The sequence below is a fragment of the Hemiscyllium ocellatum genome, chromosome 13, assembly GCF_020745735.1.
Source record: "Hemiscyllium ocellatum isolate sHemOce1 chromosome 13, sHemOce1.pat.X.cur, whole genome shotgun sequence".
Lineage (NCBI taxonomy): Eukaryota > Metazoa > Chordata > Chondrichthyes > Orectolobiformes > Hemiscylliidae > Hemiscyllium > Hemiscyllium ocellatum.
In genome coordinates this window covers 73312561-73366253 of record NC_083413.1, presented here as the reverse complement: position 1 = coordinate 73366253, position 53693 = coordinate 73312561, and the positions used below count along the sequence as shown (strand labels likewise).

General features: G+C 41.3%; 1 protein-coding gene across 1 annotated transcript; it reads left to right on the top strand.

Annotated features, from left to right (window-relative positions):
- Positions 1-10601: 10601 nt before the first annotated feature.
- Positions 10602-49901, top strand: aire (autoimmune regulator). The gene is made up of 13 exons (XM_060833943.1): positions 10602-10748; positions 11480-11654; positions 15950-16108; positions 22222-22323; positions 25890-26020; positions 26702-26817; positions 29327-29435; positions 31958-32140; positions 32954-33096; positions 33270-33360; positions 44423-44506; positions 49372-49472; positions 49898-49901. Exons 1-13 carry the CDS (start codon positions 10602-10604, stop codon positions 49899-49901), a joined length of 1545 nt encoding a protein of 514 aa, XP_060689926.1.
- Positions 49902-53693: the final 3792 nt, after the last annotated feature.

The following is a 53693-nucleotide window of genomic DNA, read 5'->3' as shown; positions in this document are numbered from 1 at the left end:
AACCTTATTGAGTTCTTTGAGAAGGTGACTAAGGAAGTGGACGAGGGTAAAGCAGTAGATGTTGTGTATATGGATTTTAGTAAGGCGTTCGATAAGGTTCCCCATGGTAGGCTAATGCTAAAACTACGGAGGTATGGCATTGAGGATACATTAGAGGTTTGGATTAGGAATTGGCTGGCTGGAAGGAGACAGAGGGTAGTAGTTGATGGATTATGTTCATCTTGGAGCGCAGTTACTAGCAGTGTACCACAAGGATCTGTTTTGGGACCATTGCTTTTTGTTATCTTTATAAATGATCTAGAGGAAGGACTTGAAAGCTGGGTAAGCAAGATTGCGGATGACACAAAAGTCGGTGGAGTTGTGGATAGTGAGGAAGGAAGTGGTAGGTTACAGCGGAATATAGATAAGTTGCAGAGCTGGGCGGAAATGTGGCAAATGGAATTCAATGTAGCTAAGTGCGAAGTCGTTCACTTTGGTAGGAATAACAAGATGATGGATTACTGGGCTAATGGTAGGCTACTTGGTAGTGTGGATGAGCAGAGGGATCTTGGTGTCCATGTACACAGATCTCTGAAAGTTGCCACCCAGGTAAATAGTGCTGTGAGGAAGGCATATGGTGTACTGGGCTTTATTGGCAGAGGAATTGAGTTCCGGAGTCCTGAGGTCATGTTGCAGTTGTATAAGACTCTGGTGAGGCCTCATCTGGAGTATTGTGTGCAGTTTTGGTCGCCATACTATAGGAAGGATGTGGAAGCTTTAGAACGAGTGCAGAGGAGGTTTACCAGGATGTTGCCTGGAATGGTAGGAAAATCTTATGAGGAAAGGCTGAGGCACTTGGGGCTGTTCTCATTGGAGAAGAGAAGGTTTAGGGGAGATCTGATAGAAGTGTATAAGATGATTAGGGGTTTAGATAGGGTAGATACTAAGAACCTTTTACCGCTAATGGAGTCAGGTGTTACTAGGGGACATAGCTTTAAATTAAGGGGTGGTAGGTATAGGACAGATGTTAGGGGTAGATTCTTCACACAGCGGGTTGTGAGTTCATGGAATGCCCTGCCCGTATCAGTGGTGAACTCTCCTTCTTTATGGTCATTTAAGCGGGCATTGGATAGGCATTTGGAAGTTATTGGGCTAGTATAGGTTAGGTAGGATTCGGTCGGCGCAACATCGAGGGCCGAAGGGCCTGTACTGCGCTGTATCCTTCTATGTTCTATGTTCTATACCCTGCTCCTGCACCAGCACCAACAGCACTGCAGTTGTTCCTCTAGCACATGCACTGCAGAAATTTGAGAGGACACCTTCTGAAGGACAACTGGCGATGGGCCACAAATGCTGGCTTAGCTAGTGATGGGTTTGAGTTAACTTAAAATCTCCTGCGGGTGATAATATATCAAGGAGTTAGTCCAAGGTGAAGTATTGAAAAATTCTCTGCCACCCCACCATGCCTCCAAAGCGGTTTTTGCAGCACCTGACCAGCACTGGTGAAGTGGACTCCCATTAGTAGTAGCCTGCCTGGATGCAGCGCCTTTCCAACCAACTTATCACATGGTAACCAAGAAAATGAAAAGCAAGTGTTTTCTGTAATATGGTGCTGGGTTGTGGGGTTGGTTATGATAGGCAGTAGCATTGTATACTGAGGCTGCAAATTGAACGTACCCTCATTTATTCTGGGAAGGTGAGGGTTACTCAGTACCAATCTACAGAGTTCCATTTAAGAAATATTGTGCTATAATACCTATGATAAAATTAACAAACAGTTCAGGGAATTTTCCAACATTCTGCACTACCTGTCATATGCAAGCTTCAGAGGGTATCTGTGACTATTGACTCAATCTTTGAATATTTTAGCCAGTTATTACTTTGACTCTAACAGTTTGACTGGGGACTTCCAGCTGTTAGTTGAATACTGTGCTAACCTCGGACCATTGTTCCATTTTGATGCATTGTTGATAGGGCGAGACTTCCTTCATCATTGTAGGGACTTCAGGCTCCGTGCTTTTCAGTTGATCAATGTTGGCAGTTAAAGCAGTTTAGTCATTAGGGGATAAATGGGCTTGACTTTCCAGAGCAACATCATGTTTCTTTTGAATAAATATGATTTTAAGTAATTTCCATGATTGCGGACTGGTCAGGACCTTTCCACATTATCTCAATTGCTCTTAAGCCTGATGCTGAAATACAAGCACTGGGTAGAGTGCAAAAACCAGTTACCAATTTGAAGGCTAGCCCTTTGACCTACCACCTTAGACCATCTTATAGCCTTGGAATTCATGCCCATCTTTATGCCATTCTTACATGCTTTGGCACATCTAAAGAATTCAGTCAACTGCAAAAGGTTATTACTCGTGGGCAATAATGCGTTTGGGCTCATGATCTATTGTCAGGATCCCTGATCCCAAAAGGGATATATACGCAGTCTGGATCCTACAGAATATAATCCATTGACTGGGCTATAGCAGTTGCTATTGCTGAACCGTTTAAGAATTTGTTACAGTCTTGCAGCCTGCCCCCATCAAAGTGAGCTTACGAACCTGTATATTCAGAAAGATGTCCACTACAAGCTAAGGTTTTTACATTTATTGGTGAGATGGAGGCATCACTGGTTGGCCATTATTTGTTGCCCATCCCTATAGTTGTCCTGTAGAAAATTGTGGTGAGTTGTCTCTGGACCAACTAGTCCATGTGGTGCAGGTATAACCTCAATATTATTAGTGTGGGGGTGCCTGATGTTGATCCAACAGTGAAGAAACAGCAAGTTTCAAGTCAATTTGGTGTGAGGTCTAGAAAGAACCTTGCCAATGGTGGTTTTCCAATGTATCTGCTGTCCGTATCCTTCTAAGTGATAGGGACCCCAGGTTTCAAAGTGCTGTTGAAGGAGCCTGATTGAGGTACATTTATAGATTAGACACATTGTGCCCATGTGCACTGATGGTGTAGTGAGTGAATGTTTAGGTTGGTGAGTGGAGTGCTGATCAATCAGGAGATGCCAGTTTTGTAACTGTTACTGGTACAGCTTGGAGGACAGTGCCATATGTCATTGGTGGAATTGCTGGGACACTGTCAGGACTGAACCATTGCCTTCAGATTTTTAAAATATCATGTTGAATCATCAAACATAGAACATGTCTGTGATACTGGAGACCTCAGGAGGAAGCCAAGATGGATCACTAGTTTGACATTGCTGGTTGAAGATTCTCACCTATAATTTAGCCTTGTCTTTTGCACTCATAGACTGGGTTTCTCAATCATTGAGGCTGGGGATATTTATGGAGCCTCCATCCACTGTTAGATATTTAAATTGTCCACCAAAATTCAAGACTGAATGTTGCAGCACTGTGGAGTTTTGACCTGTTGGATTCGTCAAATTCTGATTCTGTACCTTGGCACGTAGTAATCTGAGTTGTGGCTTCAATGGCTTGATACACCATTATTAGGTATGCTTAGTACTGGTCTTGGTGTGCCCTTCTGCATTCTTTATTGAAGCAGAGTTGATCGTTTGGTTTGATGATAGTGAAAAAATAGGAAAGTACGCTGGATAACGCGATTAAAGATTGTGACCGTTTTAACAGAGCCTCAATATTACCCATGCGTGCAAACCCAAACAGTTTCCAAGTAAAACTTGACCAAAGCCTTGTGCAATGGCAACAACATTGGTATTCTCTAATACTCATCTCATGAATACACCTCAACACTTTATTCACTCTAGCTGTTGATTCTTGGCATTACTCTTCTACCCTCAGAGTGATGTAAGCTAAAATGAACAGATAACTTATTTCTCCATCTTTTAAAGTAGAAAATAATCCAAAATATATTAACAATCCCTTGGCGCATCCAAAGTAGTTAAACCCAGTGGGAAAAATGGAGTCCATGAGCAGATCCTGGGAAATACAGGGATAATGAACAAGGTTCCATTGGAGATCTGAGGTAACAGGAATTCAATGTATGGAAACTGTGGTAAGAGCAAACCAATGAGATGTCCACTGAGACTTTTCATTTCTGCTCTAAAATGGTCTTTTTTTTTCACTCTTTCATTGAACTAAAGCTGTTTAAAGACATAAAATGGAGAGAGTGATATCTGGTCAGATATGCCAATGTTTGGTTTCCATGGAAACTCAACTACAACATTTGGTGAAAATACAGGTATTTCATGTAATGGAAACAAAAAATGACTTATTCAGTGATCATAGTGCTTATACTCTGACAATCATCTCTCCATATAAGCAGTGATGCTCAGGACTTAATGTTAAGATCCCTCTGGGAATACTTTCCACTTGCTTATAGCTATAATTGAATCAAATAAAGCTCTGTATGGAAGATGTGATTTCTTGGCGAGTGAGAGTGTATTTGGGTGAAAGCAAAACTAAGTTTTTTTTATAAGTGTGACCTTGTTCACACCTTAATAGGCAACCTGCCCAGTTCTGGTCTGAAGTAATATCAGATTTTCAATCGCAAGAGGCACCTCTCAAGTCAACAGACTGCAAGGTTGGATTGGTCTATTCCATACTTGTCATTGTTAACAGAAAACATTAGACTTTTTACAAAATTCCAGCTTCATTCATGTTAATGTATTTATTAAAATATTTACAACCCTCCTCCCGCATTCATCACAGAAGCATTGAGGATTACTCCTTCACAATCAAGGTATGAGAACTTAATTTTGATAATGGTACATTAATTTAATGAGCTATTACTCCATGATCATACAACATAGCAGTTCATTGTACAAACAATCCATTTGAAAGAAGACATGTTGATTTTAACTATCAACTCCATTGTGATAAGGCTGTGTCAAGCTAATGTATATTAAGCTATTGTATTCAGGGTCTGTTTGGTTAATGCACTGTAATGAAAGGCAGAATTGAGAGGTTCATCAGATCATTCAGGGGCTTTCTCTGCCAGTTTAGGCAGAAGCAGCCTGGCATTGAAAGCACTTTCTTGAGCTCACTGACCAGCAGTTGAGCCACTGTCACAGTCCAGAAGCAGTCAGCTTTTACATCAGTGTACTGCATGACACTTTAGATCAGAAACAGCTGTACAAACATCGTACAAAAGATAAATGGGATGGCACTTGCGGATACTTTCTGAGTTACCTCCTCAATGTTTGCCAAGTGGTGGATTTGAAGTCGATAAAGGATGAGATTTCACCCCTAAAGGAGGCACACTGCCTATTGAAATTCCATATTTAAGAAGTTTCATTGGATCAGATCCAAGGGTTTAAACATTGAAGTTCTCTCCACATAGGATTCCAATGGACCTGACCTGCTTGACAAGGGGTCACAATGAGTAGGGATCCCTTTTCAGAAATTTGAAATCAATAGGTCTCTATGCATAAGAGATTTTGAAGGCAAAGTATTAATTGATGAAATTCCTTCTTTTGGGCTCCTTAAATTCTCAATGAGTTAATCCACCTAATAGCACAGAGAACATGACAGTAAATTCCCAGGTATGAATTAGAGCTATAGCAATGTGAAGCAATGGAAACACCATATTTTTGATATCTAGCTTTGCGATAGTTTCTAGAAGAAAACACTATTTCAATGAAGTTAATGTAAGTAAAATTAATTCTTAACCACACTCAGCTGATTCGATGCCTAACGGAATGAGAGATTGAAATAAAAGAAATTATGAAATGTTGCACAGAGCCAGTCAAATTTGTAAATAATAGCAAAATTACCTATCTCTTTCATAAATCCCTCAACTATGGACACAAGTGTTAGTTGAGTGTCTTAACTCACTATACTGTGTTAATCTGCTGCTCATGATGAAGATTGCTGCTCCCATCCTCTTTAAGTGTAGGACATTACAGAATCTGTTTGGTTTAGTCTGGTAGAGGTTTCCAAGTCCAACTGGATTAACCACTTGTAGTTTACAAGATATAATTTATTGCATGTTAACAACTAATCGCGGGTCATGTTGAAATGATAAACATTGTTACAGAGATTTTGAGGAAGATCAAATGTTAGGCCTCTCTCCTTCGAGATCCAATGCTGTTTTGTTCATTATTCTCCTTGATATTATCACATGACATCCACAGCACTCCCCACCAAGTTTCAGACCCCCTCAGTCCCACACACGTTATCCAGAACTGTACATTCTCTTCTTACTTCTGAATACTATAGTTATAGAATCATGAAGTAATACAGCACAGAAACAGATCCTTCGGTCAAACCAGCCCATGCTGACCATAATCCCAAATTAAACTGTCCCACCTGCCTACGCCTAGCCCATTTCCCTCCAAATATTTCCTATTCATAAGTGTGTAAGTTAGCTCGCTGAGCTGGAAGTTTGTTTACAGACATTTCGTCAACATTCTAGGTAACACCATCAGTGAGAGTCTCCGGTAAAGCACTGGTGGTATATCCGGTCTCAATTTATAGGTCTTGATTTCTTAAGGTAGATGATGTCATTTCTTTTTTTTAAGGGAGGGTAGATAGGATCTAAATCAATATGTTTATTGATGGAATTCTGGTTGTACTGTACGCCTCTAAGAATTCTCGTACATGTCTTTTTTCGCCTGTCCTAGGATATGTGTGTTGTCCCAGTCAATGTGATGTCCTTTTTTGTCTGTATGTATGAAAACTAGTGATTGTGGGTCATGTCTTGTGATGGCTAGTTGATGTTTGTGTATCCTGGTGGCAGGTTTCCTGCTCGTTTGTCCGATGTAGTGTTGTTTACAGTTCTTGCATGGTATCTTGTAAATGACGTTAGTTTTGCTGGTAGTATCACAGGATCCTTTAAGTTCATTTGTTGCTGTTTAAGTGTGTTGGTAGGTTTGTGGGCTACCATGATGCCAAGGGTCTGAATAGTCTGGAAGTCATTTCTGATATATCTTTGATGTAAGGTAATGCGGCTATAGTTTTTGATTGCATTGTATCTGCTTGTTTGGGTTTGTTTCTGAGGAATTGGCGGATTGTGTCTATTGGGTATCCGTTTTTCTTGAAATTGTTGTATAGGTATTTTCCTTCTGCCTTTTGTAGTTCTTAGATGCTGCTGTATGATATAGTTCTTGAAATAATATCTTGGTGCAGCTCCATTTGTGGGTGTTGGGATGATTGTTTCTGAAGTTAAGCATTTGGTCTGTGTTTGTTGTTTTTCTGTTGAGGCTGGTTTGAAGCTCTCCATTCACTGTACATTTAACTGTCACATTCGGGAATGGGAGTCTGTTGTCGTTCTCCTTCTCTTTTGTGAATTTTATGCCTGTCAGGATATTGTCGATGGTGTTGTATGTTTCCTCTAATTGGTTCCATTTTGCGATGACAAAGGTGTCATCCATGTAGCAGACCCAAGGTTTGTATCTAAATGTCTTTTAGATGTTATAAGTGTAGCCACAGCTACCACTTCCTCTAGAAGTTCATTCTACACACAAACCAAAAGTTATACATTACCGTAAAGTACTTTTTTTTCTAAGTGTCTTGGCCGTATAGCAATAAGTTAGTAAATATTACAATTCGAAGGGAAGTGGTGGCATTGCTGTAATATCACAGAACTAGTAATTTAGAGACCCAGGTTAATGTTCTGTGGACTTGGGTTAATCCCACCATGACTCTTGAATTCAATTTTTAAAAAAATCTGGATTAGTTAACTGCCTAACGGTATGCACTGTCAATTGTCATAAAACTCCAGCTGATTCACTAATGCCCTTTAGGGAAGGAAATTTGCAATTTTTATCTGATCTGGCCTACATGTCACTCCAGTGGTTGATCAATGAGGATGGGAAATAAATGGTGACCTTGTCACCAATACCCAAACTCACAATTTTAAAAAAATGTACACTGCTGTTTAAAGCAGGTGAAAAACACAGATCTTGTAACTTTAGATCTGTCAGTTAAAACCACAAGAACCAAAAATATTGTTACGGATTAAATTAATATTCATAGAACAAGCATGGATTAATAAGGGTCAACTGAATCTGTCATAAAGACAAATGTAAATCATTTAATTGAGTTTTTATTGAGGTAACAGTACGGGTTGATGAAGCTAGAACGGTATATATTATACAGTGCTACATAACTGACTAATTAAATAAATAGAAGCACATAGAATTAAAGGGATTGGAGCAACTTGGGCACTTAACCAAGGAGTTGGCTGGATGTTTGGTTTGTGAAGCAGTGTGATGCCAACAGCATGGGTTCAATCCACACACTGGCTGAGGTTACCATGAAGGACTCTCCTTCTCAGCCTTTCCCCTCACCTAAGATATGGTGGCCCTCATGTTAAACCAGCACCAGTTGTCTCTCTCTTTAATGAGAGAGCAGCTGTATGGTCTTATAAGACGATAGTGAATGGTGGATGGTTGCTTTTCTGACTGAAACAGAGTATACAATGGGGAAACCAAAAATTAGTATGAAGATAATTGTTCTTGTAAATCTGGACCTGATTTTAAGGAGTGCAATCTTGATATTTGAGGATGATACAAAAATTTGGCATGGTAGTAAGTTATGAGGAAGATAGTGGCAGACATTAGGAGCAATTAGGATCGTGATTTTGATAGGTATATGGTAGATCCAACTTAATGGAGGTAAGTATTAAGGTGATACACTTTGCGGAACAAAATGAAAACAGTATGATATAAATGTACTCTTGTGAGGGGAGTGAAATATTCTGTAATCTTTGATGGTGGCAACACAAGCTAATAAGGAAAGGGCATGGGATAGGTGACTCGGTAAATCAGGACAAAAACAAGGAAATCAGGTACCCTTCATAAATCACTGGCTAGGCTTCAGCTAGTGTGTTGTGTCTGGATCTGGGGATCACCCTTTATAAAGAATGCTGATACCTTGCCAAAGGAAGAGACAGTTGTACCTGGAATGTGGAACTTTAGCTGTGCGGAAAGATTAAGGAAGTTGGAATTGTTTTTCCTTAGAACAGATGAAGTTAAGGGCAGATTTAATTATGGTGTTCAAAATTATAATGTGTTTTGAAGGAGCAAGGATGGAGAAACTTTATTTTTCTAGTAAGTTAGTTACCAAAAGTGACAGATTTGAAATCGGAAGAAGAACTAGAGCAAATATTAAAAATGCTTTTCATGTTATGATCTGTATTGCACTACTTGAAAGTGTACCTGAATCATATAGAACATAAGAACACAAGAACTAGGAGCAGGAGTAGGCCATCTGGCCCCTTGAGCCTGCTTCACCATTCAATCAGAACATGGCTGATCTTTTCCTGGCTTCAGCTCCACTTACCTGCCCTCTCACCATAACCCTTAATTCCTTTACTGTTCAAAAAATTATCTATCTTAACTTTAAAAACATTTACTGAGGAAGCCTCAACTACTTCACTGGGCAGGGAATTCCATAGATTCACAACCCCCTGGGTGAAGAAGTTCATTCTCAATTCAGTCCTAAATCTGCTCCAATTAATCTGGAGGCTATGCCCCCTTGTCCTAGTTTCACCTGTCAATGGAAACAGCCTCTCTACTTTTATCCTATCTATTCCCTTCATAATTTTATATGTTTCAATAAGATTCCCCCTCATTCTTCTGAATTCCAATGAATATAATCCCAGTCTACTCGGTCTCCCCTCATGAGCCAATCCTCTCAACTCTGCAATCAACCTGGTGAACCTCCTCTGCACCCCCTCCAGTGCTTGTACATCTTTTCTCAAGTAAGGAGACCAAAGCTGTACACAGTACTGCGGTGTGGCCTCACCAGCACTCTGAACAGCTGCAACGCAAACTCCTTGCTTTTAAACTCAATCCCTTTGGCACTGAAGGATAAAATTCCACTTGCCTTCCTAATTACCTGTTGTACCTGCAGACCAACCTGTGATTCATGCACAAGGACTCCCAGCTCCCTCTGCAGAGCAGCATGCTGCAATTTTTTTACCATTTAAGTGATGCCCTTTTTCCTGTTATTTAACTGAAAGGACTTCCAAAACACAATTCAACATGTTTCTCAAATAGTCATTGCAAGTTTATATGGGAAAAGCTGTGATATGAGACTAAATTGGCCCCTTTTTCAATGAGCTGGCAGAGATGTGATGGAGCAAATGGCCTCCTTCTGTGCTAAAAGGTTATGTAAGTCAAAGATTCCATTTGTACAGAAAAGTTGATTATTTTCCTTATGTCTAATCTGCTCAAGGTTGGTGAATTTTGTGTGTGGGAGCTCTCAGTTGTTATTCCACATTTGAGTACATTGGATTGACTCGAGTTTTGTTTACTGGCTCTGACCCTAATTCAAAATGTCACCTGGATCGGGTCCTAATTCCTGCATTGGTCCCAGGTTGAGTATGTTTCTGGTTGTTAACAAGCTTTGTTTCATGGTTCAGCTCCTTGACAGACTCTCCACAAGATTTCTGGACAGGTTCTGTATCATGTAACATTTCCACTTTGGGTAGACCTGCTGGTTCAGGAGCTGCTGCTGGTTTGGGTTTAACTTCTGATTCTGTTTCAGGAGCAGTTTCTGGTTTGAGTTTAATTTCTGGTTCTTTTTCAGGAGCAGTTTCCGTTTTGGATTTAATTTCTATTACTGGCGCAGGGATTTGCTGCTGGTTTCGACTGTGTGTTTGGTTCAGGAACTGTTGTCTTTCAGTACACTTTCAGATCAGTGCAATGTCGATGCCTCTGTAGACTGTTTAACGTCTGTACATTCGTCCACAGAATGTCAAACTGTGATAAAAATCCCGAGGAGGATCTTAGACAGATCTTGAAGGTGAACAGGACCGAGATTTCAATGGCCATTGATGATCTCTTCCCATTTCTACATGGACTGGTGGATCATGATGTCATCACAGAGCAAATATTCAAGGTATCAAAATGGGTCAATGCTCAGCCAATCAATGTGTCATCATGGCAGTGGACCAGGGCAAAGCAAACTCTAGTACTAAGTGAGATTGTGTTAGAACAAATTCATCCCATTCAAACCTTTGCAGTGTGTTGGAGAAACGCAAAAAATTTCAGGACTAGGAAAGCCTATCAAATAATGTCCTCTGTACAGACTGCTTAATCAACAATAGTGTCCTGGCTCAGATACCAAGTCTGTCTTGAAATAGGTTGAGCTCTCACTTGGATAGATAACACTAGGCCAAACCTTGCCAGAGGAAACCAACATTGGAGAGAGAATGTGAGAATCAGAATATGAGAGTGAATGGGAACATTAGAAAGAGAGAAAGAATGAGAATGTGAGAAAGACAGTTTCAGCAAAAACAAGAAAAGCAAAGCGAACATGAAGAAGGGAACATGGGAAAAAATGCAAATACTGTAGCAAATGAAAATTAAATTTTAAAAAGCTTCCAAAAGGGGAAGAAGGCAAGCTGGGAAAAGATAATTGAGAAAAAATGAAATAGTCTGCGAAGAAAATGAGAAACTGGTGTGAGTGATTGCAAATAGACCTGTACATGGCAGAAATATTTGACTTTAAATATGAGTAACCATTGAAGGAACTGATCCATCTTTCTGTCATCCAGTCTCAGCCTCATATTTCTGGAATTACTAAAATACACTCAGATTAATGAAAAGTTACTCATTGATTTTCAACAGGAAACATTACAGCTAAAGGAACAGAAGGGTAGCAACAAGGCTGTGTACACTGTCCTCACATGGATCCTGGAGAAGAACAATGGATCCATTAGTGAATTCTGGAAGAATCTTTTCAAAGACTATAATCTGGAGCGGTACCCCAAACTCCAGCCTGTTTACCACAGCTTTCCAAAAGGTAAGGGAAGAGAGTAATGGCTCTGATGTCTATCTGCCACAAGGTGCACAGGAAACAACCAGTGTGTTCAATTTCTTACAATCCAGGAGATTGTGAGAACAACATAACCACAACAGATTGTGAAGAGATTAGATTACTTACAGTGTGGAAGCAGGCCCTTCAGCCCAACAAGTCCACACCGACCCTCCGAAGAGCAACCCACCCAGACCCATTCCCCTACATTTACCCCTTCACTTAGCAATTTAGCATGGCCAATTCACCTAACCTGCGCATTTTTGGACTGTGGGAGGAAACCAGAGCAAACCCACACATAAACAGGGATAATGTGCAAACTCCACACAGAGTTGCCTGAGGTGGGAATTGAACGCATGTCTCTGATGCTGCAAGGCAGCAGTGCTAACCACTGCGCCACCATGCCTAGAGAGTTGACAGGGATACAATTACAGAGAAACAAAGGGAAGGAGATTTTTCCCTCCTGCACACTCCTCATCTGTATATGTTGATTTTTTTTGTTTCCTATGTATTTCTGTGTATTTGTCTTTTTCATTCCCTTGCTGTCACACCCTCTCTCTCCCATTCTCTGAGTGTGGGTGTCCTGTTGCCTTTTGTTTCTTTCTAATCTCTGTGTTTATGTTTACCTCACTCTCTCTCTCTTAGTTTCCGATTAATGCTTTTGTGAATTTCATTCTGTCCTTTGCCATGGTTTACTTTTAACTGAGAATAGGGTAATAGTGATACGATAACCATTTTTTTTACATCTCCTTATTTCCATTAAGAACAAGATAAACCTGGCTCCCAACTCTCTATCAATCATTTTACAATACTGCACAAACTTAAGAGTGGCATGGTGGCTCAGTGGTTAGCACTACTACCTCAAAGTGCCAGAGACTTGAGTTTGATTCCAGCCTCAGACAACTGTCTGTGTGGAGTTTGCACATTCTCCCTGTGTCTCCATGGGTTTCCTCTCGGTGCTCTGGTTTCCTCCCAGATTCCAAAAGATGTGCAGGTCAGGTGACTTGCCAATACTAAATTGCCCATAATGTTAGGTGCATAATTCAGGGGTAAATGTAGGGAAATGAGTCTGGGTGGGTTACTCTTCAGAGGGCTGGTGTGGACTTGTTGGGATTCCAAAAAGCACAGTAGTTCAGGCAGTATCCATGCTGTAGGGAATCTAATCTAATCAAGATGATCTGCTATGTCTAATTTAATGTTAGTATGCACATGACTCTATTTTTAAAAATTATATGTGAACAGAGTGTGCTGAGGGAGAAGTAGTTCAAATTTGGCTATTTTGTAGCACTTTGACTGTTGGGCTGTCTCTTTCTGTCTTTTTGTTTATATACAAATTCATTCAAAGGGTCTGGGAATCGCTGGCTAGACCAATATTTATTGCTCATTCCTAATTGTGCTTCAGAAGATGATGGTGAACTGTCTTTTTGAACCACTGTGATCCTTGTTGTGCAGGTAGACCCACAGTGCTGTTAGGAAGGGGAGTGCCTGACTTTTGATCCAGTGCCAGCAAAGGAATAGCAATGTAGTTCCAAGTCAGGATGGTATCTAACTTCGAGAGTAATTGCAAGTTCCCATGTATCTGCTGCCCTGTCCTTCTAGGTGCTGGAGGTAACAGGGTTGGAAGCTGCAGTCAAAGAAGCTCCTGTGAGTTGTTGAAATGCATCTTGTATTGTACGCACTGCTGCTATGTATGTCAGTAATGGAAGAAACAAGTATTGACATTAGTGATGGCATGCTAATCAAGAATGAGTTGCTGTTTCCTGGATGGTGTTGAGTATCTTTAGTGTTGTTGGAACTGCCCTCATCCAGATAAGTGGCAAGTATTCCATCCCACTCCTGATTTGTTAGTGCAGCCACAATCTATCCATACAGAGTGTTACTGGTCCAGTTTAGTTTCAGGTCAATGGTAACTCCCAAGATATTGACAGCAAGCTATCTGTGTTGTAATTGTCTTCCTGATGGGTAATTTATCCATCTTATTTACATGTCTGTGATATTATTGCAGTGTGAATTTTTACTGTTGTTACTAAATTTCAAGACAGATCTCTTAATAAGAACTCGAGCTATGTGGTGTATATAATGTGACCCAATGTATAGGACAGTAAGTACTCATATTATACCCATACTGATGATGGAGTTTTACCAAAGAAACCACATCAGTGGGTGCTGGCTGTGTAGACATGGGAGTATAAGAAGGCATGGAGGTAATTAATAGCTATTTGTGTGAGTTTCTGATACCTGTATTCAGAACTGATTGTTGTCATGCAAAGAGACCTTGGGGTGCAGGTTCATAATTTCTTGAAGGTGGCGTTGCAGACAGACAGGGTAGTGAAGAAGGCGTTTGGTAAACTGCCCTTTATTGGTCAGAGCATTGAGTATAGGATTTGGGAGCTCATTTTGCAGCTGTACAGGACATTGGGTAGGCCACTTTTGGAATACTGCATTCAATTCTGATCTCCCAGCCGCAGGAAAGGTGTTGTGAAACTTGAAAGGGTTCAGAAAAGATTTACAAGGATGTTGCCAGGGTTGGAGAGTTTGAGCTATGGAGAGAGGTTGAATAGGCTGGGTCTATTTTCCCTGGAGGGTCAAAGGCTGAGGGGTGACCTTGCAGAAATTTATAAAATCATGAGGGGCAAGGATAGGGTAAATAGTAAAAATGATGAAGGGCTTTTGCCTGAAACGTCGATTTTCCTGCTCCTCAGATAATGTCTGAACTACTGTGTTTTTCCAGCACAACTCTAATCTAGAATCTGATTTTCAGCATCTGCAGCCCTTGTTTTTACCTAAATAGTAAAGGCAGGGTAGTCCAAACCTTAAGGGTATATAGTGTGAGGGGAAATAGTTAAAAGGGACCTAAAAGGCAAGATTTTCACATAGAGGGTGGTGCGTGTATAGAATGAGCTGCCAGAGGAAGTGATGGAGGCTGGTACAATTACAGCATTTAAAAGACATCTGGATAGGTACATGAATAGAAAGGGTTTAGAGGAATATGGGCCAAATGCTGATAAACAGGACCAGATTAATTTAGGATACCTGGTTGGCATGGACAGTTTGGACCAAAAGGTCTGTTTCCATGCTGAACATCTCTATGACTCCAACTGGGTCAATGTACCAGTGAATGGTGGTTGGCCTTCTAACCTGCCTGCCTCAGCATCCAGCCTCAGGCCTGCTACTCAGGAGATGGCATCCCTTACTCCAGGCATCACTCACATTCTGTCATGAAATTCAGGTGGACTGGCCCGCTGGGCAAGAGGTGGCACTGAGGCATTAGGAAATGACACCACTTGCAATCCAAAGATGAAAATCCAGGCCTGTCTCTCAATTTATATCTGTCTCTGTCAAAATCACTGTTCTGTTTCGACCTGTGACTTGTATAGATTTTTTGTCCCTGCTATGTTTGGACCATGTTAAATTTAACAATGTAAGATTACCATACTCCTACAAGACCAAAGGGCCGCTCTCTCAATAGCTTGGTGGTCATTTAACTTGAGTGTTACCATACCTCAGATGAGGGGAAAGATTGAGAAGGAGAGCACCTTAGGTCATATAGGAATCAAACACATTGCTGTTGGCATCACCCTGCTTTGCAAAGCAGCTGTCCAGCCAACTGAGCTAACCGGTCTCCTAATGTTCCATTTACCATGTGAGACACTCTCTCTTTCTCAGTCTTTTGCAGTAAGAACATAGAACAGTGTATTTAAGCATCCCCAACCAAATGAATATGCTGGGAGATAAATGATTGCTCTTGTGCTAATGTTGATCATTGTTCTGGTACCTCCCACAGCTGGGGATCACAATTGAAATTTTCGGTGATTCCTATCTTGAACGCTATCCCTGGTGGACCAAATATTAGCAATTTAATTTTTTGCTGCAATGCGGTAATAACTGAGACTTATTCAAGGTACCACCAATAATAACTATTAGCCTGGTGTTTGGAGTGAGAGGAAGTTGGATCATACGCATTTTAACATGAGTGAAACATGAAACATGAGGGAACTTGAAGGATAATGCTGCTGCTGGGTGAATGAGGAATAAGGGGACAGAACAGAAAGGATCTCTCTGGATGAAACTAGTAGGGAGAAGGAACATTTTTGAACTGAGGATTAGTGAACTGTGGGATCCTTTCCTCACATTGTCAGTGCACAGTCATGCAGTCAGAACATTTCATGATCAACCTTTCAACTATGCCCCCAAGCATATTTGGCCATCCAAGTAAGTTGATATTTTTATGAAACTGCAGGAGGAAAGTAAGAAGTATTAACTGTTCTGCTTGGAACTTACAGACTTAGATCTAAACAAACTGAGACGAGGAAGGAAAACCCCCAGAATGTCTCCCAATCAGATAACAATGAGGCCTCCGCTAAAACGGAAATCTCCCGAGGAGTCACCGGCCAATGCAGCTGGCATGAATACAAAATATGGCAATAACAAGGAGACACCAGGTAAGAGAGCATTCTATAAGGGTCCCTGGATTGCAGCATTAAACAGTCCATTCAGCGAAAACAATGAGTTCAGGTTATGCCAGGTTCAAATATATAGTGAGTAAGCACGATAGCTGTACGACTGGGATGTCTGTACACTCAAATAGACCAAGTACAGAAACACAGACACACACCCAGATAATGAGCTGTGCATTCATTCATTAGGTATTCACACATGCACACATTCATTCATTCAGACAGACACACAGTACTGAGACATGTACCTATAGTGTAAACAATACATGCAGACATGAAGTCTCACACACACATACACACACACACACACACACACACACACAAGTTAGCTGGAAGTTAATGCTGTCTGCGATAACCTCTGTCATAACTATAATACTGAGTGAACTAAATTGCTTAACAGTGGGACTACTACCCTTCACTCAGGAGGAAGTTCTGTTCTCATAATCACTCAGCTAGCTAATCTGACTGGGCTGCAGCTTCATCACTCCTTCCAGTACCAGGGTTCATTAGTGGGCACTGCCGAAAGTGCAGGAAAGAACACAAGGGGGAGCCGGTCTGTGCCGGGAAGGTTAAGTCCTGCAGTTTGTGAACAGTGAGCAATCCCAGAGCGCAGGGAGGAGGGAGGGGGCTTGAGTAGCCAGCTTATGATGAACAGGCAGTTTGGAAGGGAGATGGCTTATATCTTTGGTGGACTAAAGGTGTCCCTGGTGCATGCAGAAAACCTGTCCTTAATGATGTGCTCCCCTTCCTCCCATCCTTTTCACATGGAGACTGATAAAAACAGCTTACTCACTCCTATATGGCCGTCCAGGGTGACCATATTTTGGAATGAGCAGCATGTTTTTCAGTTCAACAGACTTTTTAACGACTGAGTTGACCTTCAGTTAGTTATCCAAATTAGGCAGGTGGGCTGCTAAACTCAGCATTTGCCCACTTGGTATTTTGCTTATACCTTCATGGGATGAAAGGGTCACAGGCTGGGTCAGCATTTATTGCCCACAATGAACTGCCCAGAGGATAGTTCAGAATCACGTACATTGCCATAGGTCTGGAGTCATACTTGCCACACGAGATATTTTTGGCCAATCTCTATCCCTGAGGGAAATGAATAAGCCAGACAGGTTTTCAACAGCAATAAACATAGGGTTTCTCATGGGATAGGTTTTAATTTCAGACTGTTATTGAATTCACCATCTGCCATGGTGATATTTGAGACCAAGTCCCCTGAATATCATCTTAAGGTTCTGAATTTTTATTACTTCACTGCCATTATCCAAATGTTTCATCACTGACGAGGCTCAGGGAGGGGATTGACTCAGAGAATGGTTACAGAACACAGGGTGTCTGTTCTGAACACCAAGTCTATGCTATTTCTCTGAAAATGTGACTCGGCCAATCCCACTCCTTTGTGTTTTCCCCATTGTCCTGCACGTTTTCTTCTCTTCAGGCACTTACTCAATGCTCTTTTGAAAACTTTAATTGCTTCTGCCTTCACCATTCTCAAGGTGGAATGGTATGGCCAGAAGGTGGAGCAGTGGTTGACAAGGTTGTTGTAAAATTGGGCACTGCAGCTACCACCTACCTGCCTTCACTGGTATTTTGTCAGTGGCGGACAATGTGTTGGATGGCCCAACTAATCATAGAGCCATACAGAATGGAAACAGACCCTTTGGTTCATCTAGCCCATGGCAACCATAATCCCAAACTAAACTAGTCCCACCTGCCTGTGCGTGGCCTATATCCCTCTAAATATTTCTTATTCATGTACTTGTCTAAATGTCTCTTAAATGTTGTCACTGTACCTGCATTCACCATTTCACACATGCTGCACCTTCCATGTAAAAAAATTGCCTCCATGTCTTTTGAAAATCTCTCTCCTCTCAGTTTAAAAATGTGCCCCTTAGTCTTGAAATCCATGAGCCAGTTGAGGCCCTTAGTTGACCATATAAACGCCAGTGAAGATATCTGGATTGTCCAAAAGTGGTGCTGAATTGAACAACCTTGTGATTCAGAAATTTATGGGTTATCAACTGACCCATTTGCAGGAGACTCTCATAACAGGATGACAGTATCTGAATACTTGGTTTGGTGCTCTTCAGCAATGGGACATTAACCATGTTGCTTTTCAGGGACGATATTGAAAGGAAGAATCGTGAAAAAAACAGAAAACACTAATGTTGTCAGAGTGCCTCAAAGAAGTGGTAAGTAGTCTCAGATTCGAGCATGATTGGATTAAGTGACACTGTGCAAAGATCTTCAGGAAATGGGGCTGCAACATTTTAGCTCACCCTCAAACACTGTACTCAAGCCCAGCTTGGAAGGCAGCTTCCATAAGCAGAGCTACAGCTCTGTTGAAGCTCAACATAACCTAAAGAGTTTCTGCAATTGGATACCAAGTGCCTCAAGATTAGAAATGTGGCTGCTTAGCATTGGATTATGGTGGATTTGATGCAATTATCCCACCCAACACCTTTGAGCTGAGATTTTTGATTTCTACACCATTAAAGGGTTTTCAAAGAGGCAGGGATTGGATCCACTCAGAGATATTTCCTTGATCACAACTGATTTTCTGACCTAAGGACTTTTGACAGGGTTTCATGAGTTCCTGGGCCTTCCATGCAGCGATGACATATTACTCTGTGTATCAAAGAGATGTTACTCTGTGTCAGTTAGATGTCACTCAGTCAGTGAGATGTGACTCATTGCCAATGGCATTTTTTTGTGACTTGAAAATGTAATTCTGTCTATGAAATGTCTTCTGTCATTAAAATGTTATTCTGTGTATCAAAGAAATATGACTATGTGAGTAAGTGAGATGTTACTCTGTGTATATGATGTAGAGGTGCCAGTGTTGGACTGAGGTGGACAAAGTTAAAAATCACACAACACCAGGTTATAATCCAACAGGTTTATTTGGAAGTACAAGCTTTCAGAGTGCTGCTCCTTCATCAGGTAACTAGTACTTCCACATTAACCTGTTGGTCTATAACCTGGTGTTTTGTGATTTTTAATTCGATGTGTAATGAAATGTCACTTCTTTTATCAATGAGATAATAGCGTCAGTAAATGTTACTGTGTGGAATGAGATATTACTCTATGTTTAGTGAGATATTATTCTGTGTGTAGTGAGATATTACTCTGTAATTGAAAAATGTGGTGCTGAAAAATTTTCAACTCTGGTACTCCAACATCTGCAGCCCTCACTTTCTCCTAGTAGATATTACTCTGTAGCCAGATATTACTCTGCATTATCATTGAGATATTATTCTGTGCGTGGTGAGATATTACTCTTCATTGTCAGTGAGATATAATTTTTTGTATCAATGAACTGGGCCTTTGTTAGTGAGCTGTGAACACAGGACTTCAGAGCCAGAGTAGGCCATTTGGCCCTTTAAGTAGGTAAAAACAACGACTGCAGATGCTGGAAACCAGATTCTGGATTAATGGTGCTGGAAGAGCACAGCAGTTCAGGCAGCATCCAATGAGCAGCAAAATCGACGTTTCGGGCAAAAGCCCTTCATCAGCCCCGAAACGTCGATTTCGCTGCTCGTTGGATGCTGCCTGAACTGCTGTGCTCTTCCAGCACCACTAATCCAGCATTTGGCCCTTTTAAGCCTGCCCTATCATTCAACAAGATTGTGATTGAACAGGTCATTGTTTCTTAGAGAAAAAGAACTGTGTCTTTCTACCTTAAGAGTGAATTTTCTCAGTGCTAAATGGCTTCCTTGTAGCTGCCATGTATCAATTTACCTTATGGTCTTGTGTATGTGAAATGGGGAACTTCCCATTCTTCTAAACACAGGGGAATCCAGATCCAATGTTTTCAACCCTTTTTCCTAAGAAAAGCCATTCATCCCAGGTAGAAGCTAAGTGAATCTTTTCTGAACTGTTTTAATGCAATTGCATACTTTTACAAATAAATAAAGGAGTCCAAATCAGTGAGCAGTGTTCCATATATGGTCTCACCAAGCCCTGTAAAGCTACAGTAAAATTTTCTGACTCTAATATTCAGTTAAAGAAAAGTCATCACATAACAGGAAGAATGTAACTACTCTGGAGAAAGTGCAGAGACGATTTAATAGAATGTTGCCTGGACTGGGGAATAGTAGCTACATCGACTGACTGTGTGGAGTTTGCACATTCTCCCCGTGTCTGCGTGGGTTTCCTCCGGGTGCTCTGGTTTCCTCCCACAGTTCAAAGATGTGCAGGTTAGGTGAATTGGCCAGGCTAAATTGCCCGTAGTGTTAGGTAAAGGGGTAAATGTAGGGGAATGGGGGGTTGCGCTTCGATGGGTCGGTGTGGACTTGTTGGGCCGAAGGGCCTGTTTCCATACTATAAGTAATCTAATCTAACCCTAAAAAAAACGAGAGGTTGGGGTTATTTTCCTTGGAACAGCAAAGGCTGGGGTGGGGTGACATGCTTGAAGTATATAAAATTGTGATGGGTGGAGATGGAAGGAATCTGTTTCCATTGGCAGAGCGTTCAAAAAACAGGGCTCCTAGATCAAGCTAAATGGCAGAAGGATTAGAGGGGACATGAGGGAAAAACGTTTTAACGCAAAGGGTGGTGGGTGATTGGAATTCGCTGCCTGAGTTGGTGATGGAGGCAGAGACCCTAACTCGTTTAAAAAATACCTGGATCTGCCCCTCAAATACTATAAGCTGCAGAGCTACGTGTCATGTGCAGGAAGATGGCATTAGAAAGGCCATCTAAGTGTCTTTGGGTCGGCATGGATAAGATTAGGGGTGGCATGATGGCTCAGTGGTTCGCACTGCTGCCTCACAGTACCAGGGACACCTGTTTGATTCCAGCCTCAGGCCACTGTCTGTATAGAGTTTGTACATTCTCCCCATGCGCATGTGGGTTTCCTCCGGGTGCTCCGGTTTCCTCCCACAATCCAAAGATGTGCAGGTTAGGTGAATTAGCCATGCTAAAATGTCCATTACTTAGGGGTAAATATAGGGTAAGGGAATTGGTCTGGGTGGGTTACTCTTCAGAGGGCCGGTGTGAACTTGTTGGGCCAAAAGGCCTGCTTCCATACTATAGGGATTGTATGGTTCCCCTCTGTGCTGTATCATTTCCATGGTTCTAGGTTCTATTCCCTTTGCAATGCGTGCCAACATTCCATTTGACTTTCTGATCACTTGCTGACTGTTTATACTAATCTCAATTCTTATAGATAGTATCCTCCTTTTCTCTTCTTCCTGCCACATTTTACTCCATTCACTTGTAGAGATATCCTTTTGTAGATGCTTTACCCCCACTTTGACAATTTAGGTTCCTTCTAAACTTGATGACATTGATAGATTTAGATGCTGGGCTGTTAGGCCTATGGTTTACTGCTTTTAATCTCCCCCTTTCCAATCAGCTTAGGCTCTCCTAGAATTTTAATAATTTTGGAAAATTATAAGCAATGCCATTTCTTTTGAGATCAAAGGATGTAGGCCATCTGGTTTTCGAGACTTGTCAATCTTTAGGTCCAACAATTTTATTTGGTGGCAAAGATTGTTTTAAGCTCCTCCATCTCTTTCACCTTTCAATTTTCAGGTTTCTTTGAGAAGCGTTTCAAGACCTCTACATGAAATTAAATATACCTATTTAACATGTTTGCTATTTCCCTATTTTCTGTTATCAGTTCTCCCAGACTAAATCTAGAGGAGCAAAGTTAGTTTGAGTCACTATTCAAATATTCCGGAAACTCTCACTACCTGTTTTAATAGCTAGCTAGCTGACTGTAATAGATTGCTTTCTCTCTATAATTTTTGTCATTCTTTGTTAATTCTTAAAATTTAACCAATTTTCTGACCTACCACTAACCTTGACAGACTTGTACAGTGTTTCTTTTAATTTGATGTTACCCTTAACTTGTTTGTTGAGCTGTAGATGATCCACCCTTCCCAGAAACTCTTCCTTTCTCATTGGAGCTAATTTTAGTTGAGAGATATTAAGTATCTCCTTATTTTGTTACTCTTACTTTTGTTATTATGCACATTAATAAAATGTTTCCTAAAGTCTTTTGTGAAGTACTGCACTAATTTTCTGAAAGTTATGTCTGAAATTTTTCATACACATTTATTTTTGTCTCTCCTTTTAATAAGGAACGCAACCAGTTCAAAAAGACAACAATCATGCAACCAATGAGCTTTCTGCCTCGAGTGCTAACCTCAAAGGGATTCTCATCAAGCAAGTCTTAGAATCAGGTATTAAACCAGTCGCAATGCAATTTCAGAAGTGAACTAATATGCAAATATAGTTGTAATGCATCTTTTTTTCTTCAATTTCTCTATTCCATAACTAACGATTGTACTTAGGTACTCTACACTGGTCACTATGCTGGGGATATTGTTACACTGAAATTAACCTTGTAACTGAACAAGATAGCACTGCAGATGGCAACTTATAAACTTTTCACTGTGTTTGAGTACATGTGACAATAAAACTACGTCAATTCAATTCAATGCTCTTGCACCATGAGCTAAACACATTAATAGAAACATACATTGGGTTGAGGAGGTATTAGAATCGACCTATTAGTAGAATGTAAGATGAGTAAGGAGACTGTTCGGTCCATTATAACTGCACTGACCTTTGGAAAGACAATACAATTCTCAGCTCTCTTCCCAAAACTCTTCAAATTTTCCCTTTATCCACTTGCCTTTAAAATGTTATTATTGAACATACTTCCATCACCATTTCAAGCATGGATCACAAGGACTCGTATGGAAGAAGTGTGAATAGAGAGAAGCCAGACTTGCATAGTACTAAAGGAAAGGTCATAACCTGAAACGTAAACTTTATATCTCGTACCGTAGAAGCAGCCAGACCTGCTCAGTATTTACATCATTTTTTTGATTTGGAGGTGCCAGTATTAGACTGGGGTGTACAAAGTTACAAATCACACAACACCAGATTATAGTCCAACAGGTTTATTTGAAAGCACTAGCTTTCAGAGCGCTGCTCCTTCATCAGGTGGTTGTGAAGGATAAGATTGTAAGACACAGAATTTATAGCAAAAGTTTACAGCGTGATGTAACTGAAATTATATATTGGAAAAGACCTGGATTGTTTGTTATGTCTCTCATCTTTTTGAATGACCTTGTTGTTTTCAGTTCTTTCATATGTATATCTCAGAACTTTTTAAAAATTACATTTTCAAGTGAGAATCATGATTCTTGATGAAGGGCTTATGCCTGAAACGTCGACTCTCCTGCTCCTCAGATGCTGCCTGACCAGCTATGCTTTTGCAGCGCCACACTTTTCAACTCTCAATTTCTCAACCATGTTGTGACCTTAATGTACCACTTGGTGTCACCCTCTAACTTTCAAAGGATGGTGCATAACAGGCCATATTCCCTTCCATTTCCCAGTCATCTTGCAGACCCATAGACACTACCACTGTAGAAAAGCAAGAACTTTATACTAAACCTTTATGAGTCACTAAGTGAGCTTGCAGAAGATGCCAAACTCAGAACCGAAGTCAATATCAAGCATGATAGTACAACAGTATGGAGAAGGTGAGGACTGCAGATGCTGGAGAGTGAGAGTCGAAAAGTGTGGCGCTGGAAAAGCACAGCAGGTCAGGCAGCATCCAAGGAGCAGGAGAGTCAACAGTTTGGGCATAAGCTCTTCATCAGGAATGTGGAGGGGGAAGGGGGATGAGAGATAAATAGAGGGGTGGGGGTGAGGCTAGAAAGAAAGTAGGTGGGAAGGCAATAGGTGGATGCAAGTGAGCGTGTTTGTTATAGGGAGGAGCTGATACGTGGGAAGGAAGACGGCAGATAGGACAGGTCAAGAGGGCAGTGCTGAAATGGAAGATTGGATCTGGGATGAGGTGAGGGGGGAAGATTTGGAAAGTAGTGAAGTCGATGTTGATGCCCTGTGATTGAAGGGTCCCAAGGTAGAAGATGAGGCGTTCTTCCTCCAGTTGGCAGGTGGATATGATTTGGCAGTGGATGATGCCCAGGACATGCATATCCTTGGGGGAGAGGGAGGGGGAGTTGAAGTGGAATTGTTTAGTGCGTGTGTCCCAGAGATGTTCCCTGAAGCACTCCGCAAGTTAGTGTTCTGTCTCCCTGATGTAGAGGAGAGCACATCGAGAGCAATGGATGCAGTAGATGAGGTGAATGAGTGTGCAGAAAAATCTCTGCCGGATGTGGAAAGATCCTTTGGTGACTTGGATGAAGGTGAGCGAGGGTGGTGTGGGCACAGGTTTTACACCTCTTGCAGTGGCAAGGGAGGATGCCAGGAGTGGAGGGTGGGTTGGTGGGGGCATGGACCTAACGAGGGAATCACGGAGGGAAAGGTCTCTGCAAAGTGCAGATAGCGATGGGGAGGGAAATATATCTATGATGGTGGGGTCTGCCTGTAGCTGGCGGAAATGGTAGAAGATGATGCATTGTATCAGGGGATTGGTGGGGTGGAAGGTGAGGACCATGGGGGTTCTATCTTTGTTGCAGTTGGAAGGATGGGGTTCAAGGGTGGAGGTGCAGCAAGTGGAGGAGATGCGCTGGAGGGCATTGTTGATCACGTGAGAGGAGAAATTGCGATCCCTGAAACGGGAGGCCATCTGGATGCCCTGGAGTGGACCCTTTGGAGCAGACACAGTGGAGGCAGTGGAATTGTGCGTAAGAAATTGCATTTTAACAGGGAGGGGAGGTGGGAGGAGGTGTAGTCAAGGTGGCTATAGGAGTCGGTGGGTTTGAAATGGATGTCCGTGTTTAGTCGGTCACCAGAGTTGGAGATGGAGATGTCCAGGAAAGGGAGGGATGTGTCTGACATGGTCCAGGTGAACTTGAGGTCAGTTTGGAAGGTGTTAGTGAAGTTGATGAACTGTTCAACCTACTCATGGGAGCACAAGGTGGCACTGATACAGTCAGCGAAGTAGCGGAGGAAAAAGTGGGGAATGGTGTTGTTGTAACTATGGAAAATAGACTAATCTATTTACCCTATGAAGAGGCAAGCATAGCTGGGGCAGATGTGGGTGCCCAAGGCTACTCCTGTGGTCTGATGAAAGTGGGAGGATTTGAAGGAGAACTTGTTGAGTGTGAGGACCATACATAGCTAAGTAAATGTTCAATGTAATTTAATGGAGACCAAGATGGTAGAATGCAATTTGATGGGAAGACTGAGGGAAGGAAATTTAGATTAAGTGGTATAATTTTCAAATGGGGGGGTGGTAAGGCAGAGTAACCTCAGGGTCTTTACACACAAAGGCAAAGATGTTGAGCTAAACCTTTACTAATCACTGGTTAGGTCTAAAATGGAGTGCTGTACCTAATTTAAGAAAGATGTTAAGGCCTAAGGGAGCATTCAGTGGAAATTTATGACAGTGGTACTGAGGATATAATTTGGGTGAAATAGTAAAGGAAATCTGGACTGTTCTCATTGGAGTAGAGAAAGTTTGAGAGAGGTTGATAGGAAAGTCCAACCATGAAAGGTTTTGCTTCAATAAGTAAGGAAAAACCTTATCAAGTATCAGCTGGGGTACATTGGGAAGATACTTGACAAAAGAGGTGAGATGAGAATAATTTCCTTACATGCTTTGATGAATTATCAGAAAGGTTGATGAAAGCAATCAGCAGTAACTTTCAAATGGGAATTGCAGAATATTGAAAGGGAAAGATGGCAGTAGGGTAAGGGAATGAGTTAAATTGGATAACTCTTTTGATGGGCTTACACAGGCTTGATGGACCGAATTGCCTCCTTCTGTATATGGTTCAATAATATACACTGTGAGGAATATTGACATCTGGTATATTCCATTCAGGAATTTCCAAAAAGGGAATTAAGGGTGCCGGAGAAACACATGTTCTCAGTAAGTCTGAGGATCCAGGAGGGAAGATTCGGAGTAAGGCCTGGAAGTTGGCCACTCGCTGCAAAGGTTTACCCCTGGCACAGGTATTGCAGAACAGCAAGAACATCAACAACAACTCTTTATACACAGCCTTTAATCTTGTGTTGGAATTTTGTGTTTATCTGGCTGAGGACACAGATATACAGCTGGGTGAAGGGAGATAAGGGTACACAGCAGACCACATTTGGAAGTATAGACTGTTCTGAGTGTGTTCTTTAGCTGGAGAACATTACAGACAGGGAGGTACAAAACTATAAAGACATGTAAACATTGAAAAATGATAATTTGAAGGTTTTGGGGGGAAATGGGGGGTGGGGCAGGAATAATTGCAGGTCCAGACTGCTTCATGACTTTGAAAACTTCTATCAAATCTCCTTTTAGTCTCCCTTAGTTTACAGTGAAGGTCCATCCCTATTTTCCATTGAGTGCTCAGGGTATTGAGGGTACTGATAGACGGATGAGAGCACAACGGCTTTGCTTGCAACAGAAGGAAAAGCACATGTGCGAAACATGTCTCAGATTGCTAGTGGCCAGGTCAAGGAGCCAGATATGTAACTGGATTTATTCTGGAAGAGTGTAGATCATAATGACTAGTGATAAACAATGAGTTCCACAAAAGACAAGTAAGAGTGAGAATCACCAGGTCCTTGCCCCTGGTTCCCTCCAGGCCTCAGTTTGCTTCTGTTTGGCTCACATTTTCTTTTCCCCATTTCCTGTCTGAACAGAAGAACGATGATGAGTGTGCAGTGTGCAGAGATGGAGGTGAACTGATCTGCTGTGATGGCTGTCCAAGGGCTTTTCATTTAGGCTGCCTTGTACCTCCCCTCACAGAAATACCCAAGTAAGTACTGGAACTGTGGAAAAATACATCACTTTATGGATCTCAGAGTTACTATGGCTGAGTGGCTGCCCCCCTCATCTTTGAGTCAGGAGGTTGTGAGTTTGAACACTGCACAAGAATTGAGAACAAGTAGCCTGCATTGGTATTTTAATGTAATTTGAGAGCATTCTTCGCTACCTTTTGGATGAGATATTAAACTAAAGTCCTTGTATGTAACCTCGACTGGATAACTCACGGCACTAGTTCAAGCAACACTAACATCCATAAGCAGTTTATTTGGTCTCTCTTGGTCAGTAACTCAGTCAGACTCCTTCAATAGTACTTTCCTTGCCCATGATCTCCAACAGCTAGAAGGATAAGGGCACAGAAGATGTATGGGAATGCCACATTTGACGTTCCCTGTGCATCACATACCATCCTTTCTTGAAAATAGATCACTGTTCCCACACTGCGTCCAAAATCCTGGAACTCTTTTTCTAACAGCACTGTGGGTCTACCTACACCAGTTAGACTGCAATGGTTCAGGAATGATTTGGAGAAGTCAGTGTTGGACTGAGGCTCTATCAGGTTAAAAACCACACAAAATCAGGTTAAAATCCAACAGGTTTATTTGGAAACACCAGCTTTCGGAGTGCTGCTATATCAGTTGGGACCACCTGATGAAGGAGCAGTGCTCCGGAAGCTAGTGCTTCCAAATAAACCTGTTGGACTATAACCTGGTGTTGTGTGATTTTTAACTGTGGTTCAGGAAAGCAGCTCATAATGACAGTTAGAAATGGAAAATGTAGATCTGGCAAAGCCCACACCTCCTGAAGGATTTTGTTTTAACTTACATTATTTATTTCCTATGGGGCTTTTCCTTGCAAAATTGACTGCCACTTTTCCAACAGTGACCATTCTTCAAAATCATATGCTAAGTGGCAATCAATTTGTAACAAGCTGAGGTTGTGAAAGATGATTTAAAAATACAGACTTTATTTTTCCCTTTATTTCTGAATAATATCCCGTTGAAACTTGTGAGTAAGTGCATGTATCAATATCAGAAAAAATAGAATCGTGTTTGGGTCTAATTTCCCACTGTTTGGTGCCATCTTTATGATAATACATAAAGTCATAGAGATGTACAGCACAGAAACAGACCCTTCAGTCCAACTCGTCCATGCCAACCAGAAATCGTAAATTAATCTGGTTTCATTTACCAACACTTAGCCCATATCCCTCTAAACCTTCCTAATCATGTATCTTCCAGGTGCCTTTTAAATGTGCAATTGTACCAGCCTCCACCACTTCCTCTAGCAACTCATTCAACCCTCCAATCCCGACAATATCCTTGTGAATCTCTCCTATACACATACAAGTTTACCGACATCTTTTCTATAGGAGGGAGACCAGAATTAAACAAAGTATTCCAAAATTGGTCTAATCAATGTCCACAATAGCCACAATATGACATCCCAACTCCTTTACTCAATACGTTGATTAATAAAAGCCAGTTTACCAAATGCCCTCTTCACTATCCAATCTATCTGTGACTCCACCATGAAGAATACCCACTCAGAAAAGGTATTAGAGGACACAGAATTAGTTACTTAATAGACCAAGACCATTTCTTTCAAAATGGTGCTGAGTCAATGAATTACTTATGAAGTCCAGTCATAGTTAAAAGGGAGAATTATTCAGCTGGTAATCTGCAACCACATAGGTCCCAAGAACATTAATGATCTAGTTAATTTATTTTCATGGTGTTGTCTTTAAGGTAAAAGTGACGGCGAGAACACAAGACCTTCTTTGCTCTTCTTCAATTGGCACAATGATTTTTCTTGCTTTTACCCAAGAGGGTGGACAGACCTCAGTTTAACGTCGGATGCAAAAGATGACACCTCTGACTATACTGGAAAAGAGCCAGTTTAAGTTCTGAGCCAATGTCCTGGTGCTGCTTCATAGTCAGAAACCTCTGGCAGCATAATCAAGATTCCAGTTTTCATGTACAAGCACTGACAGTGGAGATAAGTTTAACTTGTGGCATTGCTATAAAATGGGCAAAATTAAGATTGCCTACCATACCTACTGTCCAATTTTCCAATCCATTTTCTTCATTCCGATTTAACGGGATTTTGTGACTCTAAGGTTCATCACTACTTTGACAAATATAACCCCTCATTATAAAGCTTTCAGTTATAATACTTACTAATGCACATCCTATTTTTGTTATAAAACTCTTAGTCATAATACTCTTCTACATACCCAACCTTCATTATAGAGTTATCCGTTATAGCATTCTTTATAACACAATCTCCACTCATGATAAAGCCATGATAATAGTCTGTTACACATTCAACTTTCATTATATCGATTCCAGTTTATGATACAATTATATAACAAACATAACGCTCTTCTATTTGCAATGTATAATTTCACCTGTGGATTTATAACAATGCATTTGATCTTCAAATGCATTCCTGACTATTTGTCTGAGCAATTTTAAAATTTTGTTTCTTTATCTGCTCAGTGGTACCTGGAGGTGTTTATCCTGCACTAACAAAGCTGGTGACAGCCGAGCTCCATTATCCTCAGCATCTGAGAAGAACCAGCAATCACAGAGCACAGCAGGAGTCCAAGTAAGTCACGTCCCACTGCAGTAACCATCAGCCCATTTAGTTCTACAGAGCTTAGCTTCAAAGCAGTCGATGTAACATGCATGACCAGTGGGTTAACTATGTTTTGTATCATACATGGCATTAATATAGAAAACAACAACTAAAAACTTCCCAAAATAGCACAAGATTGGCTTCCTTGGTGAGTCAAATACTGCTTAGATAAATATAGATCAAAGGCCTCCTTTTTAAGCTGCTTTGTTCATGACTAACTTATGGTTAGACAGATCACAATGGCAGTGATGTCTTGCGGTACATTCAATACCAGAGCTCAGTAAAATCAGGTTTCACCTCATCCATTTTCCTTCAATGACTGACCAATGACATATACATTTCCATCTCAAAAATACTTCCCAGTAACACATTTAACTTGCACCTAACAAGAATACCCTTGTCTCCATCTCTAAAACTCTACCAATTTATGATCTCGCTTCCAATCCCAGGATACAGCTCAATAATCCCCATCTATTCTGTATCTAGAACTTAGATGACCGTGTATAGAAAGAATAGGAAATCGAAAGCAGAGCATGTGGCTAAAGGGTAGTATTTCTGAATGACAGAAAATGGAAAGTGGTTTCCTCCGAGGATAAGTGAGATCACTGAGATTACTGATCACATTAATAATTTAGACTTTAGAATCACAAATCCAAATTTGCAGATGACACCAAATTGGAGAAACAGTCAATAAAGTATAATACAATATAATAAGTTCCAAGAAGACATTAATATGGAATAGGAATATAACTTGCACTCCCAAGTCTCTCTCAAACTCCACCCCCATTTATAGAATCACAGAATCGCTGCAGTGTGGAAGCAGGCTATTTCGCCCACTGAGTGCACACCGCCCTTCCAAAGACCTATGCCCATAGGTTAGGTGCATTAGTCAGAGGTATATGTAGAGAAATAGGGAAAGAGAATGGTTCTGGGTAGGTTACTCTTTGAAGTTGTTGGGCCTACTGTTTCCACACTGTAGGGATTCTATGAAATTCTATGAAATAATTGGTAAATGAATTTGAATAGAGATAAATATGAGATATTAATGTATTCTAGTAAAAAAAATGGAAGTCACATAATATTTGGATAACAAAAATCTATCTCATTCTTTCTATATCTGTGTGGGTTTCCTTCTGGTGCTCTGGTTTCCTCCCACAATCCAGAAATGTGTAGGCTAGGTGGATTAGCCTTGGGAAATTCAGGTTTACAGGGATAGTATGAGGGGGGAGGGTGGATCTGGATAGAATGCTCTTCAGAGGAGTGGTGTGGTGTTGATGGGCTGAATGGCCTGCTTCCACATGGATTTTATGATTTTATAAATGAGATGGAGCATGAGAGAAACCTGGGAGTGCAAATATACACTAAAAGCTGTAGATTATTAAGGCTACTTTTTTAAAAAATTAAATGCTAAAGTCCCAGAGGGACAAAATTGAAAATCAGCGAAGATATGAAAACTCGAGGTTCAACTGCCTTTGTAGATATAGAGCTAGCGGAGAGGGTTCAAGGAAAGCTGATAAATCTGATTCCAAAAATGGAAGCTTATGCCTCCATGGAAACACTGTGACTCATTTCTCTTGAAAAGAAAGGGCTAAAAGGTGACCTATTACATAATGTTTAAATTGGGAATGGTTTTAACTGAGTATACACTGAGATACATTTTCCACTTTTGGTGGAGAGCAAAACTAAAGATCATTAATATGCAAGTTACCAAGAAATCAAGTAGGGAATCCAAAAGGAAATAATTTGTCCAGAATGTTAAGGATGTAGAACCCATTATCACAGGGAGTAGTTAAGATAAATAGGACAGTTGTACTTAAGGGAAAGCTAGACAGGCATAGGAAGGAGGGTTGTGGGAGAACAGGAAAGAAAGGAAGAGGTTTCAATAAGAGCACCAAAGATTGGTTTAGTGAATGTTTTGTTTCTGTGATGTACATTCTATGAAATTCTAGCAATAATATCCTAACTTTCATCTTCATAAATATTGCCCAATAATGCTCTTACCGCCATCTATTGAACATTAGCTAATAATATGCCATATCTAAGTGCTAGCTACCTGTACATACATCTGTGTATTTGTCATCCCAACATTCATATCTCCAAGTTACATTTACTAACTTTGCCAACCCATCAGTAGTTAACCAAACCCTTACCAATATCTTGAATTATTTTCCTTCTAATCTCCCTACATCAATCCAAACTTAAACTGCCTTTGTTATTTCACCAGGTCTCCCTCATCTCTCAGCTATACTCCCCTTATTCCCCCATCACATTTCCTTCAGCATGATCCTAAACTGCTCCTGTCTCTATATGTCAGTATTTTGCACTCCAAATCCTCACATAGTATGGTCTTCTCACTATTTTCCCTCCATGAGCTTCCTTCCCATTCATTTTGCTGGAATTGGGAACTGTATTTAGCCAGGGATTTGTTTTGAAAGCTTGTGATGACTACTCCTCAGTTACCTGTGCAGTGATTGTTTTATTTTGTGCACTAGGTAGTCTTGTATCAACAGAAATTGGTGGGAGAGTTGGAGCAGCTGCTGAGATCATCACCATTTACCAACAGAGAACATCCTCCTAGCATTGGACTACAATCCACAGCAGTAACCACAGCACCATCTTCAACATCCTCTTCAGCTTCCTCTTCAGCCAATCTTACTGCCAGTCAGAAACAACGGGTAACACAATTCATCACATGACATTTGCATTGTACCAAACATCACAGTGTTCCCCGTACTATCACACAGACTCAGCTCCAATGTTACCCCACCTCTTACCCAGTCTACAATCACAGATGCAGCTAGGAATTTCCAACTGTCACCCACTCCCCCCTGTACCTCATTTTCATCAGCACAGTTTAGGATCAATGTTCTTCATTTTCTTGAAACTCACTCTTCTCTCCTTCATGAGCAGTCTGGGGGCCCTTTCCCCAATCCTACCATGGCAAACTTGAATTTGGGTATCCTTCCAGACTCATCACATGACAGTCTATTTATTTATCTATTTATCTCCCTCATCTATCATGTAATCACAAATTGGGACCTCTGCATTTTCCTTTTGTCACTCCACTATGATATTTTCCATCTTCTTCTGTTATTGATGGCATAAGACAATGCCCTTATTTAAACAATGGTAATCTTCCTCCTGCATCCTACAATCTTGTTCTCAATATTTCTTCTTCCTTCTTTAAGTACCTGCTTCTCCCTTCCCCCACCTTGACTTCATTTCTATCCTTGCATCACTTCCTGTTACCCTGTGCCTTTAATACTCCCTCCTCTCTTCCCTCCTGCAATCACTGCTATCCTATTCCCCTCTTTTAACTCTTAATTGGAGCCCTTCCACCTTCTTTACCCCCTTTCTCTTTTCAATCAACATCTCTCCTTTCTGCAAACAGCTTCCCCAGGCTGAAGTCAAGAAATTTCATACTTGCTCTATCATTACATTGTCTGGGACAGAGTGATGCTATTCCTAATGCCACTTTATACTTTCAGGTGCTGCTGCAGACCCACGAAAATCAACCCCTGAACCCCAGCTGTGGCGTGTGCAAAGTGGGTGGAGACCTGAAACGCTGCACCCAATGCCAAGGAGCCTTCCACTCCCACTGCCATTTCCCTGCCAGCCCTGAGAATATGAGGTACATAATCAGAGCAACTGGAACAGCATTCAGAGATGTTAAAAGTAACTACACAACATGAGTTCTATGTGTCTGGTTTTGGATACATGCTAAAGTAACTGCTGAACACTCTCAATAAGAAATTGAAACCATCACTCCATACAGGGACTTTTATGATTTTATCTATGTTACAGGACAGGGAGATGTATCTCCTGTACAAACACACCTGTGCTGAACACACCTACTGAGTTTGAACCACCACTGAAAGCCCCAACCACACAAACAGTAAGTCACATTTTGTGATCCAGTACTACAGGTAGCTGTTGTTCTGATGTATATCTGGCTGATAGCTGAGTTTTCTCTGTACTGTTTGTATATGTTCTTATAACTTATAAAATGACATTATCTGACTTCAGTGGTAGCAGTCTGAGCTATACGACGATAGGCTCACGCCCCAGACCAAAGATCAGAGCACAGAATCTAAGATGGCACATCAAGTGTAATCCTGAGAGCACTCAGCATTATCAAAGATGATGCCTTTTAGATGAGATATTAAACCAAGATCCAATCCTTCTCCTTCGTTAGGTGTTGTCTTAAAAGTGATCCCATGTCATTATCAGGAAAAGAGCATGGCCTGGTCAATATTTATCTTTCTGTTCAATTATTTAATTAGCTAATCTGTTTGTGAAACTTTGCCATGAACAAATTAGCTGTTTTATATATGTGTATATATATCTATATGTGTGTGTGTGTGTGTGTGTGTGTGTGTGTGTGTGTGTGTGTGTGTGTGTGTGTGTGTGTGTGTGTGTGTGTGTATATATATATGATATATATTACATATATCATACATCATATATATATCATACATTATGACAATGGCTGCACTTGGAAATATTTTCATTAGCTGTGAATTGCTTTGGGATGTCCTGAAAGAAACAAAATGAAGTGCTATTTCTTCGTTTACTGTAGCCCAGATAAAGACAGAATCACGCATGTGGGCACATGCACAGTCTCCATGTCCAACTAACACTTTGAGGTGCTACATTATGCACACCAGGATTGTTTTCATTTAATCGCTGGTGTGTTCTCAATTTAGTCATCTCAGTTTATCATATGATGGATTGCTGATTGGTGATTGGTGCCATTATCCTTCCATTTAGGAGGGGAAAAAAAATCAGTGTTTCGATCGCTGATCATTATCGAATGGAACCTGTTAAAAAAATGCATGCACGCATTGGGCATTGCATAATGACACAGTAGGCTCAGCTGTAGTGCTCCTGTTGTTCAAGTCTCTGAACACTCTTCCCAGACCCAAACCTGAATGATGAGCAGTTGAATGAGATTGTAGAGGTCACCCAGTATACATTGAACTGAGCTGGAAATGTAATCCTTTCAGGAGTGATGGTAATAAAACACTGGAAGGAAAGAATGAGCAACAAATCAGTGATTGTCTGCTAATTAGCAATTCAGAATCTGAATTTCATGACCTGGAACTCTAGAATTGATGAACATATATTAAAACATTTTATTTTGATATTGTAATGAAGAATTACAGGTCCTACTCTGCACAGTGGAGGCAAGCATATAAAATACTTTCTTAATCTCCTGTCTAAATGTGATGAAAGCTTCAAAGAATTATATACCTGAACCCGAGATCTCTCTGTTCTACAACATTACTCAAGGCTCTACTTATAAGTTAAAAATCACACAACACCAGGTTATAGTCCAATAGGTGTATTTGGAAGTACACACTTTTGAAGCACTGCTCCTTCATCAGGTAACTACTTTAAAATGTATAAGTCCTGTCCTTATTCATTTTGCAAAATGCAATACCTTCAAATTAAACTCTATCTGCCCCTCCTCAGCCTGTTGACTCAACTGGTGTAGCATCCAAACTATTGGCATTCCTGGAACACATGGTGTTCATCTGGTCAGGTGTGCCCATCAAGATGGAGTTCAATCTGGATAAATGTGAAATAATTCATTTTGGAAAGTCGAATTTCAATGCTGGATACAGGGTTGAAGACAGGGTTCTTGGCAGCGTGGAGGAATGGCAGGATCTTGGGGTCAACGTACGTAGATCCCTCAAAGTAGCCACCCAAATTGATAGGGTTGTAAAGAAGGTGTATGGTGTTTTGGCTTTCAGTAACAGGGGAATTGAGTTTAAGAGCTGCAAGCTTTTGCTGCAGCCCTACAAAACCCTGGTTAGATCACATGGGAATATTGTGCCCAGTTTTGGGCGCTCCATTACAGGAAGGATGTAGATGCTTTACAGAGGGTGCAGAGGAGATTTACCAGGATGCTGCATGGACTGGAGGGCATGTCTTATGAAGAGCAGTGAGTGAGCTAGAATTGAATTGAATTGAATTGAACTGAATTGAATTTATTGTTATGTGTACTGAGGTACAGTGAAAAGCTTACTTTTGCGAGCAATACAGGCAGACCACAGAGTTAAGTAGCATAGATAAGTAAATAATAGGAAAACAGCAGCAAAAACAAAAACACAGGTACAGGTGAATGTTAAGAGTTTGTGAGTCCATTCAGTATTCTAACAACAGTAGGGTAGAAACTGTTTCAAAACCAGCTGGTGTGTGTGTTCAGGCTTCTGTACCTTCTCCCTGATGGTAGAGGTTGTAGAAAAACATTGCCAGGGTGGGGTGGATCTTTGAGAATGCTGGTGGCCTTTCCTTGACAGCGGGCCTGGTAGATGGATTCTATAGATGGGAGGTTGGCCTTTGTGATTGTTCCGGCTGAGCTCACCACTCTCCGTAAGTGTCTCCAAACTTGAATGGTACAGTTGCCATACCAGGTAATGATACATCCAGACAGAATGCTCTCGATGGCGCACATATAAAAGTTGGCAAGGGTATTCGCTGTCATGCCAAATTTCCTCAGCTGCCTAAGGAAGAAGAGACAGTGTTGGGCCTTTATAACCAGTGCGTCCATATGAAGAGTCCAAGAAAGCTTGTTTTGGATGACCATTCCCAGGATCTTGACACTCTCCACTCGTTCTACCTCTGTGCTGTTAATGTGTAGAGGGAGCATGAGCAACATCCCACCAAAAGTCAATAATGATTTCTTTGGTTTTGCCAGCTTTGAGAGCTAGGTTGTTCTCCATTTATCCATGTCCTGCACTTCCTCTCTGTAGTCTGTTTCTTCACCTTCTAAAATTTGACCAACTATGTCATCAGCAAACTTGTAAATGGCATTAGTCTGATATTTGGTGACGTAGTCATGGGTGTATAGTGAGTACAGTAGAGGGCTGAGTACATACCTTTGGGGGAGCTCAGTGTTGAGTGTTAGTGAAGATGACATATTGTCCCCATTCTTCACTGATTGTAGCCTGTAGGTCAGGAAACTACGGATCCAGTTGCAGAGAGTGGGGCTTAGTCCGAGATCATGAGGCTTAATAATCAGTCTCGAGGGGATAATAGTGTTGAAAGCTGAACTGTAGTCAATGAGTAGGATTTTTACGTAGCTGTTTTTGGAGGAGTGACAGGCAAATGATGGGGCATCTGATGTGAATCTGTTGGTCCGATAGGCAAATTGGATTGGGTCAAGAGTAGTGGGGAGGCTGGAGTTGATGAATGCCATGACCAGCCTTTCAAAGCACTTCATGACCACCAAAGTTATGGCTACTGGGCGGTAGTCATTAAGACATGTTGCATGAGCCTTCTTAGCCACAGGGATGATGTTGGCCCTCTTGAAACAGGCAGGGATAGTGGCCTGCTGCAGGAAGAGTTGAAGGTGTCCAAGAAGACCTCTGCCAGTTGATCTGCACATGCTCTGAGTGCACGGCCTGGTACTCTGTCTGGTCCTACCGCTTTCCTTGGACTCACATGAAGGGAAACTGATCTGACTTCTGATGCAGTGATTATTGTGTTTGGTTCGTCTGGACTGATCAGAATAGGTGTTACCTATCTGCCGAAAGTCTGCTCAAAGCGAGCATAGAAAGCGTTGAGACGATCTGGGAGGCATGTGCCATCATCTGCTATCTTGCATTGTCTCTTTTTAGAACCTATGATGTCATTCAGTCCTTGCCATAGTCGCTGGGTGTCTGTCTGGATCTCTAGTTTGGATCAGTATTGGGTCTTGACTGTCCTAATGGCTCTGGAAAGGTCATAATTGGATTCCTTTTATTTGAGTGGGTCTCCTGATCTGAAGGCCTCACACACCTGATTTTTAGCAGGTTTTGTATGTCCTGATTCATCCAGAGTTTCCTGTTGGGAACACAGGGATCGACTTCCTCGGTATGCAGTCCTCCACACACTTGCTGATAAAGTCTGTGACGGTGGTGGCGTACTTGTCCAAGGTACCTGCAGACTGTTTGAACTTGGCCCAATCAGACAATTGATCCTCTGCTTCCTCCAACCAGCACTAGACCTGTATCCGTGAGGGGGTCTCCTGCTTGAGCTTTTGCCTTTAAGCCACGAGAAGAAACACGGCCTTGTGGTCAGAGTTCCCGAAATGTGGGCGGGGGATGGAGCAGTAGGCATCTTTCACAGTGGTGTAGCAGTGGTCTAAAATGTTCGGGCCCCTGTTGGGGTAGATAATGTTCTGGTGATGCTTGGGCAACACCTTCCCTGGATTGGCTTAATTGAAGTCGCCAGTTACAATAAACAGGTCCTCGGGATGTTCCGTCTCCAAGGTGTTAGTGGTGGAATACAGCACATCCAGAGCTTCCCTAACCTTTGCTTGTGGTGGTATGTACACAGCAGTTAGTATAACAGCAGTACATTCCTGTGGTAGATAGACGGGGTGGCACTTGATAGTGAGGAATCCAAAATTTGGGGAGCAATGGTTGCCCAGGGTTGCAATGTCCATGCACCACAGGTTGTTGATAAAAAAGCAAAACCCTGCACCCTTTGTCTTACCCGAGGAGGCTGTATGGTCCATTCGATGGATAGAAAAACATCAACCTGAAGTGCACAGTTGGGAATGGATGGGTTGAGCCAGGTTTCTGTGAAGCAGAGTGCACAGCAGTCCCACAGTTCACTCTGCACTCACACTGGAAGCTGACCGTGATCTCAGTTCGTCCATCTTGTTTTCCAGAGATTGTACATTTGCTAGGTACACAAGCTAATAAGAGGCATAGATACAGTAGATAGCTAGAGACTTTTCCCCAATGCAGTAGAGAGTGGCGGGAGCTGGGCGGAAGTGAAGTCGGAGCGCAAAGCCGGTCGGGAAGGTAAGTGATTGTTATTTGAGTGGGTGTGTTCTAGATGTGGGAGGTCAATGACTCTGGTGTGTCTGGCTCGTATAAGTGTAGAAAGTGTGTGCACATTCAGCTACTGACCGAGCATATTGCAGCACTGATGAAAGAACTCAAGGACCTTAGGCTCATCCGAGAGAACGAGATCTTTCTGGACAAGACCTTCAATGAGGTTACTACACCGACTATACCAGAAGAGAGCAGAAGAGAGCAGACGATGAGGAAGGCAGAGAGGAGACAGGTGCAAGAGACCCCGGGGGAAGTACCTGTCAGGAACAAGTTGAATCTTTGGAAACAGTAGAGACGGATGACACTGCCAGTCTGCGAGGCGGCCAGGTCTGTCAATCAAAAGTTGGCGTGGAGACAGAGCGGAAGAGTCGGACATCACAGAGCCATGGTAATAGGGGACTCCATAGTGAGAGGAACTGACTGGGGTTTTTGTGGCAGCAGGCGGGACTTAAGGATGGTGTGTTGCCTTCCTGGTGCCAGGGTTAAAGACATCACAGACAGAGTGCAGGAAATCCTCAAGGACGAAGGTGAGGATACATGTCGGCACAAATTACATTGGGAAGAAGAGGAGGAACACACTACAGCGGGACTTCGGAGAACTAGGAAGAAGGCTGAAAAGCAGGACATGCAGGGTGGTTATCTCCGGTTTGCATCCTGTTCCTTGGGCTGGTGATGCCAGAAATAGGGAGATAATGGACTTGAACATGTGGCTGGGGAACTGGTGCAGGAAGCAAGCATTTAAATTCTTGGATCACCAGGGTATGTTTTGTGGTAAGCATAAATTATACAAAAGAGACGGTTTGCACCTTAATAGGTTAGGGACCAGCATTCTGGCAGGCAGGTATGCTACTGCAACACAGCTGCGTTTAAACTAAGTAGCGGGGGGAGGAGACAAACTGGATATTTAAGAAGGAAATTGAAGGGAAAGTTAGAACAAGGGAAGTCAAGAAAGACAACTGTATCAATGAGGCATAAATATCAGAAAGGGATCATGCTGTAAGGTTGAGTGAAATAGGAGTTGATGGGAAGGGTGGGGGCAGTAACAAATTAAAAATACTATACATGAATGCACGAAGCATTAGAAATAAAATGGATGAGCTTGAGGCTCTTTTGGAAATTGGCAAATATGATATTGTGAGGATAACTGAGATGTGGCTTCAAGTGGACAGGGCCTGGGAAATGAATATTCAAGGCTACACGTGCTATTGTAAGGCAGACTGACAGGCAGAGGGGGTGGGGTGGCCACGTTGGTAAAGGATGATATTCAGTCCCTTGCGCAGGAGGACCCAGAATCAGTGGATGTAGAGTCAGTGTGGATAGAGCTGAGAAATACAAAGGGTAAAAAGACCCTCTTGGGAGTTATCTACAGGCCCCCAAACAATAGTTTGGATGTTGGATGTAAGTTGAATCAGGAGCTGAAATTGTCCTGTCGCAAAGATGTTACTACAGTTGCTATGGGGGATTTCAACATGCAGGTAGACTGGGAGAATCAGGATGGTATTGGACCTCAAGAAAGAGACTTTGTGGAGTGCCTCTGAGATGAATTCTTAGAACAGCTGGTGCTGGATCCGATCAGGGAGAAGGCAATTCTGAATCTGGTATTGTGCAACGAACCAGAATTGATCAGGGACCTTGAAGTGAAGGAGCCATTGGGAAGTAGTGACCATAATACAATAAGCTTCAATCTGCAATTTGAGAGGGAGAGGGTACAATCGGAAGTGACAATATTTCTGTTGAATAAAGGGAACTATGGAGCTATGAGGGAGGAGCTGGCCAAAGTTCAATGGTGCAATACCTTAGCAGGGATGACAGTGGAGGAACAATGGCAGAGATTTATGGGTATAACGCAGAAGGTGCAGGATCAGTTCATTCCAAAAAGGAAGAAAGATCCTATGAGGAGGCAGGGGTGGCCATGGCTGACGAGGGAAGTTAAGAAACATATAAAGTTAAAAGAGAAAAAGTACAACATAGCAAAGATAAGTGGGAAAACGGAGGACTGGGAAGCTCTTAAAGAACAATAGAGGATTACGAAGAAGGAAATATGCAGAGAAAACAAGAGGTACGAAGGTAAACTGACCAAAAATATAAAGGAGGATAGTAAAAGCTTTTTAAGGTATGTTGAAGGGAAAGAAATGGTTAAGACTAAAATTGGGCCCTTGAAGACAGAAACAGGGGAATATTTTATGGGGAACAAAGAAATGGCAGAAGATTTGAATTGTGTTCACTGGGAAAGACACAAGCAATCTCCCTGAGGTAACAGTGGCTGAAGGACCTGAACTTAAGGGAATTTATGTTTGCCAGGAATTGGTGTTGGAGAGACTGGTAGGTCTGAAGGCTGATAAGTCCCCTGGGCCTGATGGTCTACATCCCAGGGTACTGAAGGAGGTGGCTCTAGAAATCGTGGATGTGTTGGTGATTTTTTCCAGAGTTCGATAGATTCGGGATCAGTTCCTGCGGATTAGAGGGTGGCTAATGTTGTACCACTTTTTAAGAAAGGTGAGAGAGAGAAAGCAGGAAATTATAGACCAGTTAGTCTGACCTCAGTGATGGGAAAGATGCTGGAGTCTATTATAAAGGATGAAATTATGACACATCTGGATAGTAGTAACAGAATAGGTCAGAGTCAGCATGGATTTATGAAGGGGAAATCATGCTTGAATAATCTTCTGGAATTTTTTGAGAATGTAACTCTGAAGATGGACAAGGGAGATCCAGTAGATGTAGTGTACCTGGACTTTCAGAAAGCTTTTGATAAAGTCCCACATAGGAGGTTAGTGAGCAAAATTAGGGCGCCTGGTATTGGGGACAATGTACTAACTTGGATTGAAAGTTGGTTGGCTGATAGGAAACAAAGAGTAGTGATAAATGGCTCCATTTTGGAATGGCAGGCAGTGACCAGTGGGGTATCGCAGGGACCAGTGCTGGGATCGCAGCTTTTTACAATATACATTAATGATGTAGAAGATGGTATTAGTAATAAAATTAGCAAATTTGCTGATGATACCAAGCTGAGTGGCAGGGTGAAATGTGATGAGGATGTTAGGAGATTACAGGGTGATCTGGACAGGTTAGGTGAGTGGTCAGATGCATGGCAGATGCAGTTTAATGTGGATAAATGTATGGTTATCCACTTTGGTGGCAAGAACAGGAAGGCAGAGTACTGCCTAAATGGAATCAATTTAGGTAAAGGGGCAGTACGAAGAGATCTGGGTGTTCTTGTACACCAGTCAATGAAAGTAAGCATGCAGGTACAGCAGGTAATGAAGAAGGCTAATAGTATGCTGGCCTTCATAACAAGAGGGATTGAGTATAGAAGCAAAGAGGTTCTTCTGCAGCTGTGCAGGGCCCTGGTGATACCACACCTGGAGTACAGTGTGCAGTTCTGGTCTCCAAATTTGAGGAAACACATTCTGGCTATTGAGGGAGTGCAGTGTAGGTTCATGAGGTCAATTCCTGGAATAGCGGGACTACCTTATGCTGAAAGACTGGAGCGACTGAGCTTGTATACCCTTGAGTTTAGAAGACTGAGAGGGGATCTGATTGAGACATATAAGATTATGAAAGGATTGGACACTCTGGAGGCAGGAAACATGTTTCAGCTGATGGGTGAGTGCTGAACCAGAGGACACAGCTTAAAAATACGGGGTAGACCATTTAGGACAGAGATGAGGAGAAACTTCTTCACCCAGAGAGTGGTGGCTGTGTGGAATGTTCTGCCCCAGAGGGCAGTGGAGGCCCAGTCTCTGGATTCATTTAAGAAAGAGTTGGATAGAGTTCTCAAGGATAATGGAATCAAGGGTTATGGAAATGAGGAAGGAGCAGGATACTGATTAAGGATGATCAGCCATGATCATATTGAATGGTGGTGCAGGCTCGAAGGGCAGAATGGCCTACTCCTGCACCTATTGTCTATTGTCTATTATCTATTGGCAGAATAGATAATAGTGACTGCTGGACAAGCACATGGATGGCAGTAAATTGAGGGGTTTGTAGGTTAGGTTGAACTTAGATTAAGATAATGATTGGCACAACATTGTGGGCCGAAGGGCTGTACTGTGCTGTATTGTTCTATGTTCTATATATATGTCTGGGCAGTTTGTTCATCTCCTCAATTCATCACCTTCAGCAATGTCAGAACTCACTGGAGATAGTACACAATATATCAAACACCACCATTCCCTAATCCATCACAAATGTAAGTCATCAAACTGTTCAATTTTATCTAATTGACCAAATTAGCTTAAAATAATATGCATACCGTTTCTTTAATCTCATTAATACAAACGTAACTATTTATTGTGATCATGAAAGAAAAATAGTCAGAGGAGCACTGTTCTGAATCACCTATCCAAAATCATAAAACTAGTTGTGTTGGTTGTATAGTCCGTTTTCCTTTCTTCATTGATACTTTGATGTAATTTGCACAGTAGTGATTAGTCGTTAGATCACAGATTGGTTGGTCAGACCCATGGATATTTCTAGACTTTACTACTCTTCCTTTCGGCAATTCTGAATGTAGTTTTTCCCTACTGTTTTGACAGAGAAATTGCGCAGAGAGGTTAACTTTTCAGAGTAGAGGAACATAGAGAGAGAGAGAGAGAAGGAGGGAGGGAGCAAGAGAGATATGTTGATGCTGCGTGCATCCGGGACATCTGTCATCTTCAGTTTCATTCTTCTCTCAGGGTCTGTGTTAAACTGCAGTGAATCCAATCAGAAGGTTGTTTCCATGCTGAGCTCATTGGAACACACAACGGATGCCAGTTAAAAAGCCAAACAAAATGCTGTGTCCAGGAGGAAATGCCCTGGAAACACATAACAGGGGGTGCCTAATTGTTTGGACTGTGCTTTCACTTCTCTAAGAAAGCAACATTTTAATTACAATTCACAATGTGCTCCAGGTAACATATTTCTGCAACTGCAAACATCTTCCTACAAAGTTTTCCCATTTGAGTCCTCAATCCGAAATAAATTTAAGTAGTCTTTAACACAGTCCCTCAAGATTGAAGATTGCATTCTTTCTGGTCTTTTTTTTTGGCTCTGAAGGGACTATAAGGTCCAGTATTGGTTCAATACCACAATTCCTACTGCAGGCAAAAGAGGAAGTATTTGCTCAAATAGATGAGTGGGATGCTAATGTTTTCAGACCTCCTTCCACTATATGGACTTGGCCTCCATTTGGGCTTACCAGAGACATTCCTGACAATTGGCACCTTCATGAATGTTTCTTTTCTAGTTTGAGCCATCTTGAAATGGGGATCATTTCGAATTGGTAGGGCAATTGCATTTTTTCAGAGAAGCTTGAGGATGTCCTTAATTGTCAATACACTGACCAGAGCTGAGCTTTCTTTCTTTGTGGAGCATGTGGGATTCACTGGGTTCATTGACAATCCTGGAATCTCAACCTTAGTTCAAGCAGGAAGTATCTGTTTAATAACTGTTATCCCCACAGGGTCTAGGAACACAAGACCACAAGTACTGGACAAAGTGTTAAAAACCAGAGCACACACCAGCTATGAATCCAATGCAGAAGAATTTATGCTCTGTTGCACTAGTCTTCTTAATGCAATTTGCCAGAACTTGGCTAAACCATTAGACGAAATCAAGAAATTTCAATTGCAAATTATGTTCAGCCCAAATCAAAGTTCTGCAATTTTGCTTTGTGCTAGTTGACAGGAAATTGCACTTAAAACTAGCCCTGCCCAGAAGACTAACCATGTTGCAGATTGACTTAATTGACATTGTGAGTTCCCATCCATTGTAGCTTATGGAGGACTCTCAAGATTAAAGCTGCTTTTAGGGGCATGGACACCAATAAGCACACCTCTACGATATGGTTCTAAAATGTTTAGCTTTTTAAAAATTTTACTCCAAAACTGACTACTACACAACAATGACGTAAACACCAAGCAATTTATTTTTACCTGCCAATCTATAACAGCGCCAGTTTGAGTTGGTCCATGGTAAATGCTACATTCATCGATATACAAATGAGTTTATCAAAGACTTGAGTTAAAAATAACTTCTTAAAACAAGAATCATTTGCATCCAGATCATCAGTTGTGCCCAAGACTAAATCTCCTGTGTGGCCTGTTTAATTTCTTGCCTTCTCTTCCTCTCTCCCTTTAGGCTGTTGAACATGAAGTAGAAGCAGATTCATTTATTAATGAGCAGCTCTTCAACAAGGAAGAGTTTGACTCAATTCTCCGAGAGGTGAGTTTGTAATAAATGCAGGGAGTACAATGAGGATTAACCTGATATGGAGGGGACAGTAGGTCAGAGACTGGCCTTTCACACTCTGGAACTGGATAGTATAAAGGTACAATAGACAGTGTGGGATATTGAAGTTTTAAAAGTGTTTCTGAAGCACAGAGTTCAGGAATGGGAAGGATGAAGGGAGGTCTAATCAGATTCTGTTGCCCTGTGTCTCTGAAACCATAAATGGGGAAATTGCTATATTCCAGAAAGCCAGTTGGTGAAGGATACAACTGAGATTAGTTGTACCAATTATATTCATGTCAATTAAGTCTGCTAAAGAAGAGAATTTGAGAATGCAATTATCTTGGCTACATTTAAAAAAAAATTATTTGCTTTTAAAACCTTTTGTACTTCTGGGTATTTCACCATCCAGCACATCACAACTAGTATCTGGCCCAGTCTCAGGGAACAACCAGGAGATTCCAGTTCCAAGACACTTCTGTGGCCATTATTTTATTATGTGATCTATTTAAGCTAGCGCTTCTATTTACAAATTTATGTTTGGTGGGGCGATGACTGTAAGATCTCCCTCTTGTACCAGCAGAGGACTTTTCTGCAGTAGGTGACTGTTTTCTGACACAAACATCACTTCTAATTCCACTATTAGTGCTTCTACTGTGCTTTTTTATACTCCACTCTTTTATTTCAATATGCCAGTCTATGGGCCTTAATTCTTAGCTATCATCTTAAACATCCAACCAGTAATTAAACTTGCCAGCATCTTTTGTTTTGCACATCCCTCAGTTGTGAGCTGTCTCCATTCAGTGCACCCCTCTGGAAGAATTGCCTTTGATTGTGATAGCTCTGTCCTGTGTATCATGACGACTTACATTATTTTTAGTCAACCTTTGGTCAACTATATTATATTCCTTAGAACCTTCTTCACAAGATCCATGACCATGGGAAGTTCAAGGTATCTAACTTACTTCTGACAGCTGCATAGAGTCTGAGATTTTGTCAGTGATTCTGATTAATCATGAGGAATAAACCACAACAATTGATTGCCATATCAATGAACTACTAAGTTAGCACATGATTTATTATAGTATCAAAGCTTTACCATTCCCCATGATTCTCCTTTTCATAATATACAAAATGACTTGCTTTAAACTCTATCTCCAATAGCTTTATGTGACACCCAAGCTCCCCTTTGAAATGTCTTGGAGATCACAAGTTTGATGAAAATCAGTGACCATGCATGGAAAGAAATTAAATGTTTCAGAAAAACATTGAAATAATTATAGTACTTTCTGGAGCAGGAGAACTACATTACAGTATAGAAGACAGCTTTGAGTTTTGCCCAAAGTCTAACTGAGACATCTGCCAATCATCTGAATGTTTTTACAAAGATTTCCTGTGCCAAGGAGGTTGTTAATTTGCAATTTGGTTGTTCAGCTAAAATTGTATGTATCATATTATCAATCACCATATTACTCCTTTCATAGAGTCCATTACTTGTTTTATAGTTATTTTTATTGAAAAAAGAAAATTTTAAAGATTTTTTTTACAAAATTACAAAAGTAATACAAACAAGTTTAAACACCAATATAAAATTAATAAAACATTTAAAAAAAACAAAAGAAAGGGGAAAAAACCCAACTAACTACTAATCTATTCTACACCGAAACAAAACGTAAAATAGGATATCATACATTACTAAGTAAATGTAGTTAAATAACTAGATATATGCTCAAAACAGATTTACATCAAGTCATAATAAAACCCATATTTATACGGGATTCCTCCTCCCGGGGGTCCCCGAACCAGCCAGAACCATTACTACAGCTAAACAAAAGCCCTGGACAGAATAGCCAAAGTATCTGTGCCGATATAGTTCAAAAAGGGCTGCCATGTTTTATGAAATAATTCCATTTTTTGGTGCAGCATATTTGTGAGGAAGTCAAGGGGGATATATTCCATGACTGTCCTGGGGGCCTTCAGCTACTCAATTCACTAAAGTACTTTTCCTTGCACAACAGGAGATGAATGGTAAATAATTTCATCCCGTACACATCCTGGGAGGGAAAATCTGAAGAGCCCAAAATCTGAAGAGACACTAGCTCCCATCAAAACCGTACCCAACATCTCTGTCAAGGCATTTTCTATCCATCTCAATACCTACGGTTCTTATGGCATGTCCATAGACAATGCGTGAGACTGCCAACTTCTATTTTACATTTAGGACACATTGGGGATGCTCCTGCCTTGAATTTTGTGAGTCATTCAGGTGCCATATGAACCCTGTGGAGTATCTTTAATTGAATGGCCTGAGTTCTATTAGATAGAGATCTTTCTGGCATTTTCCCAGATGTCCTCTCACATTTCTAAAGAGATTTCCAACCCTAATTCTTGATTCCAGGTTTTATATAATCATTTCATGTCCTTCGGTACCTTATTGTATAGTGAGTGGTAAAGAGTACTGACTGAGGGCAGCCCCATCGGCCATAGCACTCTCCTTTCCCTATCCAATTTGTAGGGTTTGACTATCAGCGTGGTCTTCTTTTGTATAAAGTCTTGTATATGAAAATACCGAAAGAGGTCCCTGTTAGGCAGTCCAAATTTCTGGTGCAACTGCTCAAAGGACATCATAACCTCCCCATCAAACAGGTCTCCCAAGCAGGAGATACCTTTGGACTTCCAATTTTTAAATGTAGCAACTGTCAGCCCTGGCTGGAATCCTGATGCTCCCACTATAGGGGTATAAGGGGAAGTTTTTTGCAGGTTACTCTCATCTTGTTGCATTATCCTCCAGGCTTTGATTGTATTTAATACAATAAGGTTTTAAATAGTCCACAATAACTCTCATCTTGTCCATAAATAAAAGATTGATATGGGGACATTTTGCTTGGGAAGTCTCAATATCTAACCAGATTGATTGTGGGTCACAAGAGGCACAGTCAGCTATATAGGATAATAAGGAGCTCAACTGGTACCTCATGAAATCTGGAAAGTCCAGTCCTCCCCTTGCCTGTGGAAGCTGCAGCTTTGCTAATTTGATAAGGGGCTGTCTATGATTCCAAATAAAGGAATCGAGCCAGACGTAAAGCTTATGCAACGCCTGTCTCACAGCATCAAGGGGAGCATTCCCATCGGATATAGAAGACGAGATAGGATATTCATCTTAACTAAGGCTATTCTACCTAACCAGGATATTGGGAGATCTCCCCAGCGTTGAAGGTCCTGCCTTATTTTCTCTAATAAGTGCACACAATTGGCTTTATACAGCTGACCAAACACTGGAGTGATAAAAATACCTAAGTATAGAAAACCTTCTAGTGACCACTGAAAGGGAAAGTAAGATCCATCCGTTAAATTGGATACACTGGCAAGACCTCCCAATGGCATGGCCTCCGATTTCATAAAATTGATTTTGTAACCTGAGAACATACCAAATAGATTGACCACTTGAATTACACAGGGCACGGTTGTCAAAGGATCGCTTAAGAAAAGGAGGACATCATCTGCATACAGAGTAATTTTGTGCTTGCCCGATCCAACCCTCAGAGCCGTTGTATTAGGGTCAGTTTGAATAGCTTCCGCTAGTGGTTCAATCATAGCATGAATAATAATGGTGAAAGAGGACATCCCTGACGACAGCCCCTGCCACCATTAAAGTGATCCGAACCTAAACCATTGGTGATCACCGCTGCTTTGGGATCATTATATATACTGAAACCCATTTAGTAAATACCTCTCTAACACCGAACCTTTCCAGCGTATAAAAAAGATATGGCCATTCAACCCAATCAAATGCCTCCTCTGCATCTAGGGAGACAACTAAACCCGGTATTGTTCCCTGTTGACAGGTTTGTATCATATTTAAGACACTTCTAATATTATTAGTTGACCTGCGACCCTTTATAAACCCCGTCTGGGGTCCTCTTTTATAATGTATGGTAAGACTTCTCCAGACTTAATGCTAACATTTTTGAAATAATTTTGAAATCCACATTTAACAAGGATGTGGGTCCATATGAAAATCAATCTCCTGGGGCCTTTCCCTTCTTAAGAATGAGAGAAATATTTGCTTCTCTCAATGAAGGCGGGAGGCAGCCCTGACTACGTGAGTAGTTGTACATATTTATGAGTGGCCCAGCCAGTTCACCTAGAAATTCTTTATAGAAATCAACCTGGAATCCATCTGGCCCAGGCGCTTTACCACTCTGAAGCTGCCTAACTGCGTCCAGTACTTCCTGGGTTGTCAAGGCGGCACTCAAGATTGACACCTGCTCCAAGTTAGAAGGATTCCATCTTCCCAGTTCTATCCTCACATCCTGCAACTTAGATAGTTCAAAATAGAACTTTCTAAGGGCAGTATTGATCTTTTTACGATCACAATTCAAGGTACCAGCATTTTCTCTAATGGACGTAATGGCGTGAGGAGCCTTTTTCTTTCTAGTAAGGTATGCTAGGTATCTGCCAGGCTTGTTACCATATTCAAATAATCTCTGCTTTGCGAATAATATTTCCCTCTTTATTGTTTGAGTAAGTGCGGTATTCAAGGCTGCCCTAAGAGCTGTGATCCTTTGTAACTTAATAATGGAAGACCTGTTAAGATACGTTGTCTCAGCTGCCTTCAAGCAAGCCTCGAGCAGGCGCTGTTGCTCTCCCTTCCTCTTCCCGTTCGGGAAAGCCCAGCAACCGAACATTTTTCTGACGACCTCAATTATCAAGGTCGTCAATGCGCTCTTCAAGGTTCCAGACTTGCTGCTCCAGAGCCCGGACCTGACCCACGAATGACTCAGCGAGGGTGCGGCCTGTTGCTCTGCCCCTCCAACACACTGCTAGAATTTTTTAATCTCTCAGTCATGCTTCTGCAGCGTGACCGAGATCAACTCCCACCTGGATCAGGTCTCCTCGATGAAGGCATTGATCTTCTCCCTGAGTTTGGCGATCTCGGAGATCAGGCTCGCCACCGAAGGTAAGTCCCCAGAAGCTGCCACGGACGTCTCTGCTGCTGTGGAAGGGGGTGGGGGAGGGGTCCCTGCCTGTTGAGAGCTGTGTGAGTTTTTGCCCTTTGTCATTTTTAAAAAAACATTAAACTATCCAAGTTTGATGTAAAATGACTGAGTGCGCTGGGCAAAAGCTATCCTAAATGATTCAAAGAGTGAGGTGAAGGTGGGTGCCCCATTTTGTCTAAGTCTTAGGCAGAGCACTGTAGACTCAGACTTACTGGGTCACCACCATCTTGGATCTCCCCTGACAGAGTCCATTACTTAAAGGACTTTCAGTTGTTGTATTCGTGATCACAATGTCTGTGTTTTCACACGTGGTTCTGGACTCATCAAAGGCAAATTCCCCTCTATTTCTGCAAAGCTGTACTGACCTGTTTTATTGTTCTTACAGGTAGTTCATGAATTGATTGTATTTTTGCCAAAGAAAAATCAGACAGAAATCTCACTGGCGGCTTAGATGGAACCAGCAACTTACACATAAGAGAGAATATAATACAATACAGCAACTTAAATGCTAGGACTGATTCAGAGAACAGTAAACTTTGTACAAGCTGTTCAAATTCAAAAGATATTCTTCCATGGAAAAAACATTTTACAAAATCTATCAAACCTAACTTCCCCTCATAAGTATGTAGCAGGTTAACTTGCTTGTAAACTTCACCCAAGAACCTAATTGAAAATACAATTTTTTTAACCGTCAAAGTAATGGACATCAATGTGGCAAAATACTTTTGATTTTACTTGTGGTAGAATATGAAAATACTAAGGCAATACCTTGTTTCTTCTTTATGAAGGATGTAACTGATTATATGGCTCAGACTCCAATTACATGGGAGAGTGATTATACATCAACAATTTACATTTTAGTTTCTGCTCTTTTTCAAAATATTCACTAGCTTTTTAATTTTTCTGTTCTTCATCCTTCTGCTTTCATTGTTATGTTCTAATAGGCCAGTAGGTGAAGGGAAGATTGAAGCTTATTATTACATTTTTGCAAGTATTTATTTACAGAAGTACATGTTTGACACATGCATATCCTTACTCATTATCCACAACTGGATGATAAGGTAGTTCAGTGGTTAGCTCTACTATGTCACAGTTCCAGGGACCTGGGGTTGATTCCAGCCTCAAGTGACTGCCTGCTGTTTGAGTTTGCATGTTCTCTCTGTATCTGTGTGGATTTTGTCCAGTGCTCCAATTTTCTCCTACAGTCCAAAGATATGCAGGTTGGGTGAACTGGCCGTGCTACATTTCCTATAGTGTCCAGGGATGTGCAGGCTAAGTGGATTAACCATGTGAAATGAAGGGTCATTGGCATAGTGTAAGGATATGGGTGAGATGCTTTTTGAAGGTTCGGTGTGGACACAGTGGGCCGAATGGCCTGCTTCCACACTGTAGGGGTTCTATGAATTTCAATCTGTGCCTATTTATAAATGCACAAGTGAATTCCAAATGAATGTCTGTCACCAGTGTGCAATTAAACACATGTAATAAACAATTAACAGTAGTGTCAGAATCACTGGACTTAAAGTTTATTTCTCAATGGTAAATAGTACATTTATATGCTTTTGTGCAGCTTCTTGAATTTCATCATCCAAATAGAACAGTTGAGAATGCACTTCTCCAGCCTGCCTTATGCAGCAGATGTACTTCCTAGCTTAGCCCTCTACAGATCACGCATTTGTAACCTGATACTCATGCTTATGATCAGCATTTGAGTTTGTTTGAGTTAAAAGTTATTTTAATATTTTTTTGAAAACATTTTACAATCGATGTTAATTCACACATTGACTGCACGATAAGTATACCTGGCACATGGCAGGTGTTGGCTGTCCCAATTGTTGGGCAACTTAAGTGTACGGCATTTGTAGATTATATCATTCAAATACCACCTGCTGACTGAATCTGGCTAACTTATTGATTGCTGAAGGCTTGTTGTGCTATCAAAAACTGAAATTGCTGGAAAAACTCAGCAGGTCTGGCAGTATCTGTGGAGAGAAAGCAGAGTTAAGGGAACTGTAGTGAGTTCCCTGATTGACCAAGTTAACAGCCTCAGCCATGGAGTCCTGGCTAACAGGTAAAAACGGTATTTGTCAGAGATCCTGATACTGTATGAGGCAGTACTATAATCAAGAATTGTTCATGTATAAATAAAGAGTGACTTGATAACACAATACCAACCTCTATGGAGTTATTTAAGGAATGTTCTGAAGAAAGGTTATTGGACCCAAAAATGTTAACTGTGCTTTCTCTCCATAGATGTTGCCAGACCTGCTCTATTTTTCAGCAATTCCTATTTTTGCTTCTGATTTCCAGCATTGGCTGCTCTTTGTTTTATTTTTGTTTATTGTGGTAAGGTATAACTTGTGGGGTACCTTACTGCTGTTTCAAATATTCAGTAGCTTTGTACCCAATAGGTTCATGTTGTGATACACACTGAACATGCCAGGTGTTGTGCAGGCTGGTTGGGAATTCATTTCATAATCCTCGCGCCAATAATTAGCTAACACCATTTAAAATCAATCTAATTGCCACAGCTTCTTTGCATGGCCCTGTTACTTTGTCCAGGTCAATATGTTGAGCTTTGAAGGGATTTGTCTTGACCTGCTGCCATTGACTTGGCAGAAGATTAATGGAAACCTCAAATGCCCTGCATAAACATGGTTTCTGCTAAATTTCCATCGAAGCAATGAACACTGCCCAAGATAATCCCCAGGTATTTGCATCCAGATATGTTTTTCTACTTTCCCCTTAAAAGGTATAATACTCTCTGGCAAATCATTCCATGTCTCAGGTATTATCTGAGTAAAGAAAGATTTTCTAACTTGTATGTCCACTCTCCTAGTTACAATTCTAACTTAATCAATCCTGATTTCAAACCAAAGCAGGTAGCCTTCCTTGTGCCCTCAATCAAAACCTTTTCCTGCCCTGATTTGGAGATGCCAGTGTTGGACTGGGGTGTACAAAGTTAAAAATCACACAAGACCAGGTTATAGTCCAACAGGTTTAATTGGAAGCACACTAGCTTTCGGAGCGACGCTCCTTCATCAGGTGATAGTCAACTACCACCTGATGAAGGAGCGTCGCTCCGAAAGCTAGTGTGCTTCCAATTAAACCTGTTGGACTATAACCTGGTCTTGTGTGATTTTTAACTTTTCCTGCCCAAGTGAATATCCAAAACCTACTACCAATATCCCAAGGCTCTCCTCATAACTGGAAATTCCCAATCAATTTCAATCCAGGTGAATATAACCTGATTGTTCTCCAGTTTTAGGGCCCATTCATTCAGAGAGTGACTATAGCGACACTCAGCATCCAAACTATTACCTAGTACCGCACATACTTGTGTAATAAGCAAACATTTTGCTACTTTTTCAGCTTAAACTTATGGCGTCAACTATTACATGGATACTATATTTGAGTGGCTGAAATTCATGCCGTTAGAAAGTGAGGACTGCAGATACTGGAGATCAGAGTCGAGAGTGTGGTGCTCGAAAAGCACAGCAGGTCAGGCAGCATATGAAGAGCAGAAGAATGAACCTTGAAAGAGTTCAAAAAAGATTTACAAGAGTGTTGCCAGGGTTGAAGGGGTATGAGCTATGGGGAAAGGCTGAATAGGCTGGTGCTGTTTTCCTTGGAGCATCGGAGGCTGAGGGGTGACCTTCATAGAGGTTTATAAAATCATGAGGGGCATAGACAGGGTAAATAGACAAGGTATTTTCCCTGGTGTGGGGGTGTCCAGAACTAGAGGGCATAGGTTTAAGGTGAGAAGGGAAAGATTTAATAAGGACCTGAGGGGCAACTTTTTCACGCAGAGGGTGGTGTGTGTATGGAACGAGCTTCCAGAGGAAGTGGTGGAGGCTGGTACAATTACAACATTTAAAAGGCATCTGGATGAGTATATGAATAGAAAGGGTTTAGAGGAATATGGGCCAAGTGCTGGAAAATGGGATTAGGTTAATTTAGGACATCTTGTCGGCATGGTTGAGTTAGATCAAAGGATTTTTTCCATGCTGTACATCTCTATGACGCTATGACTGTGAATCTTTTCTATTGCATTCTTTAATCTAACTTCATACTAATTCGTATTAAATATAATCTAAGTTAGGCAGTTGTTTCCATCTGCAATGTCTATGCCTAATAGTTTAAAGATCAGCATCATGCCCTTTTTCCACTGTCTATCTTTA

Bases quoted from the DNA above. Each gene is read 5' to 3' on its own strand.
- aire (XM_060833943.1), top strand. From the start codon at position 10,602: ATGTCAAACTGTGATAAAAATCCCGAGGAGGATCTTAGACAGATCTTG. The intron at 26,021-26,701 runs GTATTGCAGAAC...CTGTCTGAACAG, and splicing joins AAGGTTTACCCCTGGCACAG to AAGAACGATGATGAGTGTGC. The intron at 44,507-49,371 runs GTGAGTTTGTAA...ATGCTTCTGCAG, and splicing joins TTGACTCAATTCTCCGAGAG to CGTGACCGAGATCAACTCCC.